This window comes from Chironomus tepperi, unplaced genomic scaffold (assembly GCF_022539635.2).
Source record: "Chironomus tepperi strain 1889 unplaced genomic scaffold, CSIRO-AGI_Ctep_v1 contig_346, whole genome shotgun sequence".
NCBI classification, from domain to species: domain Eukaryota; kingdom Metazoa; phylum Arthropoda; class Insecta; order Diptera; family Chironomidae; genus Chironomus; species Chironomus tepperi.
The window spans coordinates 669,169-724,564 of NW_027226468.1; the positions used below are offsets into that span (position 1 = coordinate 669,169).

The 55,396-nt window shown below is 30.7% G+C and overlaps 8 protein-coding genes, 1 long non-coding RNA gene and 1 other non-coding gene across 12 annotated transcripts; 5 read left to right on the plus strand and 5 right to left on the minus strand.

Annotated features, from left to right (window-relative positions):
* Positions 1-2,076: 2,076 nt before the first annotated feature.
* WDR79 (WD repeat domain 79) lies at positions 2,077-3,382 on the plus strand. Its single transcript, XM_070644805.1, has one exon. The coding sequence runs from the start codon at positions 2,138-2,140 to the stop codon at positions 3,380-3,382; it is 1,245 nt and encodes a 414-aa protein (XP_070500906.1). The 5' UTR covers positions 2,077-2,137.
* Positions 3,383-3,529: 147 nt separating this feature from the next.
* Positions 3,530-5,068, plus strand: LOC139093941 (zinc finger protein 761-like). Its single transcript, XM_070644804.1, has 4 exons — positions 3,530-3,660; positions 3,721-4,171; positions 4,228-4,727; positions 4,792-5,068. Exons 1-4 carry the CDS (start codon positions 3,532-3,534, stop codon positions 5,029-5,031), a joined length of 1,320 nt encoding a protein of 439 aa, XP_070500905.1. The 5' UTR covers positions 3,530-3,531; the 3' UTR covers positions 5,032-5,068.
* A 126-nt stretch (positions 5,069-5,194) lies between these two features.
* On the plus strand, positions 5,195-10,747 carry Bub1 (Bub1 kinase). The gene is made up of 9 exons (XM_070644799.1): positions 5,195-5,308; positions 5,588-5,705; positions 5,768-5,978; positions 6,038-8,469; positions 8,596-8,716; positions 8,781-9,028; positions 9,095-9,191; positions 9,248-9,417; positions 9,475-10,747. The coding sequence occupies exons 2-9, from the start codon at positions 5,659-5,661 to the stop codon at positions 9,644-9,646; spliced, it is 3,498 nt and encodes a 1,165-aa protein (XP_070500900.1). The 5' UTR covers positions 5,195-5,308; positions 5,588-5,658; the 3' UTR covers positions 9,647-10,747.
* A 202-nt stretch (positions 10,748-10,949) lies between these two features.
* Rrp4 (exosome complex component Rrp4) lies at positions 10,950-11,939 on the minus strand. The gene is made up of 2 exons (XM_070644815.1): positions 11,787-11,939; positions 10,950-11,726 (listed from the first exon to the last, which is right to left on the minus strand). Exons 1-2 carry the CDS (start codon positions 11,906-11,908, stop codon positions 10,970-10,972), a joined length of 879 nt encoding a protein of 292 aa, XP_070500916.1. The 5' UTR covers positions 11,909-11,939; the 3' UTR covers positions 10,950-10,969.
* Positions 11,940-12,496: 557 nt separating this feature from the next.
* Positions 12,497-17,768, plus strand: LOC139093880 (uncharacterized). 2 transcript variants are annotated; one of them, XM_070644729.1, is made up of 8 exons: positions 12,497-12,670; positions 13,070-13,306; positions 13,360-13,439; positions 13,596-14,030; positions 14,375-14,698; positions 14,780-14,925; positions 15,002-15,119; positions 15,198-17,768. In XM_070644729.1, the coding sequence occupies exons 1-8, from the start codon at positions 12,592-12,594 to the stop codon at positions 15,681-15,683; spliced, it is 1,905 nt and encodes a 634-aa protein (XP_070500830.1). In that variant the 5' UTR covers positions 12,497-12,591; the 3' UTR covers positions 15,684-17,768. The 2 variants fall into 2 exon arrangements, with proteins under 2 accessions (XP_070500830.1, XP_070500831.1); XM_070644730.1 differs by lacking the exon at positions 12,497-12,670 and adding an exon at positions 12,791-12,999.
* LOC139093881 (glycerol kinase 2-like) lies at positions 17,553-20,638 on the minus strand. The gene is made up of 4 exons (XM_070644731.1): positions 20,090-20,638; positions 19,144-19,927; positions 18,787-18,992; positions 17,553-18,630 (listed from the first exon to the last, which is right to left on the minus strand). Exons 1-4 carry the CDS (start codon positions 20,415-20,417, stop codon positions 18,305-18,307), a joined length of 1,644 nt encoding a protein of 547 aa, XP_070500832.1. The 5' UTR covers positions 20,418-20,638; the 3' UTR covers positions 17,553-18,304.
* A 440-nt stretch (positions 20,639-21,078) lies between these two features.
* Positions 21,079-37,204, plus strand: LOC139093869 (non-canonical poly(A) RNA polymerase protein Trf4-1-like). The gene is made up of 6 exons (XM_070644718.1): positions 21,079-22,024; positions 22,325-22,587; positions 31,816-31,994; positions 32,058-32,357; positions 32,418-32,705; positions 32,812-37,204. Exons 1-6 carry the CDS (start codon positions 21,938-21,940, stop codon positions 33,450-33,452), a joined length of 1,758 nt encoding a protein of 585 aa, XP_070500819.1. The 5' UTR covers positions 21,079-21,937; the 3' UTR covers positions 33,453-37,204.
* Positions 29,557-30,652, minus strand: LOC139093870 (uncharacterized). Its single transcript, XR_011544740.1, has 2 exons — positions 30,615-30,652; positions 29,557-30,543 (listed from the first exon to the last, which is right to left on the minus strand). It is a non-coding gene; the product is annotated as an uncharacterized lncRNA (long non-coding RNA).
* Positions 37,205-37,322: 118 nt separating the features above from the next.
* Positions 37,323-40,963, minus strand: LOC139093987 (putative uncharacterized protein DDB_G0291608). 2 transcript variants are annotated; one of them, XM_070644857.1, is made up of 3 exons: positions 40,805-40,963; positions 39,655-40,135; positions 37,323-39,501 (listed from the first exon to the last, which is right to left on the minus strand). In XM_070644857.1, exons 1-3 carry the CDS (start codon positions 40,911-40,913, stop codon positions 39,144-39,146), a joined length of 948 nt encoding a protein of 315 aa, XP_070500958.1. In that variant the 5' UTR covers positions 40,914-40,963; the 3' UTR covers positions 37,323-39,143. The 2 variants fall into 2 exon arrangements, with proteins under 2 accessions (XP_070500958.1, XP_070500957.1); XM_070644856.1 differs by having other exon boundaries at positions 39,613-40,135.
* Positions 38,544-38,647, minus strand: TRNAS-GCU (transfer RNA serine (anticodon GCU)). Its single transcript has 2 exons — positions 38,611-38,647; positions 38,544-38,588 (listed from the first exon to the last, which is right to left on the minus strand). It is a non-coding gene; the product is annotated as a tRNA-Ser (tRNA).
* Positions 40,964-55,396: the final 14,433 nt, after the last annotated feature.

The window sequence follows — 55,396 nt, forward strand, 5'->3', positions numbered from 1 at the left end:
TCAGCATTACCTAAAATATTAACATCTGCTTGACGATCAATTCTCATTAAGCATGAGCAGGTATGGGAAATTTTATAGCACATGACTTAACACAGTAATATTCTTAGAGTGCATGTATATCCAAAATAGGATAATTATATTCATTTAATGACTAATATTAAGGTCAATTTAGCCTAAATTCCTAATATATGATTGATATTTAGTCAAACAGAGAAGAATCAATATCGAACCATGCAAATAGCTTCCGATTTGAGGTAAAAAGTAAAAGTTTTTTTTCGTCGATTCGATGTCAATTGATTTACAATACCGTTAGATTTATTTTGGCGAGCATCTTTAAAGCTAATCTGATGCTACTTTCATATTAGTCATTGTGTCTGTTGGGGTTTTAGTGCCATATGTTAGAGTCATGGGATTTTTGCTGATTTTAAATTAAGTTTTGGATTTTTGAAGCTTTTGAAAAAAAGTTCGTTTAAATTGTTCAGTAATCCAAAGTTCATTTTTATTCAGTTTATCTAAATTTTTGAAATTCGTTAAATTTAAATTTTCAAAATCCGTTGAATTTTAATGTTGAACCTCGTTAAATTTAAATTTTAAAAATTCGTTAAATATGGATTTTGAAAATTGAATAAATTTGAATTTTGAAAATTGAATAAATTTGAATTTTGAAAATTCGTTAAAATTGAATTTTGACAAACTCTTAAATTTTCGTTAAATTAGAATATTCGTTAAAATTGAATTTTGAAAATTCGGTTAATTTGAATTTTAAAACCCTCTTTAAATTTGAATTTTGAAAATCCGTTAAATTTAAGCTTTTAAAATGCTTTAAATTAAAATTTCAAAAAATCCTTTAAGGATGTGCAAAATATATTTAAATTCAATAATGCGTTTTAGACACAAATTTCAGATGCTTTAAAGCTATTTCCTCAATATTGATAATTTCTTTTTTGGCAATCTAATTTGAGTTTTTTTTTTCATGAGAATTCAATTAAATGACTATTAATGACTATTAATGGTAATTCAAAAGACATCAATTTTACATATAATTCTTTTTTTTTATATTTCTTAATTGAATTTAAAAGGCAACATAAAACTTTATATTTGTTCGTTTTGTAAAACAAAACTATAATAATAAAATAAAAAAAAAAATGAATTTGATTCGTATTAAAAAAGAAAATGGGGTCAGTGATTTGTGTTGTAAAAAAATGCTTTCTTTTCCTATACACACACAATAAACTTGACTTTGCCTTTTGCATTGATCGTTTCTTTCCACTGAATATATCTCCATACTACATACAACAAAAAAAAAGGCCTTCCTCTCTCGATTCACTCGGTAATCTTGAACTTGGCCGATGATGATAGAAATAAAAAAAAAAAATTGCGATCGACTGAAAATAAAATAAAATAAAAGGTATCGTCAGAAACAGATATGCAGACACAAAAAAATAATGAATAATAAATTGATGAATTGATGAACAACACGTGATCTCAAAAGTATAAATTGTAATATATATTGTTGTTTATTTTCTCCTACCTACGTATCGATTTGAATGTTGATGCGCAAAAAGTCACATTAAGGGATCATTTTCTTGCTACTGCTGTACAATTTGCATAATTTGGTTGACTATAGAATTCGTTTAATGTGTTTTATATTGACGATGACTAATTGTCTACTTTGAATTGAGAATGGCTGCATGTAAATCATCTATTGATGTGTATTTTGTGTTGTTTTGCTTGTCGTGTGGTCTTTGAATTGATTGAAAATTGATAAACAAATTATTTATGTTGAGAATTATTCAACGGTCATTTTGAATTTAAATTGAATTTGCCGTCATAATTAGTCGATTTCGCCTTTTATAGTTGTTTTCCCCTTATAATATTTTTAAACCCTGAAAAGATTAAGATCACATTATTTAAGACTAATTTCATCAATTTGTAAGCTCTCCAGCTACAATTAGCTTCAGTGCATATTAAACTTCACTTGACTCGCATTCGTATTTGAAGTAATGAAAAACCGTTAAATTTAAAAATCACGTGTTGATAAATTCAAATTTTTCAGATTTTTCTGAACAGATCCATTTGTAAACAACCGGTGAATTTATTGAATTTTAACAAAATAAGCCAAAATTTAGCAATAACAATGGAAGTAGAGGAAGCAACAGATGAACAGAACGAGACGGTTGAACAGAACGAGACAGTTGAAAAGGAAGAGACTGAGAATGTTGAAATGAAGGAAAGTGACAAGGAAAATGTGGAAAATAATGAAAAAGATTATGTTGCTGTATTAAATGAGAAGGAAAAGCATTATTTTGATAAAAAGGAAGTAGTGGAACTATCAAAAATCACGATACCTAACACATCAAATCAACATTATTTTCAAGGAGCAACATGGAGTGCTGATGGAACCTGTTTATTGACTGCCGTAAATGCTAAAGGTCTTATGATATTTGAACTTCCACAGGACATTTATGGAAAGGAATCAATAAGCAAGGAACGTGACATAAATGTATTAAAGCCAGTGATTACGGTGAAATGTGCAACAAACATTTATGATTTCTGTTTTAATCCAATCTTGAATTCCATGGACGATACAACGACCTTCTTCATCGCTTCCTGCCAAAATGAACCAATTAAGCTGTACGATGCATTTAATGGAAATTACAAATCATCATATAGAGCTTATGATAATGCTGATGAACTTGATGCAGCATTAAGTGTATGTTTCTCAGCTGATGGATCTCTAATTTATGGTGGAATGAAGAAGGGAATTGTCGTATTTAGCACTTCAGTTCCTGGCAGAGACTATGACACAATTCCTCTAAAACAAGCTACATCATGCATTGCATCAAATTATTACAGTAGCGAAATTGCAGCTGGAAGTTGGAATAAGACGATAAGTTTAATAGATAGCCGAGATTATTTAGTCACAGACACATTAATTGGACATAAGCAAGGTGTGACATATTTGAAATTCTCTACCAATGGTGACTATCTCATATCAGGCAGCAGAAAGGACTCAAATTTATTAATGTGGGATATGCGAAACAGATCACTTCCTTTGTACAGATTTACTAGACGTGTAGACACAAATCAAAAAGTACAATTCGATTTATCGTACAACTCTAATTGGCTGATATCAGGAGACACAAGAGGAATCGTGCATGCATGGAGTCTATTCGATTTAGATGAGAATGATTTTCCAAAAGAGAACCAATATGCACTGCATAGTGATGCATGCTCAGGAATCAGCTTACATCCTTATTTACCAGTCCTTGCTACATGCTCTGGACAATTTAAATATGGAAATGACCTTGACATCGATGAGAAAACTGAGGAAATTATTGAAAATTCACTAGTTTTATGGTGGATTGGACAAGCTGAATAACCGTCAAATAATATTTGAATATCAAAGTAAACAAGTTTTCTGATTTAAAAATCCTGAAATTCCTGACATTTAAAATATTTAAGTTTTCTGACTTAATGCGGTGTTAATTATGCTTTATGAGTGAATATAAAGGTTCGGAGTGATCAAAAATGTCTAAAAACTATGAAGACACCTGCAGGATTTGTTTAAATAACGATGTAAATTGTTTAAAATTTGAAATTTTCGTGAAAGACGAAAAAAATTATGCTGAAAAAATAAATCATGTTACTGGATTATATGTAAAGGAATTGACTTGCTTGATTGGGTTTGTGAAATTATTTGACTAATCTTTATTACAGATAACAGAAGATGATGGATTTCCACATAAAATATGCTCTTTATGCTCAGAAAATTTAGACGTTGCTTATGATTTTAAAGTCAATTGCCTGCTTAGTGATGATATATTAAGGAAGCAACCTGTTGTTGATGCTACCAAAAGTGATGATCCAGCGGTGATAGTTCAAGAAGCAATCTTAAAGTTAAGAAACAAATCACCAAAAAGGAAGTCCAGTAGAAAATCTAAGGAACTAAGCAATGAGACTAAGAATCAAAAAATTCCACAAGAACAGGACTATGAATGCTTTATATGCAACAAGTACTTCGACTTGATATCAGAAAAAGACATCCATGTTAGAAGAGATCATCAAAATGATCCGAAAGTATGTCCAATATGTAATACCAAGAAGCAAACTGCCTTTTCCTTTGAGTCACACTTAAGATATCATAAATTTGGATATAGATTTTTATGCTGTAAGCTACTCTATATAACATTCTTAGTTCATGTCAATTAATTATACTTTTTACAGCCACTTGTGGGAGGTCCTTTAGGTTCAAAAATCTACTTGAAAGTCATCTTCGGATAGAACATACTGATTCATATTATCCATACATCTGTGATCTATGCAGCTACAATACTAAATTTAAGATTAATCTTCAACGTCACATAAAATCGTTCCACCTAAAAATAAGAAATTTTGTGTGTTCCTATGAAAGTTGTAATGCTCAATATTCGACACAAGTTGGACTGAATTTGCATCTTTATAGAGCACACCATGTAGAACCGCCAGTAAAATGCACAGAATGTCAACAGGGATTCACATTCGATTCAGAATTAAGAGTCCACAAGAAGCATTGTCGCGGATTAAAAAAGAGCAAAAATACATTAAATGATTCGTCTGTGGATGCCGTAGAAAATGGATATCAGTGCAAAATATGTCAACAAGTCTATGAAACTCGATCTAAGTGGATCATCCACTATCACCACAAGCACAAAAATTCAAATATTTGTAAATTCTGCAATAAACAGGTAAATAGAGACAATACATTTGTAGTTGTTGCTTTACATATTTGTGTATCATTATTTCGTCTAGATGGCAAGCAGCACGTCCTTACTAAAGCACATAAGAGTTCAACATGAGAAAATAAAGAAATTTTTGTGTGAAATTTGCAATAAATCGTTTGGATTTAAACATTCACTTGATTCACATTTGAACAGTCATAAAGGCTTAAAACCATTTGCATGTGATTTTGAAGCATGTAACTTTAGAACCGGCGATAGATCATGCATTAGTAAGCATAAAAAGAAATGTCATAAATTACCAGCTACGTGATAAATTTAATTTTGTTAATTATTGTTAAATTGTGTCAAGGAAGCATTGAAATAAAGTTAAAAATTTTAAAAACAAAAACATAATTGTTAAAACGATGCACGTGCGTCAAAGCATAAAAACCGTTAAGAAAAAAAATTCAAATTTTTCATCGCAAAGGGGCACACAAATACGAATTTTTGAGTAAAGTGTATCCCCTTCAAGTAAAATTCTGTATTTTTTAATTAATATATTTAAGGCTTAAATCTTGCAATTTCTCCCATAAATTTGATATATTTAGGTAATATCAAGTGTAAATTATGTGTTAATACAAAAAAGTTAATATAAAATCGTGAAGAAAAGTGATTTTTTTGATGATGAAAAGTTGCACATAACTTTTTCTGATTCATCATAAAATTTTATCCTTGGGAAATTCTGTTGATATGATTTTATGTCCTATTTTTTTATGTTTTTGTTGTGATTTTTTCATTAGTCATTAATGAAAAATTATTTTAAACATAAAAAAAACTTATTCTAGAAATTTCTAAAAATTCTACATATTCTCATTCCATAAATCCAGCAAGAGACTGAAGGATACGATTTTTCATTGAACATATTAATGTGGAAAATCTAATAAGAGAATAAGACAGAATGAATCCTGGAAATGAGGTTGTTTCTTTGCTTCAAAATGAAATCGGGTAAGTGAAAGTGAATTTTATTAATTTTCTCAAGGATATCTAACCAGTTTATGTTTTTATAGACAATGGGAACATGCAATCAATTCCTATAATGGACAAGATCCTTTGGATCTCTGGTTTTCTTACATTTGCTGGCTGGAATCGAATTTGTCAACGTATCGGATTGGATTGGAATCGAAGTTTCGAAAATCTGTTGAACATTGTCTGTCTATGTACGATAAGTACGAAAATTACAAGCAGGATCTTCGGATGGTCAAGTTGTGGATTAAATATGTAAGTTCCTCTTTTATGGCTTCTTAATGCTATAACTAATTTGTTAATTCAATTTTTAGATCGACTTCCAGCCGAATCCATTGAACCTTTACAAGATATTGTATCAACAGGGTGTTGGAACTAAAGTTGCAGCTTTTTACATCGGCTGGGCTCATTACTACAATTCAGCAAATCATTTTAAGCAGGCAGAATCAATTTACAATTTAGGAATTCAATTAAAGGCTGAACCTTTGTATGAACTCGAGACTGCTCAAAAGAATTTCCGCTTTTCGGTGGCGCAGCGTATGCTGTATAATGATGAATCATCAAAGAAAAGGACAATTTCATCGTTAGAGGAACAACGACAACAAATTACGTCATTATCGCCTCATCAAAATCAAATTTCAGCCAAAAGAATGAGAACTGATTCGTACTCACAAGAGCAATATAATGGACAAGCTACAAGCTCGAATGCCATGCCAAATACAAATAATAATAATGTCCAGCAATATCCAGATTATAATAATTACTCAAATGATCCAGCTTATGCTATTAGCTCATCCTTAAATTATGTCTATGATAATTCTAATGTATATCCAGCAGCTTCTGAGGAACAGACACAACAGCAACAAACTCAGCAACCGACAAATTTTACATTCGAGCATGGTTTTCAAATGCCACAAAACTTTGTCAATTTCTCTCGAAACTCACATGATCAATGGAATGGTCCACTATGTCTCGAAGAGCCATACGATCAAAATAGACGATGTTTCTATCCAAAACATTTAGTTTATCCTGGCGATGGACGTGAATATAGTCTTGAAGAATTAAAAGGACATAAATGGCGTTTGAGAATGGATGAAAAGAGAAGACAGGAAGAACTTAGAATACAGCATGAAAATGAGGAGAAAATTCGTCAGGAACAGGAAAGAGTACATCTCGAACAAGAAAGGTTAAGACAGGAGAGAATAAAGCAGGAACAGGAAAAAGTTAGACAAGAGCAAGAACGAATCAGACAGGAACAAGAAAGAGTGAGACAGGAACAAGATAGATTAAGGCAAGAAGCTGATGCGAGGAGACTACGTGATGAACAAATGAGAAAGGAACAGGAAGCACAGCATATGAAAGCAGAACAAGAGGCTCAGAGACAACGAGAAGCATATCAAATGCAGCAACAACAAAGATGGAATTACCATCATAGTCCAGCGAATTATGCTAATGCTTATTATCACCAAAATTACCAAAACAGTCCACAATATTCCTATGCACATGATCATCAATATCAGACACATTATGCTGGATATCAACAAAGTCCACAAAGCTACTCAAATTCTCCAAATTATCATCAGCAGAGTGTCATGCAACAGCAATATTACATGAATTATCAAGCACAGCATACAATGAATTATCAAATGCAGCCTCCGCCACAAATTCAACATCCTTATAATCAGCCAACCCCACCGCAAAGCCAAAATACTATTCCTGTTAATATTCAACAACAGCCAACTCATCAAGTGGCACAAAAACCAAATTTCCAAGATCCTGACTATCAAGATGTTGAGTATTTGATTGATCATCAAGCTGAAATTGATCCAAAAATGCTACAGCAACCAATTATTGAGAATGAATCACATGAAAACAGCTCACAAGATGAATATGAAGCAAGTGAAAGTGAAGAAGCTGAGGAAGAAGAGGAACAAATTCCAACAATTGTCACATCATATATGTTGGATGATTTAGAGGAGCAGATTGAAGCCAGTACAATAAGTTTCTCATCGAATGGCAAATCACGTGATAAAAAAATAACAATCAAGTTCCGTAAAGAAAAGACAACGACAATCATAAATTCAGAATCAAATTCAAATTCATCGATAACAAATGCAAAGATAAAGGAAGCGCCATTAGAGCCGTCATCGACGTCGTCGTCAATCAGCAGTGCGAAAAAGAAGCAGGTTAAGAAGGAGATTGTGAGATCATATGATGGTGAAAATACACAGTTCATGCCTAGTGCAACTAATAGCTGTTCATCTGTTCAAAATGGAGATAATCAAAAGCATTCGTTCAGTAAGATCAACTTTAATGGATGTATTACACCTATTAAGAAGCCACCAGCAAGCAAGACATCGACACCGATCAGCAGCTATAAATTCCTTAAGAATCAAAGCTCATTTTCATCAAATATTAATGATGACAGCAGATCCTCATTCTGTGGCGATCAAAATTCATTCTTTCAAGCTGATAATGATGATGATTTTAAGAGTCGTCGTATGGAAAAGGCATTGGCAACGATTGATGAGCATATGAAGAAACGTGATATTGATCCTTTCCATTCGGAATTGTGTCGTGCATTCTTAGTTAAACTAAACTTCCCAAATCGTGAAAATACATCCGATTATTTAGTTACAAATACAAACTTGCCAAAAATAATCAAAAATCAAACTGTTCCGATCAGTGATGCTACTTATCAGATTGAAAAGGAAGTTGGAAGAGGATCTTATGGAGCTGTGTATCGGTAAGTATTCTAACGTACTTTTTTAATTTGAATTTTGTTTTCTTTCTCGTTCAGTAATCTTAAAGTTTAGTTCAGTTCAGTTCATTTGAATTTGAAAAGTTCGTTAACAATATGATTATTTTTTAGTGGAATTAATACAACAGATGGAACTGCTGTGGCTCTTAAATATCAAAGACCATCAAATATGGCTACATGGGAGTTATACATTTGTACAGAAGTCAAAAAGCGCATTAAAAATGCTGATATCGTAAGTTATTTATTAATAAAGTCAAATTTTTGATGAATTAATGATTTTTTTTACTTTTAACTAGCTCACTGGATTCATGACAATTACTGCTGCAGTTATAGCACCAAATGCAAGCGTACTAATATCAGAATTTTCACAATATGGATCTCTACTTGACATTAACAATCGTGTTCGTCAAGCAACGACAAAAGTCATGCATGAGAGCTTAGTGATGCACTTTACCAGTCAAATTTTTAATATTGTTGCTCATTTGCACGACTGTAAAATTATTCATGCGGATATTAAGCCTGACAATTTTTTACTTATGACTTTGTAAGTTTATTGCTTTTTTGTGTCCCTAAAATGTTTATTGACTATTTTTTTATTTACTTTCTTCAGACCATCCATGGATACTCATATTCCGAGTCTAAGACTCATTGATTTCGGATGTGCAATTGACATGACACTTTTTAAGGAAGGTCAAGAATTTAGAAAGGTAATTTTCATGCCTATAAAAGTGGATGTTCATGACTAACTTGTTGCTCTGTTTAGATTATTGAAACTGATGGATTTACGTGCGGTGAAATGCGCGAAGGTAGATTGTGGTCGTACCAAACGGATTTGTTCTGCATTGCTGGAACTATTCATGTTATGTTGTTCGGTGAATACATGCAAGTAAACAAGAAATTCGGTGTTTGGGATATAAAACAGAAGTTCCCAAGGTAAGCAACATTGTCATATTTATAGCTGAGACTTATTTCATATTCATATATTTACAGATATCTCAATAAAACATTATGGACTGATGTCTTCTCGAAGTTATTGAACATTAAGGACAGCAAGAGTTTGCCAAGCGTACGTCAACTAAAAGCAAACGTTGATCGAGAAATTAATGAGAATGAACTGAGCAAAAATATTAGAACTGTTAGCAATTTGATAAGAAAACGTTAAGCTTAAAATCATGCATAATCATGTTTTGAATAGGTAGTTGTAAATATTAATGTAATTTCAATGCAAAATACTTATTTATGCTCAGACTGACTGACTGAAAATGGCGATAAAATGAATTGTTTATTTCGCGTGAATTTCAAAACGAGTTACAAGAGAAGTTTGAGACTGAATTCTGAGAACTCGACGAAAAAAACAAGTTATCTGAACACAAAAAAAAAATTAAATGAATCTTTTTTCAATTTTATTCTCTGTAAAACTATAAATTTAATATAAATGAAACGAGCACAGGAAAATTAGATTAGACATGGTCACAAGTGACCGACAAAAGCGCATTTTCTGCACATAATCAGTAGATAATTGATATGAAAATAGCTGAGGGAATTTTGTAAAATATCTGAAAAATTAAAGGTCAAAATATATTTAAAAATTAACGGCCAAAAAATATTTGAAAAAGTACGGTCAAAAATAAATTTCAAAATTATCAGTCAAAAATTTTCAAAAAATAACTGACATCAGCTTTGGGAAAATGCGCAAGAAAATTTGACATCTGCAAAAAAAAAAATCAAATAAGTTAAACTATATTTTAGAATATAAAGTGTGATAGATAGTCTAAAAAAAGCAGAAAATGTTTAATTTCCCCAAGTAATGTCGTGCCAAAGGCGATTTTATTCTCAATGATTAGAGATGTAGACTCTCAAAATACACAACGAGTACAGACATTACACCGACATTAGGTTTTTTAAAAATTTATATTTAATTCCTCATGCAATCCAAAGAATGAAAAAAAAGTTTGAAAACTTAGAAAATTTTTTAATCTTTAGAAGTCCTTAAATTTAATTATGCTAACTCTTACAATAGGCAGTCATTGAATTTTTTTGTAAAAGACAGTTTTTTTTTTAATTTATTGATTTATCCACCTTATCTATCCAAATCCAATGGAAGTAATATTATTGCAGAATCCTGTCAACACTAACTTTTAATGAATGTAATCAACAAATGTATAGAATTGTTAATATCACATTAAGTAATTTATCCTTATGTGTAATCTTCTTCTTAGTTTACATAAGAACAAGAAATAAAAAATTACAATTATTAATGAGAGACTGATTGTTTTGCTTGTTACTTTCAGCTATGCAATTAAACGAAATTCAAAAATTAACGACCAAAAAATATTTGAAAATTTTAACGGTCAAAAATTTTTTGAATTGACATTCAATTTTTTTTGAAAATTTCAAAATTAACGGTTTTAATTAGCATCCAATGTCTATATCCTTAAATCACATAAAAATCAAATAACCAATAATTAACTTCATAAAAAAATATTTATTCCAATTGTAAAATTCTCTGTTTAGCATTAAATCCAACTTCATACATCGTATCTTGATTGAGAAGTTCCTTGACATCATATTTCATAGATTCTTCATACGCGTACATAATGCTGGTATCATAAATCATAACATAACATGCTGATAAGGCTTGAATGCAGTTTTTAACTCTCACAATTGTCTCTCGATCACCTTTTGAGATGGGATCTAAACATTGTGCAAATCCACCTCCTCCTTGTTCCTCGACATTGACGATCGGTGCAACCCAAATGTATCCGTTGTTGCCGATAATGACTGAAACTCCACAAGGAAGATTGTGGAAGTGATTTTTACGTCGTTTAATTAATGAAGGTGAGACTGATATTAAAATTCCTTGTGACAGTTTGCCGTACTTTAAACTTCTCGTATGTAATGATAGACTTCCGTCGGTATAGACGTTTTGTACTTCCGCAGATAGTAAATCCTCTTCTTGTAGCAATTTTCTCATACTTTGTTCATCTTCGGCATTTCTTCGCCGCAATTCACCACCAGGTAAATTAATTGATGAGATAAGCAGGACTGAATCAAGTCTGGAATTTGTGTCTATTTTCCATCGTTTCTTAGATATTTCTGTAACTCTTCCGACCACAACATCGCCAATCTCTCCCACATATTTACTTTTTAATGGAACGACTGAAATCAGCTTATTAATTTGTTTTACTACTCCAACAACTGATGATTTGATGAAACCGTCTTCCAGGTAAGTTCCATGTCCTCTAAAAATACAAAATTACTGGATTACATTTTTGTTGATATTTCTGGATGTTTGTAATTACCTCATGAAATCCTTTTGCTCTGTGATGACCTCACCGGTTGTGAAGATTCTGCAATTACTTTCTTCTATATGCGCCGAGTATTTTGGCTTATTTATTATTAAATTTATTTTAACGTTTGCCATGTTTTGATGTCAACAAAAATCACATGTCATGTATAGAATTTTGAGTTTGATATGCAAAAATACGCTAAGCTTGAGATTTTGAATTGACAGTTTGAAATGAGAAAATTTAGTTATTCTTGAAGGATAACTTCATATTGACGTGATTCATTTATAAATATTGGAATAATAGATTCAGCTGATTGTAAATTAATGAAGAATCGGAGCTTTTTTTGCAAATTTTCAAGTTCAAATTTAACGGTAAAGCGAAATTTAAAAAATGTGAAGACAATTTTTTTTTTCACTAAATACACTCAAAATTATCATAATTTTTGAAAACGAGAAAATTTCTTAAAAGTCATCAATATTTGTAAATTTAAAGAATAAATTAGTTTAGACATGAAGAAAACAGTCGTCATTATATGTATCAATACTTCCAGTAAGTACTTTCATAAAATTTAAAGGTTTTTTAATGAATTTTAAATTTTTAAAAAAATGATTTGTTTACAAAAACTAGTAATTCAAATTTCAAAAAATCGTTAAAAATTATGTATTTTTATGATTTTAAAATTAATCATATAAATCCTTTTCTATATCAAAATATCCATCCAGACTCCAAAAAGAGAGAGCATAATCATTCACGAGATGAAAGGAAACAATTGAAAAAATATGAAAATGAAACAGTCTGATATAAATTTGAGAGATCCATGCAGCAAGTAGTGTTGAGGAGAGAAAATGTGGGTGAGAAAGAGAATAACAACCATTTTCAATGCCAGCATCCAAAACGTAATACATACATTTTCCACACACCCCATCCACCATACCATATAAATATCTTTCCTTCAACAGCTTTTATCCTCACGAAAAAATCTGTTTGAGAGAAGAAAAAATTTTTCTTTTGCCTTTATTCCGTTCCTTTTTTTTGTGTCAAAGTGAAAATTGAACATGGCGTATGTGAAAAGATTGTGCGATTTTCAAAATTATTCTGTGGCATTCTGCACTAATATTAACTAAATAATTGGCCTTTTAAGTTTGCAAAAAAGCAATAAAGTTTAATATGAAAGCTTTTTTATTTCTAACTGTGAAGCTTTTGTGCATTATTTTTGTATTTGGAGGTAAATGGGATGTTAATGACGACTCTGGTCATAAAAATTAATGAGGATTCCTTCTTTTTTTCTTTCATAGCAACCAAATCAAAAGGATATTCGAGCAAATATATCAATGATTTCAATAAATCAGCATCGCCAGACTTTGATTATGATTTGACCAAAAATGTCTTATCGGACGAGATAAAGACGCCTGATGAGACGAAACAACAAGATGATAATTTGGAAATTTATCCAGATCCAGAAATTTTTCATCGACGATTGTTGAATAAAACAAGATTTGGGGATCGACATGATGAGAGTATCATCAAAATCTGTAAGTTGAATGTACTTGAAATGAATATTTAATGGAATATGTGCTGTTTTTAGACACTACTCGTGTACGACAATCGAGAAAGGATAAACTGAGGAACAATCAGACACAAGATTTGAACAATGACGATTTGAATGTAAGTGATTGAATCTATTGCGGATCTTACTATCTAGGTTTAAATTTTTAATCCTATGGATTTATTTTAAATCCTAAGATTAAATTTCCAATTCTTGACCTAAATTCAATTCAATGATTTATTCTAAATCTAATTTTATGTCAATTCCATCCACAGGGTCATGATTTCATCGATTCCATCATGTTCATCTATTATTATGGAAAGAGTCCGAGAAGTTGGCAAGATCTCGGCAGACGAATTGTGATAATTGGAGCATGTTTCGCTATTGGCGCTCAAATTCTCACCATCATCCTTGTCACACTTCGCAATCGACGATTACGTAAATCAAATGCCTTCTTTCCAATCACAATGAATCTCCTGATTATGCTATTCTTATCAAATCTTCTTTTCATCATTGGAGTTCACTCAAATAAAAATCCTTTGAGATGTGAGATGATTGCTCTTCTCTTGCATTATTTATACTTAACAACGAGCGTTTGGTGCTTTGTATTCATTGCAATCATCTACGACTTAATAATTAATGAATATTTGCGGCTTAAAATGAGATTTATTCTCTTAATAGCATATGTTGGACCAGCTATTTATGTCATGGTGAGTATATAAGCATGAAATGATAATAATAATGCTGAAAAGTGTCATTAAATGATGGTTAAAGCAGGCTAAAGGGCATTTTTGAAGATGAAAAAAATCTATAAAGTATAACGGAATTTTAAGGTTTAAAAAATTTAACGGTTTTCAAAAATTCAAATTTGCAACAGTTAAATTTTTTAATGAACCGAAATTAAATGAACTTATTTGTTTGTGCAACAAGCTGGATATAATGCCAGTCAGTCAAAAACCATACTTAAAGCCTTAACGACCACACATAAATGTTCTTAAATAAGCAATAAATTTAATTAACAATGCCCCATTAAACTTTTATCTTTTCGCTCTAGTTCTCATATGCCGCATCATCAAACAGTTTAGAATACCAAAAATACTGCTTCATGTCTATCCATAAAAACATGATAATTAACTTTCTCATACCAATATTCCTACTCATCGTATTTACAACAATCCTCGGCACAATTTGTCTTAAGCACATCAAAGATAAAAATCGTGATATCTTAGACTCAACAAGCAATGGAATTAGTACGGGAATAATCATGAATAATGGACAGAATATTGACAAATGTATAAGCGATAAGGAGATTTTGGCAAGTTATTACATGAAAACGTCAACATTCACAACACAGCAACTCAAATGCTGTGATGATCATGTAAATTCCTTTACATTCTTTATTCTAATGATGTCAAACCTGACCTTCCCATCTTCTTTGTTTTTGTTTTGTGATTTTTAGGCGCATGATGATAATTTCCTTAAATCAAAAACAGATTTGTATGACTCTAAATTTGATTTGGGTCAGCTGTCATTGGCAGATATGTCTGACTCATCGTCAACAACAAGTAACAGTTGTGACTATACAAATTTCAAGAGTGCTACAAAGTGAGATATAATTTTGTTTTTTTGACTATTGTGTGACGCAACCCTTAACATTTATTTTTATTCTCTTTTTCGACAGGTTCTCATTGTTCTTCCAACCAGTGTATGCAATTTGTTGGTTCATTGGTGTTGTTGCTTTAGAAAATATTCAGTCGTATACATTCCCAACAGTCTTTGCTATTCTGTATAATATTTTGGTGAGTGTTGTTAATATTTGAAATTTAAATTTTAACGGTTTTTGAAAATTCAAATTTTAACTGACTTTTTCTTTGTAGAATTGGAGCATACTGCTGAAATCACGAAACATTCTTCCATTTATGAAGCATTTCTATGAAGTTGAGAATGTAGATAATACAGCAAATGAGCAAGAAGAGACAGACGAGGATAATAATCAGTTGGCCCGAAAGGACAGCAAGAATATGAAGAACAATAAAAATTTGCTGAATCAACTTTTCTTGAACTCCAACACGGAATCATCTTTAGTCCTTGCCAGTTCAAACGGTCTTCATCGTACGGACCAAATTCCATTATTATATCAATCGCAATTTAATCATCGTAAATCAATTGCCAATTTGGAGCTTACAAAGGCCGATTTTCAATTTGAGAAGCATAAAATTAATAGTCGTAGTGAACATGATTTGCTGTATCAACAGCAACTTGGACATATGTTAACAAATGGAATTGAGAATGTAATAGGTACTGGACCGCTAAGAAATTCATGGGATATGAATTTGGATCGTGTAAGCACAATAAGTAATTAACATATCCATATGTATTCGATTAATCTAGCAGTCGAGTCGCTAAATGTCTAGGAATCACAATAATTAGCTCCTTGACATTTTAGCTTTCTTCCCCAAAAAAACATTTTTGCTAGAAAATTTAATTAAAAATTTTTGAAATTTTCTGCTTTCTTCCAATAATTGCATAAAAAATATATATTTAATTCCTTAAAAATCTGAAGAAAAGAAACGTTCAAAAAATCCAAAAAAATTATTCAAATTTCCTAATCATTGTTGAGCTTTAATAAGCAATTATTTTGTTAAAAAAAATGTAACATGAAAGCCGTGAATAGGCCAAACTTCATGTTTATGCTGCATTTAATAATCGAGAAATAATAAAAAAATTGTTCAAGTTTTTCGTGCCAAAAAATTCGTAAAACAAAGAAACAAGTCATCTAGTAGTATAAAACTTACAATTTAACGCGACAAGTGCATTCCATGACGTCATTTATTGCTGACGAGATATTTTTAAAGTCAGGCGAAACGTTTTTGCGAATTAATTTAATTTTGATTAAGTATTTTATGACTAATTGATTGCTTTGTTTATTTTCTACCTTAATAATTGTTTAAGTGACAGATAATCTTAGATTCAGTTCCTCTGATAACGGAGAAATCGGTTACAACAGGATTTTGGTACTAAATTTTCCATTGAAAATTCGTTAAACATTCAAATTTTGAAGTCGTTCAGTAATTCAATTTCATCTCAGTTTAGTTCATTTTGACGAAGAAAAATTTGAATTTTTGCAAGACGATAAATTCTGAATTTTTGAAAACAGTTTATTTTGAACTTAAAAATATTTGAATTTTGAACTCTGAAAAGTGGTGAATTTTGAATACCAAAAAACCGTTCAAAATTTGAATTTCAAAGAATCGTTAAAGTTTTTTGACCAAAGTTTAGTCAATAAATCTCATTGGAAGTTGCACAAATCAAATTTTTGAAAAAATTTGAATAGAAAACATTGAGTTGCATTTAAAATTTACGTGATCTTGTCCAAAAATGCACAATGATCACGTGACATTTTTGCCGCTAACAGTATTAAATTAGATAGAAATTGCAAACCAGTTAATGATAGGGTTTCTGAAAGCGGTTTTCTGAAAACCGCATAACCGCACTTTTTAGCCTAAAACGCGGTTTTTAAAAAACCGCGGTTTTTGAAAGAAAAAACCGCAGTTTCACGTTTTGTATGGAAAAAAATTCTCAAAAAGTCAATTTTGAAGGTAATTTTTAAAAAATAAGTTTAAACTATTTTTAACTATTTAACAAGCAATTTGGAACTAAATTTAAATAAAATAGTGGGAAATAGAAAGTTTTAATAATTTTAATCATAAAAATCAAATTTTCGATTTTTTGAAAATTCCCATACATTTGTATGAATTATGAAAACCGCAAAAAAACCGCAAAACCGCGGTTTTTACAATTTTGGAAAACCGCAAAACCGCGGTTTTGAAAAAACGCGGTTTTTCAGAAACCCTAGTTAATGACCACAAATGTTCGATTCCAATATCGTGCATTGTCATCGATTGTAATGCAAGGAAATGTTGTAAATAGACACCACAATGATATCATAAAGTAATAAGAATTGAAAAGTGAAATTTAATATCTTGTTGAAGAAGAAGAAAAAAATTGAATAATGATAATAAAATTAAAATAATTTAGTTTATAGATGAGGCAGGCAAATATTTTTGAATTTATAAGTCGTCAAGTCAATGGACTTTAAACCTAATAAAAATATATATGCTTTATTTAATCGTCTTCTTCTTATTTTGAACTAAATAAGAAATAAAAATTAGACTGAAACAGAAAAAAATGAAAATCATTTTGAGATATTTTTTACGAATTAAAAATTGAACTTTGCATTTACGGAATTACACCTTATCATCAACTGTGTGAACACGTTTTCTTATTTCTTATTTTATTTTTCGTCAACTTTTTTTTCTGTTTCAATTAAATTGGGAGTTAATAAACAACTTTTTTTTTGGATGACTTGTAAACAACTTTTCCCCATTAAAAATCAACAAAAAAAATATTAATAAAGTATATAGACAGAAACTTGTAAGAGAAATTGATGCAGAATTTGAAAACTTAAATGAATAAATAACAATATTTTGAAAAACATAAAATTGTTTAAAACTAATGAAGACATGGTATCCACTAAAATTAGTGCATTTTCTTCAGCATGGAAAAAGGATTGAATTGCCAATGAAAATATAACGACAGAAAAAAATTCAAATTCTATGAAATATAAAATTTAAAAAATTAACGGTCAATGAAAATTTGAAATTTTACGTAACGTAAAACGTAATACGCAACATAATGAGGACGGACTACAGACCAATTACTGACAATCCATCCTTGTCCATATAAGAATCTGCGCTAAATAAGTACATTCCATTCACAGATTTATGAATTTTATGCACAGTAACAACCAATAATGTTAAGTAAGTCTTTTGGCTAACAATACAATTAAAGCAATTTAATTTAAAATATCGATTCATAGTCAACATTTCATTTTTGAACTCTAATAAATTTCCTTTCTATCAATCTTTCTCTCTGACTGGATTCTATGGCCACATATTAAATCACATATATTCGTAACTTAAGTTCACTTAAAAATTTCTGAGGCCGCTAATAAAAAGAACGAGCTTGTAAGATAGAGCGTGAATGGTATAGACGATAGCAATTCATAGCGCTCATTTGTCATTTGCTCACTCCTCTTATGCTCAACCCATCCATAACTTCTTTCAACAGCCATCTTCCACTTTTTAATTCTGGCACGACGATCTTCAGCTGTTGTTGTTGGCAAGTATGTGTCATGATGAACTTTAACTGAATATACGCGATTTTCAGGACGTAAATCGATAAGGTCAACACCCTTTGCTGCCGCAATTGCACATCCTAAACTTGTAGTGTCTTCCGATAATGAACGTACTATAATAGATTAAAAGATTCAATTAGATTATTTTGTGATGATTAAGCATTTGAGGACATTATTGACGTCTGTATATTTTGAAGGGACAGGTGGACATCTCTTACAGATCCCTAAAATACAGACATCATTCATTAATGACAATTAAGCATATTTACATATGGGAATTCCGCTTAAATCAGCCTGTAATTGCATCAATAAGTTGTTATCAGCCATCTTTCCATCGACATGAAGTTTTGTCAAATGAATGTCGGCATCCTTCTTCATAGCCTCAATTATATCGCTAACTTGATAACAGACAGTTTCCAAAGACGCTCGAATGATATGATTCTTGGTTGTAAAAGCTGTCAAACCACAGATTACACTGCAATTAAGAATATTAAGGCACTAAATGAATAAAGTGATGTTAATTGGTGTAATTTCAATTTTCATTACTAAATGTCACAAATTGATAAGATAAGTTCACTAATCATTCGTGAAATAATAATTAAGGTACAGGAATTTTGTTATCTTACCCTCTAGCTTCTTTCTGATAGTATGGAGCAAATAATCCCCTAAAAGCCGGTACAAAATAGCAATCACCAGTTGTAGGCACAGTCGAACCTAATATTTCTGATTCTGACGTATCTTTCATTAATTTTAAATTGTCTTTTAACCATTTTAAGGCGGTACCGGCTATGGCAATATTTCCTTCTAATGCATAAACCGGTTTATTCTTTCCAAATTTATATGCAACAGTTGTGACTAAGCCATGATGTGAAAAAACTGGTTTGTTACCAATATTACATAATAAGAAGCATCCTGACCGGTATGTACTTTTAGCTTGTCCTGGTTTAAAACATAATTGACCGACCAATGAAGCCTGTTGATTTCCTATTATTGAACTAACCATTAATCCATCAAGTTCACTTCCGTCATTAATTTTTCCATACACTTCCGATGAGCTTCGTATTACAGGCAAGATTTTCTCATCAATTGAAAAAGCTAAACACAATTGTGGATCCCAATTGAGTGTCTGTAGATTCATTAAAAGTGTTCTCGATGCATTTGTACAGTCTGTAACGTGAAGACCTCGTATCAAATTCCATACAATCCATGAATCTACAGTTCCAAATAAACATAATCCTTCGCGGCACGCTTCACGAACTTGCGGCACAAAACGTTTAAGCCAGCGAATTTTTAAAGCTGATCCGAATGAGGAAATTGGAAGACCTGAAATTTCTCGAAAATGATCCTGATTGACAGACAATTTTTCCATGATCTCGTCAACTGATGACGTTGTTCTTGTGTCTTTCCATACTTTTTGCACACATTTATGAGTAGAAGATGAATGATGCACAAAAACAGATACATGCACAAAATAAAAAGAGAGAAGTGAAATGTAAGTTAAATGATAAAATTCACGGTCAAGAATTGAGAAAGATCAGTGCCAAATAAATATATTTACACTGTCGTTCCTACCTATAGCATTATACAAGGGTTTCCCTGTCTTCTTATTCCACAGGACAGTCGTTTCTCGTTGATTTGTTATTCCGATTGTGTATATATTATTTTTGGTAAATCCATAATTTGGTAATAAATGAAGTGCAACTTTGGCCGATTCTCTAACTGCTTGAATAATCTCTTCTGGATTATGTTCTAAATATCCTTCTTTTGGTGATATCTGTTCAATGTCGATTTCATGTGCACAAACTTGATTAAAATTTGGAATTTGATAAATAACAAATTTAACCGAATTACTGCCAGCGTCAATAACACCGATTAATTTTGTCTGTTCTGTCGCACTCATTGCTTCTCGAACGAATTAAAATCACTAACTAATCATTAGCTAATACAGTAATATTTGTACATTAATTTTTATATTCGCTTTTTTCGTGTGTTGAGCGAGAATATAAACAAATAATTACGTCACAAAATAGCCGAGGAAAGAATGTATGACGAGCCTCCACAAAGAAGCAAAGAAAAATCAATTTAAACAGCACTCGACAGCCGTTGGAATTAGACTGACAAAAATATCTGAGATACAGCCCATTATTTTTGTCGCTATAAATGATAATTTACTGATAACAAAAATCCAACGAATAAGAAGAGAATCAATGCACTCTTACTAACTAAATTTTGTTCCCATTGATAAGCGCAGAGATTAATTTCTGAGGATTTATTAAGTATATACTTTTATTACACGTCAATATTTACCTTACTCTTCAAAATTCCATTACAATGTAACATGATTCCGATTGTTGCTTATTATATATTCACTGTTTATATCACTTTTACATCGTGATGTAGGAGAAATCATGTTAAAATAATTAATTAACTTTTTTTACAATAATAAATAATGTAAACAAAAGAACAATGAATAAAATTAACGGTTTTTGAAAATTCAAAAAATCAATGCTTGTTACGTTTTCGCGGTATCTGCCCTTTTGTGAACGTTGGTGATTAATTATTTTTTTGAGATTGATTGATTCTCAGCGTAAATTTAATAATTTTAAGTGTTGAACAGTTAAATAAAGACTTAAAGAAGATAATTCAATTGAAGGATTGGACAATTATTAAGGAATTAATAAGTAAAGTGATAAATTATAGAAAGCGAAACTTTTGAAAAGCGCTTTCAAATAAAATTAAGAATTAACCCTAAACATCGTACTCAGCCCTACTTATTGCCTGCTTAAAACATCGAAGTTCACCCAAGAAATATTCTGCGATTTAACTTCATTTTTTGGTAAATTTCGTGGGATTAATTATATTAAAACATCAGAAAATATAAAAAGTCGATTCTAAGCAGATTATAATAACAAGTTTTAGTAATATATTAAAATATTATTTGGATTATGGTGAAAAATCTAGAATTTTCGTAGATTGCGTGAGTGTGTCTTTAAAAAAAAGGAAGGAAAATTTGCCAGAGACATTTTCTTCGCGAATAAATTGTGAAATTAATTAAACGATTGTGACTATATATCTCATTCATTCTTGAAATTTTTTAGTTAATTTATCAATCAAATTTGATTATTTGCGGATATACCCTAATATAAAAAAAGAGAATTTTCTCAATGTGATAATTATAATTAATTTTTATAAGACAAGTCTGTGAATATATTTGAAAAAAGATAATAAGAAAAAAAGTGAAAAAAATCGAGTCAAATAGGCAATAATCGTGAAAAATAATATATAAATTCCATTGCTTTTGAATAATCGTATTTTTATCTGAAAAAAAAAAATAGTACATAAAGGAACCTTGAATTGAGACTAAGTGAGATATATTTAATCTTATTGCGAAAAAGAGAGAGAAATAATCAGTGTCGTGTGATGGATTTATCTGTATCGTGGTATCAGGAAGAACAATTAGGTGAAGCAAAGAGAATTTGGTCTAATATCTGGGAAACTGCTGAAATGGTAAGAATTTTGCACACATTACTGCGTAAAATCTAAGTGAGTCTGGCCGTAAAAACTAGGAAATTGAGAATAAGTTACAAAAAGTATTTCAATTAATTACGAAAAACACTGAAATTCACGTATGTACTTAAAAACATCCAGTGATAATGAAGTTTAAAATGTTTACAGTTGTATTGGATATAAGCGCTGTTTTTAATACAGAACAATTTTCCGACCAGACCCAAAAGTTGTTTGTGTTGAACTAACATTTACTTTCCTCTTCTTGTTCCTGTGTTTTTTTTTTGTCGTTGGGCATATCAGGAATTTCAGCAACAATTACTCCAACAACAACAATTGGCGAATAATAATGGCAACAATTCGGATACAAAGTCAAACGATAGTAACACATCAAATAATAATTTCCCAATCGAGAAAACTTTCAATCCAACGAGAAGGAAAGGAAGTACGAATGATAACAAAGCATCTACCTACAATATGAACAAATATCAGGCGAAATTAGTCGGAAAGCATGGTGGTTATCCATGGAGACCACTTAACTTTCAATATGGACGTGGAATTATGGGGTAAGTTGAAGGCTTATTAAAAATATAATCTAAACAACTAAGTGTATACAATATGTATAAGAATAAGAAAAAGTCAAGTCAAGTCAGAATCGTGTGATAATCTCGTCTCTCGTCTCTCATAATAAAAATACCTAAATAATAATAACAATAAAATGACAAAACTCGACAAGTTGAATAATATTTAAACATTTTTGATGATCAAATATCATATATAATAAGCATACAGATGCAGTCTATCGCAAGAGCAACGATCGAAATCATATTACTTAAGCTGCTTCGTTCTAAATCGACCTTGCAAGGAGGCTGCAAATCCAGTTTTTTTTTTGTTTCTCGCTCATTTTTTCTTCGTGTTTTTTTTGCGCATTTTCTTAAATCTAATGTCTACACTTTGTCTGTTTGTAATCTCTAGCCAAATTATCTACTGGATTTTGAGTTGATGTACGTCATATGATCGTTATCTTTTGAAATTTTTTCAGTCGTTATTTTTCAAAATATAACTGAACTGTTTTGGGTATTTTCGGGTTTTGATTCTGTGCTGAGAAGAAAATGCGCGTTGATCGGTCACGATTGACCGCCTCTATACCAGTTTCTTTGTTTGAGCAGCAGAAATATCAGGCAGAATTTACGATTTTGCTACACATAATGGAATAATATTTAAACTTTCATTTTTTTCATATAATTGTAGAGGCAAAACGGTTGGAATTTTGTTGTTTTGTTGCTATCAGCGGTATATGAACTTGTTAATTAGTAATGAATTAAGAATCGTGTCTTACACTCGTGATTTTTCTTTTCATTTCTGGCTATACATTATATATTGTCAGAATATTTCAGTTTTCTGATAACCTAAAAACAAAGCAATGGCATGAGCCTTAAATGATTTCTTCTTTCCTATTAGGTGCTACGTTCATTGGAGGAATTTTTCGTTTTTTTGAGGAGTAGAATTTTGATGAATTAAGGTCAATACAGGCTCGATATGAAGCAGTCGTGACAATATAGAAAATCTTTTGATAATTAAAGCCGGTCATAAAAATATTAAGCTGCCCTATATCGTTATTTTTCTAGACTTTCATTTTCACGGAAAACTTCCTTAATTAAAGTAAAGTCACGTGCTGGAAAACATCAATGTTCGTTCAGTAATTCACACTTCATTTCAGTTCAGTTCATTTGAATTTTAAAAAACCGTTAAAATGCAAACTTTATTTTGACTAATTTTGATGTAGAACAAATTTTTCTCGATAAAATATTTGTAAATTACACGCTAATTTGTTTATTTTAAAATTTTTCTGTGATTTCCCTACATTTTCCTGTGAATTGTTCGTTGCCTCAGATGTTTTTCATGACGAATGACGTCAAGAATCATTCGGAAAATAAATGAAACGTGATTGAATAGTTATTTTTTTTTGTGGCTACATAAAATTTTAAGAATAAGTACTGTAGGAGCTACTTGAGTATTTTGAGAAAATGTTTATTGCACTTCTATTACTTTGGCTTATACCCTCTAAATTTAGAATTATTTTCGGCCACATACGTTTTGGTGCATTACATGTGGGTTTACCTTTATCTCATCATGATTTATTTATTTTGAATTATCTTTTACGTTAGATTACAGATAGCTGGGGATTTAAATGATTTTGTAAGAATACAAGAAAAACTGCTTGAGTGTAAAAAATGATTTTTTTATTAAATGATCAGTTCTTTTGAACGACAATGTCCGAAAATATACACTATCTATCTTGCTTTCTCGTTACTTTTTATATACTTTATATACATTTGGGTCTCTTTACGACTCTCACGACAAGTAAGTCGACTGAAATCAATTCAACCTTTATTTAAGAAAAGAAAATAATAATAGAAGTCGGTATAGCATCGTGTTTGTACAGCAGAAAAAAGGTTTTGATTAAAAGGCATGCAAAATCCTTCACGATATCCTTAAAAACCAAATTATTAGCTTGAGCGGTCAATTCTCTCGTAAATAATCACAAGTTTGTTGTTTTTAATCACGTTCTCGGCACCTGTTTCAATGCCTTTATGAATTTGATCACTTGATATCGAATTTTTATTGACTTAAATGATCTACATGAGACTAAAATTATCATAAGTTTGATTAAATTTTTTGAGTAGCAACAGTAATTGTGTTGTGTCGTTATCTCATGCGTAATGTTTATTTCTTCATCATGTGTGTGTTAGACGTAAGTCGGACGAAATTGCCGTCAGCTGTCACACGCTATATGAAATATATAAGTATGGGAAGAAAATAATTTTCTGAAAAAATTGTTTTAAGATCACCTGTTGAATTTCTTAAAACTGAAAATTCTCATGTATATTTCATATTGATACTTTTTGCGTAAACATTTCGGCATTGGAATGTCTCGGTGAATTTTCTTCTAGGGTCAACGGTCATCAAAATAAATTTTAAGTTATTTTTAGAAATTTAATCTTAAAATCAAGGACAAGTTCAAAATTGGAAAATTTCGTTAATTTTTAAATTTTTAAATAACAGTTAAAAAAAACAAAAGCTTTCACATTGATTGACCCGGCACAAAAAGCTAAAGATCACCCACGTGCTATCTGCCTTATACAATATTTTTTTCTTCTTATTATTCAATTCTCTGCGAACATTTTTCTCGCATTTGTAATAAAATATTTTTTTTTTCTTCTCTCTCAGTTTCCGAAAAAACAAATAATTTAGCAACTTGTTTTTGTCTTCATTACGACATTGAAACTTTGTTTCTGTTATCATTATTATTTCTGATACAAATTTTTTTTATAGTTCCTCTACACTAAAAGAAGAAAAAAAAATTAAAAAAACAACAATTCAAGTGTGATCTACAGTTGAATTAATAATAAATTAAGTTGCACAATAGTTGCTAGCCTGTAAATGTTCTGAGAAAAACTTCTGTGATCTCGTCTCGTCCCCATTTAAGTTGTTATTGTCTACGATTTTTCATAACACTTGGACTGATGCACTAGTAAAAAAATTATTAAAAAAATAAAAGCTTCCGGTAAAGTTTTACAAAAACTATTATCAGAGCTTACGGCACTCAAATCATATCAATTAAAATTTCATGAGTCATTTCGTTAAGTAGGCAGAAATTTGTTAAAAATAACATTTATTGGAGAAATCTGTGCTAATTTGTAAAAGTTTTTTATATTTTTATTTTAAATGAATGTAAAGCATGTGATGAGATAGTGAGTCTTCATAGAATATTAATTAGTCGGTGTTCATCATACCAGAGTATATTTAATTGTGTGTATCAAAATAGATCCTGACTGAAAAGAAGAAAATTTTTAGACAAGCAAAAAAATTTTTTCGTCATTTTGAGCGCCATAAACACACACAGATGAAGGCTACGACGACGTCGACGAACAAAAAAGAATGATTTTCAAAAAAGCAGATTTTCTCAATTATCACTTGTTCGTCGTCCACAACTTAGTTATCGCTCTTGTGACTATTTTTTTTTCCACCACTGCTGTTACCAATAGCGGATACAATAAATAAAGAAAAAATTAAAAAAAGAGAGAATGAGTAAACGAACTTATGACACAATCGTAAAACAGAGCCATACACGTGATTTGATTGATAGAAAAAAAGTGCTGGTAGGAATGTCGTTACTCGTGACTTTGCAATGCGCTTTTCACACAAAAATTGAATTTAATAGGATAATTAAATATTATTAAGAGCAAGTAGTCCTGCACGATCCTTGTTCGATCGTCACGATATTGGGATGTCTTCGATTTTAATAGTCAAAATCTCGAATTTTATGCAGTATCGGAAATTTTCCATACAGAATGTAAATAATAATAAAAATTGCCTTTTTCAAATAGAAAGCAATCAGCCGTATCGATGTCGTCAGAGCAACTTTTTGTTATGACGTTAATACGACGACGTAGCAGGGCTTTAGTAAACACATGCTGTTCGGGGTGTTATTTGATCACTTGGTTAGCGTGTGATGCTATTCTTTACACCAGCTTATCAAATAATAAAATTCTAAACCAGTAGATAATGAAGCAGTAAATTTGAGACAGACAGACATAGTGGAACCAATAACATCCTCCAATTCCTATAAAACACTTCAAAAAAGTATATTTTCTTTTCAAAAAATAATCAAAAATTTAAAATTCTTTTCGTATTTGATTTACATTATACAATGTATATGGGTGCTTTATAGTAGGATGGATGTGATAATAAAAGGTTATAGATATGTTTATTGCTTATTTCTGTTTGTAGACGACATTAGAATTGAAATGTGAAAATTAATTTTGTGAAAGTATTTCTGCAAATGGGTTTTTTAAACTTTTTTGAAGAAAATTTTCCATTTTAGTTAAGTTGATTGATGAGTTTATCGGCTTACTGCTGCAAAATATTGTTGACTTAATTAAAACTAGGTTAACTTAGACTTGAATAAATTGCTAGACATAAGCTAAGACTCGATCTTCACAATAAGGACATTCCTAGTCTAAACATTCCAAAACTGAACACCTGTGTCGATCGATCAGTTCAAATTCATTTTCAAAATGTCAAATATTCGCAGGAATGTTGAATCATTGAGTTGCACACAAAAAAAGAAGAAACATCAAGAATGCAGTCATAGTCATGTTAATTTGATGATGTCATTAATCATCATTAGTAAAAAAAAGTAAATGGTAAGTGTAAAAGAAGGAAGAGGAAGTATATCATGTGCATGAAGAGAGTCACATGTCGAGCATCCAAGAAGAAAAATTTGAAAATTGGCATAAAGTAAATCAAAATAATTTTTTGTCAGTCATTCGAATGAAGTTATGCTCAAAAGATGCTAATTTGAGAAGCAAATGTCACTTGTACATGAAAAATACGGTTGATTTGATAAAAGAAGAGTTTCTTTTCATATTCAATTTTTTGAGAATGTGTTAATATTGAGTAACATTTTTTATCATTTGATAATCACTGTCGAGGTATATATTTTTAGCGACGATTTCTATATAAAACAAATTTTTTTTTCTGGTCATAATATAACATGTTTTTTGAGTTAGAGATGTATAGGATTCTTTTCTTCTTACAATGAAGCTTTAAACCTTGATAATGATTCTGTTTCCATATCAATACAAACAAAAATTCTTTTTTATTAACCCAGCAAAACTAGTGTATATGTAGAATTTTATATATATATAAAAAAATCGAATTAAAAAACGAGAACTGAAAATGTTTAATGAATTTCGTGGCCCATAATGAACAGAAAAAAAAAATATTTTATAAGTGAAGTAAAAAAGGCACACGAAGAAAACACATTGAATCGAGTGAAAATTAAAAGCAACAGTCGAAATGAAATGTTTAATTCATGAAGCGGTATTAACTGATTGCTTTTCTGCACACAATATATTTTAATTAATTTTTTTTTTTCACTCATACATTTTGTTTTTGTGAAATTATCGCAATTCATTCGTCTATCTATCAAAAAAACCTTCCTCAATAAAAAGAATGCACTTTTTTTTTCGTTGATTGCTGACAGCAAGTTAAGAAGACTTGGTAACTGTTTCTGTTTTATTTTTGTGACTGAATATTCAGTTTCGTTTGCTTGCAATTTTTAAATTCTGATCTTTTAAAAAAAATTAAAAATTCAAATCTTTTAAAAAAAAACCTAAAAGTCAAAAATTGTAATAATTAGAAATCTTAGAAATCTTAAAATTTTGAATCCAAAAAATTCAAAATAAAAAAAAACGTTATAATTTCAAATTTCAAAAAATCATTGCTTTGCTTTGAAAACTCAAAAAATAACAATTCAGGTTACTAAAAAAATTTAAAATTTAAAAACCTTAGTAAATGGTTTTCCGATTAAGATAGTGTTGCGCTTAATATAAGTAATTGGCAAGTGGAAGCCAGCTTCAGGCGACACCTGAGTGATGTCATGGATTACAATTGATCTGTACAACCAGGAAAGAATATGATTTTCTTTTGAATTTTTGAAGGTTTTAATAATTTGAATTTTAAATCCAAGAAGTCGCCAAACATCGATAAAACAAAACTTCCGAAAAATTACAAGTTTATAAATAGCTTCAAACTATCTTATTTGTTATTTGCCAAAACAGGTCCACCGAATACACCGCACCGGCAAAATAAACCTTGATAAGCTTAGCAATGAATATGCTTATGCTGTAGACTCAAAAAAATCATTCGAATGTTTTGTTTTTTGCTAAAATTTTGTTACTATATATAGCTCATAGAGATAACCAGCAAGACAATATAAATATAAAAAAAATCGACCGTTTAAAATAAAATAGGAAAGTTAATGCCTCCGCTCAAAAAAAATCACAAAAAGGCAGCAAATTGACTGTAATTAGCAAGGCGGTTTAATTAATTAAAATCGATATTTCTTCTTAATAATTTTCAATTATTTTTTCTTTAAAGCGGCTAATTTCAAGTTCAATTTTCTTTGAGTCAAGTGACCATAACATTCACACCCATCCCTCATAGATGTGCAATGTGACTTATTACGATCATTGATCATTAAATAATTTTCTGGCGTCAACATTTTACATCATTTACTTTTAATTCGCACTGTTATTTCTCTCAAATGCAAAATAACAAAATAAAAAAAATCACAAATCGTTGAATATGAAGGTTGTTTTATAAAAAGATCGTTAAAATATAAGCAAAAGATCACAATCTTATGGTATTTTTTATTTTGATATTTAAAGAATGGCAGTTTATAAGCAAATTAATGATATATTACGTTTAATAACATTTTTCATAGACTTTATGAGCTTAATTTTGCACTTTAATAAGGCAGATCATCATCGATGCTATGAGGAGCTGTATAAATATTTAAACAAGTTAAACAATTGCACCTTCTATCTACATCATTCATGACAGTCATTCCTACATTGTAGGTTATGGAGATGGAATCCTACGCTAAAGTAGTGGTTGTTTTTCTTCTCAGAAACAAAAAACTACGTGCAGGGAAGAAATAGTCGAGAAATGATTCAAAACATCTATTTTTGAAATTAGAAGATGAAAAACTTTTTATTTTTTTAACATTTATAATAATCGTTCAGCCTCCTTAACGATCACTCATCAATTCTCGATTCCACCTTATTTTTAACCATCAATGAATGAAAATTTCTTGTTTACTCAATGAATTGTGTTGTGTATGCTTAGTGTCGCCGTTTTCGATAAACAACAAAAAATCATATTAAACTATAAATATTTTCTTTGTGACATTCGACACATTTGCAATTAATAAGCATTATTGAACGCGGTTATAGAGAGATGGATGTGTGAAATTGGCGAGAGTTAAGATAAAAATCGAGAGAAAAAAAAATTTAATTTCTTCTTTTTTTGAGGCGCTAGCAACAGCAATTTAATTCATTTTAAAAATATCTCCCACATTTTCAATGTTTTTCCTTCTTTTCCTACAAAGTTTTTGATCTAGTAAGGAAATTACATGATGATTTGCACGTAGGAATGCTGTAATAAGCGCATATTGATGAGATTATGAAGCTTTGTTGGATTGTTAAATTGCTTCTGAGAATTTTGTATTACCCAGATGACATAATCGATGTAGTTTTTGCATTGAAATGACTAAATTAGGATAAATTGTGTGTTGAGGCGATTAGATCAGTTACAAGAAGACAAAGCTTGTTTCTCTAAGTTTTCCTCACGAGTTTGCTTAATTTGAAGATATTTTGTACCGAGATGACCGAATTTAAGTTGATTTTGATGAAATTTCTTTCCAAGATGATCCAATTTAAGTGAATATGGATCTCAAGTTGATCCAATTTGAGTAAATTGAATCCCAAGATGACCCAATTTTCATACATTTCGTCCCGTGTTGACACAATTTAAATTAATTTTGTGACAATCCAAAGTGGTTCACACCTTTAGAATTAATCATTATCTAGACGTTGACTTGTCTTTAACCAGTTATGCCATATTTATCTCCACTCAGCCATATGACCAGAAAATCACAGTAAATATTCATTCTGAAATGACATAATCAGCAAAAAATTATGAATGCTTACCAGCCAAGATGATCTAATTTTTGACTAATTACCCAACAATTAACTGAGGTGATATAATGTGCTAATTTATTGTTGTTCTTGAAAAAATGAAACTTTATAATTGCTTGCGATAATTCTATAATTTAGGTAGAGATAATTGTGAATATTCAATGAACCCGACGCAATAATTACATGAGCTCATTTTCTATAGACTTTAATCATGCGGTAGAGAAAAAAAAATATTGTGTAGGTGCAATACTCTTAATTTTCATCTTTTTCTTCTCACTGTTTCTGTCTCTCTATTTCTTCTACAGAATTTCGAGACATGTGTTGCCTTTATAAATTAATATGATATATAAAAAAAATTTTTTTTTATTCCTTTCTGCCGACGATTGTATACAATTCTTATATATATTTTATATTAATGTGAATCATTGCACCGAATATGGATTTTTGTTGCCATTTTGTCCGTATTCATTGATGATATTTATATGGGAATGTTTTTTTTTTTTCGTTCAAGCTGTAAATAATGCTTATTGACGCCTCAAAAATAACGCAAATTGACTTACTTTTTAGCGCATTTTTGAAATTTTTTTCAAAAAGGTAGCTTAATAAGACACTTTGTTCGGTCGTTCGTTCGTTCGTTCGGTCGTTCGTTCGGTCGGCTGATGTCAAAAACTTTTTATCTAGACATCGTAGAGAGCTCGGAATGGTTTTAAAAGATCAGTGCCATAAAGTTATTGCGGCGCCGGGCATTTAAAAGTTTTAAATCAACACATAAATGCTATAATTAACAATTTTTCATTTTCATAACAACAAAAACACGTTTTTTCATTGTTTTACAGTGTTTCTCAATGTTCCTAAAATTTTTAACAGTGTTTACTGAACAAAATTTAAATTTATCATAACCGTTATGTGGTTTGAATTATAAAAATCCGTTCAATTATATGGAAGTGACCTGGATCCTACTGGATCTTGTTTTGTGGGTCTGGAAGTGACCTGGATCCTACTGGATCTTCTTTTTTGGGTCTGAAAGTGACCTGGATCCTACTGAACTGACTTATTAATCAAATACTGATCGCTGGGACAAAAATGCGCTTAAGTCCCTCGATCAATAACACGAGGACTTTTGTAATTTTTCATTCATGCAGACAGTATGAATGCACTTTATGAGTTTTCACACAATAGAATTGACAAATTGGGTTTTTCCATTACAATTAAATTTAGACTAATTTGTTTTCTTCATTATTGCAGACTGCACCAAGAGATTGAGCAATTTTATGCACACATGATTCCAACACCGCTCGAACATACGGCACGTTTGGAAGTTGTTTCACGTATTGAATCAACTGTTTTATCTTTATGGCCAAATGCTCGTGTTGAAGTTTTCGGCTCATTCCGAACAGGACTCTATTTGCCAACAAGTGATATTGGTAAGTCAAGTCTATTATTATACCTGAAATTATAGATTATAAATAAGATTCTTCTCATTTTAGATTTGGTTGTGATTGGTCGATGGGAAAAATTACCGTTGAGGACATTAGAAAATGAGCTATTACAAAGCCGTATAGCTGAACCACATTCAATACGTGTTTTAGATAAGGCATCCGTTCCAATAGTTAAATTGACAGACCGTGAAACTCAAGTTAAAGTTGATATTTCGTTCAATATGCAATCTGGTGTTCAATCGGCTGAATTGATTCGCGACTATAAGCGTCAATATCCAGTCCTTTCGAAATTAGTATTAGTTCTAAAGCAGTTCCTTCTACAACGCGATTTAAACGAAGTCTTTACCGGTTAGTACAGCATGGTTGCACATGATTGAGTATTTTACTAATGATTGATTTACAATTTAGGTGGCATCTCATCATATTCATTAATTCTAATGTGTATTAGTTTCCTACAACTTCATCCGAGGCAAAATTCATATAATAACGCAAATTTGGGTGTTTTATTGCTAGAATTCTTCGAGTTATATGGACGTAAATTTAATTATATGAAAACGGGCATTAGTATAAAGAATGGCGGTCGATATATTCCAAAGGAAGAGCTGCAACGTGAAATGATTGATGGACACAGACCGAGCTTATTATGTATAGAAGATCCTCTTACGCCAGGCAACGACATTGGAAGGTCTTCATATGGTGAGCAAATGATAAACTAAATAACGACTAAATGCTTTTTAAACTGAATAGTTTTGAATTTTCAAATTTTGAAAAAAACTGATGCATGAATTTTGATCAATTTTAGGTGCACTCCAAGTAAAACAGGCTTTTGAATACGCTTATATTGTACTGTGTCAAGCTGTCTCACCTCTCAACAATTACCTTAATGATTGCAATCGTCAAAGTATATTAGGTCGCATAATAAAAATAACGGATGAAGTCATTGATTACCGAGCATGGATAAAAACGGTAATCGAACGTAGAATGACAAACGAAGGAATAATAACACAGGATCCAAACATGGCAGCAGGCGTATTTAAGTATCAACAAAATCAACAAATAATGCAATCAAATGTAAACGATAGTCACACAATTCGTCGATCAAGTATAAGTTCTGATGAAATTTCCGAATCAGATGAAAGCGATGATCAAGATAATTTATCAAATAAGTCACGAGACGAAATATCACCGACAAATCATCACCATCAAATGGTCACATCAAATATGAACCCGCAGCCTGTAAAAAAATTCATTCAACCAATTATTCCCGCTGTACCGCAATCAAAAGTCTTTTCGCCTCATGCGAGAGCACAATTAGCAATTGTGAAACAACAGGCCAAACAGGAACGGGAGCAACGAGAGCGAGAACAACAACGTGCAATGACAAATAGTAATAGTTCAAACGAGCTACTTCTCGATAGCAATACATTTCCACCGTTGCCATAAATTTAAATGATGACTTTTTTAATTTAAACACACACACACACACACACAAAATGAAGAAGAAGAAATGAATGATCAGAACAGACATCACCAAAAAAGGAAATTTGAAGTTACACAAATAATACGTGAGAAATTGAGGGTTTTCATACTTCGAATATCTTTAGGGAACAATAACAATAAGCAACACACAAAAAAAAAAAATATTAAATCTTTGGGAATCGAGATCAGAATTTCTTGCTGCTGAGTGATTATGTATGAATTTTTATATTAATTTTCAATTCCTATTTCTTTTACCACAACACTTATACACTCTAAAAAAAACCGTAATTGATAAGAAGAAAAACACAGCAAATTTGATGAATAACATGGAAATAATTATCGAAGTAAATTTGAAAGACCCAAAATCACAACAAAAAAAAAATTAAAAAAATTTTCTAAAAAAAAATCCCAAAAAAAATTAAAATTCAAAAAAAAAAGCCCAAAAAAATTTAATTTAGAGAGAAAAAAAGTGAAGGATCAAGTTTGAGAATTTTCGATAGAGCAACAAACATACAGAAGAGATAGTTGGAGTCACATGGATCAAGTTTCTTACAAATTTATTTTATATGCAGAATATTCATACACAATGAAAGGAAATGAGAAGCTATAATTCATGGAAATCTTTTTTTTTATTATTATCTGCTTAAGTATTTACTTTTTATTATAATCTTATTATTTTGCATTCAGCGACTTTGAAAGTTCAGTATAGTCGATAAAGCAGTTTTTAATGTATCCAAATCTTTTCATAATTTAAGAATTTAATGTCAAAAATCAAAAGAAGGAAGCAAGGAAATAACCAAAATTTATGTTCTAAATGATAATGAATATGAAAAGATTGTGATTGGAAGTAATAAAAAAAAAAGTTTAAAAAATGTACATTGTAAAGTGCATATCGCTCAATAATAGTTAGAATATGTATGCTGTCTCAAAAAAACCAGATATCATTATCTATATGTCTGTAGATGTTGATGCAATTTATCTTTTCGGAAATACCACGAAACTACCGAGAATTTTTTTATATTATATTTTATATATTTCTTTCATTCACTGATTAATTTTTGACACGTTTCGTTGTGAATGGAATCAATTTTGTCGTCTTCTGATCTTTGTAGACTCATAACAAGAACACAATTTGGCACAGATCAGTTTATTATACAATAATTTATTAGATCATGAATGAATTTTATCAGCCTAAATGTGTCACAAACGCTTGTGAGCAGTTGGAATTCAGATTTTCTACACTTTATAAAAAACCGTTACGAAAAAATTTGAAATATATGCTTAATTCAAATTTCATAAAGTCGTTAAAAATTTGGATTTCAAAAAGTCGTTAAAATTTTAACTTTGAAAAATCGTTAAAAAAGATTATTCATTGTTCTACATGTTAACTGATCATAAAACTTCTGCAATAACGAATTGCATTTGAAATACAGAGAAAAAAATTATGAAAAAGTTTCAGAACCACTTGACAAAATTGAAAGATTTAAAAAAAATGGGAATTTATTGAATTTGAAAATATATACGGAAATTAATGGCGCTAATGTTGAAGTAGTTGTACATATATAATTTTCAATTGTTTTTGTTCTCTTATTCAAGTCATCTATGATATTCTTTATTGATTCACAAAAAAAAATATTATATTAGCTACTATGCAACATTTATTTTCTATAATGCATGCTTAATTTGATTCGTTTAATTTATCTGAATGGAAAATCAGTTCTGCCAGATTTATTACGGTATACAAAAATCGTGTGGTCTGGTTTTGAAAATTTTCTTCAGAAATTTCTTCATTTAAATGTGGATAGATATAATGTATAGATTGAAAAAAGTAAAAAACACTTGTATGCATAAAGATGAAATGTTTTGCCAATTTTTGAGTCAATATTTTTTAATACAAAAAGGAAAAAAATCACACATACACACACATTGTAAAATTTAAATTAAGTAATTTAGGCAATAATTTTTTTAAAATTAGTCCTGAAAAGCTCTACCTTAATATTTTTTTTCTTTTATAAGTTTTGTCTTAAGGCATACTATAATTACCGTCAATCGTGAAATAGACAAGTGTTTTTTAAGAGATATCTACTTACTCACTGCGAGTCGTCATCATATTAAAAAAAATTGAGAAAAGAAATAATTGAAAATAGAACATAAGTCTGAATAATTTTTAATAATAATATTAATTGTAGGAAATAACAATAAAAATAATAGCAACATATATTGATATTTTTATTTTTCTGTCAATATATTTGAAAATAACAGAGAATAATATGCGGAATGTATGTACAGGAGCAAGAAGATGTGTGAAAGTAATTGATAATCTAAGTAATTCAGATAAAAAAAAAACTATACGTGATGTTGATGGGCTTTGTTGAGAGAGCAATTTTGAAGAAATTAATCATTTTACTTTCAATTTTTTTCTTTACCACTTATTCCTCATTTCCTAAGTTTTAAAAATATATCGAACACATACACAAGAAATCACACAATGACGCAATTTTTGGAGTAAATAATGCATTTCTTGCTAGTAAATTGAAAATGTATGAACAAAGTTTCAATTGAAATAATAAAAAAAATTAATTTTGATTGTTTTTAACGGATTTGTTAGATTTGAACTTTTGTAACGGTTAGAAATATTTCGAACAATGGATCAAAATGTGTTCAGTAAATCAAGTTCAACTTAGTTCAGATTTTTTGAACTTTGAATTTAAAATAGTTCAAAAATTGAAAGCGGATCATTTTAAGTTAAACATTGAACTACTGTCATGTTCAAGTTCAGATTTAAATTCAAATTTTCAAACTTGAATCTGAACTAGAACGTGAAAATAGTTCAAAATTTGAACTTGAACGTGAAAATAGTTCAAAATTATTTTAAAACGCAGCTAAAATTTAAATTACAAAAAAACCGTTAACTTTCAAAATTTAAAAAAAATGGTAAATTTCAAAATTCGTAAAAATTAAGAAAATAATTAAAAATTTTCAAAATCCATAAAAATTATGACAAAATTCAAATCTGAAAAATCCGTTAAAAATCATCAAAATACGAACATTTTAATCATTCAGCTAGGCGAAAAATAAACAATTAGCTATGGTAGTTTGATAGATAACAAATTGACAATGATATGAAACACAAATCAAAATGGCAAGCGAAAAAAAAATTTTATAACAATGCATGAAAAAAAAAATACACAAAAAATAACAAGTTGATGGAACATGACCACTACCTTAACAATATTACCACAATATATTGCTAGCAGATGAAGTATGATTGCGATAAAAACCAGATAAAATAGATGTTTTCTTTTTGAAGAATTGCATATAGAAATGAAATTATTTTAATAAAAAAAAAAGTAATGAAAAGCATATTGATGATGAAGTTAAGTCATTTTAAGTACAAAAAAATTTAAAAAAAAAATGAACTTCAAAAAGCAAAAAAACTGTCCATAAATTTATTGAGAAAAAAAACACAGACACACACTTTTCAATGTGTACGATAACAGTTAAAAATTCTATGATAGTTAATTTATGAACTCTTATGGATCTTAATGAAGGTTAAAATGTATGACCTATAAAAATTTCCTTATTATTAAAAAAAAAATGAAAAAAAATTGAGCAAACGTGCTCGGAAAAACTTTTTTGTTTTCACACAAAAAAAAATGAAAAGTCATGAATAAAAAGTGGACTAGACTAAGTTTAGTTCCGAAGAAAAAAACAAATTTTCAAATTTTCTTTAATTTTTTTTTATTAATTTTTCCAGAAAGATTAGAATAGAAATAAAATTTTTTAAATTAATTAATTTCTTTTTATTTATATTAATATAAAGTTATTCCTCAATTTATTTATTCTCTATAGCTTAACTAATATCGCCTTATTATTAACACAATATCTTTTATTTATTTAATTTAGCTATTTACAGGATTTTAGAGCATCGATCATTAAGAGGATTTACTCAAGTTTTTTGCTTCCTTCGTTGCACATCTTAGCGATTGTCCCAAAATTGTCCTAACAGACAAAGAGCATGCTTTCATTGTAGATACTACTACATTGCCTAAAAGCAGCCTCTTTACTTGTTAGGGTTGGAAATGCCGCTATTAACTATTTTACATAATCTTTCCTTATTGCACAAAACTAAATGCTTAATAGTTTCTCACTGGATCCTTATTTATTAATTAAATATTTATTTTCTTAGTCGTTGTCAAATCTTCTAACTAAATTTATATTCTGAGAAGCACGGGATCTTTTGTTGAGGTTTTTTTGTTGCATTGTGTGCATAATGAGAGCATGGTCAATTTTCGTCATGTTTACTGATGTCTATAACATTTTATAGCAGTGAAGTGACTCTATGGAGTAATCGGCAAGAATCTAGACTCACATTTGGTATAGTAACTCAAAGGTTGTCGGCCCGAACTGTTATCATTCCTAATTTATGTTTTTTTCAGTAGGTTAGACTCCTTGACTGCTTAATGGACGAAATCAATACAAAATTGGAGCTCTGGGGAAACGATAAATAAAGAAATTTAAAGTGTAGCACGAAAAACCAGATTAAGTGCCCCATGATTGTCTCACGAATGGAATATTGATAGACATGAGAGTATCACGTTTTGCCCATTGAATATATTTAACAGACCTCAATACTAACAGCTGCAAATTAATTTATTATATGAGCTTAATACATTCCTAGCTTAACTTGAACAACACGATGCGGCAAATTTTACTTTTTCGCGGTAAAAATCGGTCAAAAATTGACATCATGCAGACCCATGGGGTCTTGCTTACAAATTATGATTCATCAAAATTTTCAGGACTACAGACAAAATACGCATGCCTACAGCTTTGGATGAACCATTAATCGAAAATTATAGTACTTGTCCGAATCTTACTAAAAAAAGGCTACCTAGTGGCGCCCAGACGAGGCTCTGATCGAGGTGTCACAATAAGTTGCAAATTTGTGAAACATAAAATTTCCCTCAAAATTTTCATATTAATCCTTTCTCAAGATTCAATTTAGGTAAAGGCCCAAACAACCAAAAAAAAAAAAGTAATAAAAATTAGGTCCGACGAGGATGAGATTCGAACTCACGCGGGCAGAGCCCATTGGATTGCTGTCGTTAACTTAGTAAGTTAGCAGTCCAACCTATTAACCACTCTAGCACCTCGTCGTCACGACTTGTGTGGTAAACATTTGACAAAAGTTTTACTTAAATGATCGATTTTTTGAAAATGAAATAAAAATTCAACATTACAGCTTAAAACACATGACATGAACAGCTGTTTAGATAAATTGAATTATTTACACAATTTTTGTGGTTAGGTCTTTACAGAGCATGAAATTGACGTGAATTTTATTATATTTATTTATTAGAAATTTAGGGCCTAGAACAAGAACCTAGACCAGTGGTGGGCAACCTGAGCAACCTTGATAAGCCTTGACCAAAACCGCACGCGGCATACGGTTCAGAGCATTTCCAATGATTTTTGACTGCACACTAGTGTGCTGTAGCACATAGATTGCCCTCCACTGCTCTAAAATATCAACAGCCTAGACACAGCTCTCCATCAACCCATACCCTCCCATGCTTCTCAGAACATATCCTTTTACAATTCATAGCATCACAAAATTTTACAGAATTACATAAAAATAAGAGCTTTTTAATGTCAAAACGTTACAACATTTGGACTAACATTAGTTTTATTATGAAACGGCTTCACTTCCTCAATATCAATGTCTTCACTAACGTCACTTGAGTGTGTCATACTTGAATTGAAATTACGGCTGCTACTATTATTATTATTGTTACTTTCAGGTGATCGTATTGGACTTGGTGAGTGCTGTGAATGAATCATTATGCTGTCTGGTGAGCTGCTCATTGGACTTGGTAATTGTTGGTGCTGTTGGATTTGATGATGCTGTAGACCAGCTAGAGATCGTACTTGAAGTGCCAATAAGCCACTGTTCATTAAACGTGCTTGATGTTCTTGAGCCTTTGCGCGTAGACATGCAATTGAATTGTTTCTAAAATGATAAATGGAACCGAAAATTAGTAACGATGCTAAGGTATAAAGGATCTAAATTGTCAAAGGGATCAAAAATCATAAAAAGTTTAGAACATAAAAAATAATTCACCGTATAAAAGAAACAGGAATGTCGCGATTGTAGTTCACCCACCTAAACACTTCAGCATCAGTGTCAGGCGATGGGTTCATTGGATTAAGCGGATAATGATGAGCAACAGCTGGATGATGATGTGCTAATGTCGATGGACTATTTTGTTCATTTGGACTCATATGATAACTACTTCCGCCATTCGATTGTGTCCTTGACGTTGGACTTGACATTTCGTGGTCCTTCTTTCCTGACAAATCCTCTGATGTACGTTGATTCGGTGTAGTTGGCATATGACTTGTTATTGGCGGTGACATAGCTATTGGTGAAACTGATGTCGATGACGGTGGACTATTCGATGTTTTCTTCGGTTTTAAAGCCGTTAAAGGTGTTACTGATGTCGATATTGGTGTCGTTGGTGTCTTTCGTTGATGATTTGATGAGCTTGTGTCGCTGTTTTCAGTTCTAGTTTCATCCTCTTTGTCACTGTTCTCATCTGAACTCTTTAGTGCTTCTGCTGCCTCAATTGATTTCTTGTGCATGCCTGGAAGTAAAATTTGTGAGATCCAGTTAGTTTTAAGGACAATTTAGACAGTAAATTCATCTGATTGAAATTCTCCGAATTGAGAATATGAAAATAAAAACATATTTTAATTATGCTATCAAAATGTAGATTGAAACTCAATTACTTTTTATATCCTTTGTCTCATTGAGCTTCGTTTGTAACATATTTTGTTCTAGAATTATTAAAATACTTGTAGTTTAAATGATAATCTTTGGTGACGTTGATATGTTTGGAATATTTTTTGATCATATACTGGATTTTTGGATGCTGAATTGATATTTGGATTGTGGATTCAGTGCTTAAATCCATAATTTATCAATTAAAATTAATTCCTCGAATTCAACGTTTTTTTAAAATTCAAAATTTTAACCGTTTTTGTAGAATTTAAAATTTTAGCTTTTTGTAGAGTTCCAAATTGTATCAGTTTTGTAAAATTCAAAATTTAAACCGATTTTGTAGAGATTAAAATTTTATCAATTTTGTAGAATTCAAAATTTGAACGGTTTTTGTAAAATATAAAATTTTAACGGTTTTTATCAAAATAAAATCAAATATTCATCCAGTAATCTGACAAAAAATTCAATCCAAGCAATCATTGGAAAATCCATTGAATTATCCACATTAATTAACAAAATTTGTTAAAATTACCAAGTAACCAAGGCGCAACACATTCGTTTTCTTTTGCTGACTTAAGTATAGTATCAGGTAAAGGTAAGGAATGTCGCACCATAGCTCCATAAAGTCCATATTCAGCCATGATTGTTGAACGTCCCCAGCATTTTTCAGTTTTTCGCCACTTTGCTCGTCGATTCTAAAGCAATTAAAATTACACAAAAATTAATTTTAATTTTCCAAAAGAGGAAAAATAACAAAAAAAATTGTTAGAATTAAGATTTATGGGAATGGATTTTTCCCTCGGCATGAGACAAGTTGAATTGTTGTGCTTACTGACCTGGAACCAAACCTGAAAATAAAATAGAAAAGACATTTAAAAGCGATTAAAATATTTTTCAATTTCAGGATTTCACAATAAAAGTAAAAATTCTTTAGAATTAGAGAATAAAAAAGCAATTTTCCACAAACTTCCTTTCTATTGCCCATAAATTTTTCAATTTTCACTAACGCCACATGAGTTGACTTTAAAAGTGGCATTTAATCGAAATAGGATTAAAATTTTTTTTTTTCATTAAAATTATTTATCTATTTGGATGGGGGAGTAGGAAAATGAAAATATTATCATCGGAATTAAATGATTAGGCATGAATAAAAGGACTTTACTTTATATTATTCTCATCTAAGCACATACAAAAGGAGGATTAAAGTGAAAATGAATAAAAGAAGAGAAAATTTTATTAACCGAGCTGCTGCTTGTATATTTTATATTGAGATGATTTACGGTGAGTGTGATGAGTTTAAGGGTGAGCGGTATGTCCATTGAGAAATGAATTTGAGTTCTATTATATCGAAAATGATCAAAACTGCAAAATTTTTAGTTTTTGTAAAAATTTCTAATTTAACGAACTTTTGAAATTTAAAAATTTAGTCAAGGCACATTTGAGTTCAAACTTTGTGTCTTGGGTAAAATCAGGATTGAACATTAAAAACCCGGTAAAAATTCAAATTTTAAAAAACTGTAAAAAAATTTGAATTTTACAAAACGATGAAATTTTTGAATTTTACAAAACAGTTAAAATCTGAATTCTACAAATCCGTTTAAAAGAAATCTATGTTATTTGATGTAAATCCAAATTTTTCAAAGCCGTTAATAATTCAAATTTTACAAACAAAATTTCACCCAAAAATTTATGCTCATTACATCCTCAAACTTTAATCAAATAAATTCCCAACTCAAAAAAGCCAGTCCACGTTTCAAACATTCAATGGAATTATGTGTTTGAAATGAAATGACTTCGTCATAAAAAATTCATTGAATTTTTATCTCAATAAAAAAAACTAGAAAAAAATATTGCAAAATTTCTTAATTATAAATGCAAATTTTTTCATCTTTTAAACCGTTCATTTGCATTTAATTAAAGGCGTGATGAATGGTCAATGAGTAAGACAAAAAGGAGTGGATTAAGATGCATGAGCTGAATATTAATCCACAATATATTGCACGACACAGAGAGGTCATTGTGGATGGAAAATTTATTATTAATAAGTCGATTAGTAATTGCAGTAAATAATAAATTATATTATTTTCATTATAAGTATCCGGCAATTACAATAAGAGACGGCATTTGTTCAACAAGCTAGATATCTATTGTACTAGATAGTCAGGGAAGTACACAATATAATTGAAATTATTACAACACTTCATATTTCGGGTGTATAAATGGATATACATTCAAGAGGGGTGCAATCCCTCAGTCATGATTTCAATGAGTCGTAAAAAAGGAACGAAACGTGAGCTATTGCTGACGATGATCAATGAAATATTTACACAATAATGAAGCATTTAAGGAATAGAAATACACATTCATTATCAGGTTCTACAAGTTTAGGATGAGTCGTGATGATGATTTTCGCTACATATTGACGATGATGTCTCGAGAGAGATATGCTTTACATATAATTTTATTTATTAACTGTTTAAAATCACCATTTAGGGGGTGAGAAATGCCAAACATAAAAAAAATGTGAACCTGCACACTTACAAATTATCACAAAACGCATCAATTCTCCAAGGACGAGTTGTTTACGCGGCAATCTTTTAAATAGATAATTTATTGATAAACGCTCGAGTGGATGGGAATGTTAAAGGAACTTGTTTCTCAAACAAATAAAAAAACTTTTTTTTCACGCACTCAAAAGTTAATCGAAATTAATTTACAAATGTAATAGCAGAAGCATGTGCTCAAGTGGTTGTAAATTCCTTTGGGATACGACTGTGATTTATATCTTGTGAAAATTAGTTTTTGCTATTTTTTTTACTAGGTAAGGAGTTGTAAAGCAATTTTCTTAAGATTACTTGGATTAATTGGAAAAATCTACAATTTTACGAATAATCATCATTTTGTAACGGTTTTGTAAAATTCAATTTTTTTAACGATCTTCTAAAATTCAAATTTTTAAACGGTTTTGTAAAATTCAAAATTTTAACGGATTTGTAGAACTCAAAATTTTTAGCGGTTTTGTAAAATTCAAACTTTTTAACAGCTTTGTAAAATTCAAAATTCTAGCAGTTCAGCGAAATTTAAATTTTTAACGGTCTACATTACCATGGTATTTAAAATTATTAGCAGGTTTGCGAGATTCAAAAATTTTCAACGATTTTGTAAAATTCAAATTTTCAACAATTTTGTAAAATTCAAATTTTTGGCTGTTTTGTAGGATTCAAAATTCGGCAATTTGAAATCTATAATATCTGCCTGATTGAATTTAAAGACCAGCCAGTTAAAATGATTTATAAATCTGTCTTACTTCCCAAAAAATACTCGAAAAAAATCCATTCCTTAAAGTAGTCAAAAAAAGGTGCAAATCTCATTACACAAGTGGCATTTCATGTGACTTTTATTGGCACTTTTTCTTTGTGCCATCTTTTTACTGTCTATTTTTTTTATTTTATGTTGTTGTGGATGTTCTTCCTGGAAAGTAAATGCTCTTGATGATCATCTCAAGTGTTTACGTTTACACTATCGGTTTATGAGGTTTACTAGCATTTCTTATTTCTCAAGTTCTTCTTACTTACTGAGCATAAGAAGGTTGGATTGTATTACAGCAAAAAAAAGGAAATTACTTTACAGTGCAGCACTTTTCATTTATATAAAGAATAAGATATTGCCACGGAGATAAAAAGGGATTACAAAATGAATAATTGATTACCAATTTCCTTTATATCTCAAGTGAATCTGCTGTGCATATCTTAATACAATTCAATTTACACTAAATGGCTTTTATTGTTTCACCTTTTTGTGCTTGTTATTTTAACACTGAATAGTAATGAATTGATCTAAAAATAACCAAACAGTAGTTTCTCATGATTACTTTGGTATCAAAAGATGAATAATTTAATTTACTTTGGTTGGGGAAATTTCAATTTTCTTTAATGATTCACGTACGCAGTTGAAGATAACGTACAAGTTTTGCATGCAAGTTTACGTACAAAAAATTGCAAGTAAATTAACATACAAGATTTTGAACCAAGTTTACGTACAAATATTGTATTCAAGTTTACGTCCAAGTATTGTATACAACTTTACGTACAAGTTTTGATAGTAAATTTACGTACAAGATTTGTAAATAAGTTTCCGTAAAAAAATTGCGTACAAGTTTACGTACAAGATTTACATTCAAGAAAAAATCTCAAAGTTCAGAATGAAAATGTTCGTTAAGAATTCGAATTTCCGTTTAAAATTCAAATCTCAAATAACCGTTAAAAATCGAATCTACAATTTCTCAATTTCAACAAAGTCACCAGAAATAAATTTTCCACTCAATTTATTAATCTTTCCATTTTATCCCTCAAGCAATAAGCAGTATTTTCCAATCTCAATCCATTCAATGTAATCGTAGACTACTAAATTATCTGAAGCAGAAACAAAAGGCGAACTGGATACAAAATAGCAATTTGGGGAAAAGAAATTTTTTATTTCTTTTATTGCCAATCGATGTCGTTGTTGGTCTAGCTCGAAGCCAAAAAAAGGGACTTTTCTTTGATTATTGGAAAATTTATTTCCACTCAATTGAGAAAAGATTCTTTCGGTTCCTTTCTTTTTATTGTCCATTTTTAAAGAAGAAAAGTGGAAATTTATGCCACAATTTGCCGTCAGTTGGAAGCTCGTAAATTTTCTCCATCTTTATGGATGCATTTACGTCTTATGCTTTGCTTTTCCTTCTTGTTCCTTCTTGTCAATAATGTAATATTGCTTGTGAAAAGTAAAATGGCGATTCCAATTGGTAAATTGGATTTTTTCCACTTAGGAATGAAACATACAGCCACAGAGAAAATGTCCTGCTGGGTGTTGAGAAGAAGGAGGTGGAGGAAAAAATAGTCAGCATGTGATTGGATGTAGCTCCTATGAATGTATCAATTTAATAATTCTGTTACCATCCTAAAAACTATTAATTATTCATTTTCACATAATACTTTGTGCATTTAAATCATAATCAGTGCGTGCATGCGTGTTTAAAGGCACATAAAAATCTCGGCGCATAAGTGCACAGCGGGATGTCTGACAAAAAAACAACAAATAACTCAAATATGATACAAATTACTTCATGTATCTCTTGTTATTTATTGAGTGAATGTTTAGGGAATATTGAGGCTACGTTCGCACTGCATGAGTCACGTGTCAAATGCCGTTAAACATTTTTTAACAATTTTTTACTTAATTTTTGAGAATTATTTGGATTTTTTTTAGGTTATTTGTATTTTTAATGATGTATTATTCTGCAGTTAGGTTGTGCATTATTGATGTTTATTAATTGGGGACTGTAGTGTGAATTCAAGAGTTTGGATCAGATTATCGATCCTTATAAGCTTCTCCAAACGGGACCACGTGTTCGAAAGAGCATTACCACGTGGTTTTGTTAACAGGAAGATAGTAACTTGCTCTGGAGGCATCATAACTGGACGCCCTGAAGGCATAGTATCTAGAGGCCCTGTAGACACCATAATTTGAGTTATTTTGATATCGGTTCGCCACATTGTGCTGCTCAGGGTCTTTTATGATAAAGCTCATTCAGTTTTAAGATTAAGCTTACTTACTTCGCTGGCCGAACATATCAGCTATGACAATAAAGCTACAAAGAAGTTAAAAACCAACAAATTTACCAGCCATCATGACTGAATAACCCACAACCACAACCAAATCACCAACATAACCTCAAATTTAAAATTCACGGAAGTTAAACCTTTAAATAAGGATCGATTACAAGGAAAGACTTTTCTTTTCTTAAAAAACTTGAATTTCTATTCAATAAATCTCATTGGTAACTAAGATCCAGCACACATATTGAAGGACTTCATTGTAATAATCCTTTTGTCGAATCCACACAAAAGGAACTTCCAACAAAAAATCAATCAAATAATGAAAAAAAGTAAAAAAATTCATCGATTCCATTTTCAATTTCTTATAAAAGGATTAGATTCCCTTTTTTCCATTCCGACTAGCTTGTTAATTTTGCCTTGAAAAGTTCCTTCTTTTTGAATTCAATAGAGGTTGTAGACATGGTAGATGCTTGAAGGAAGGAATGCTTGAAGAAGGAAAATGTCTTCAGACATCTTTGTGTGATTTGCTCTTTGAAAGCAGATAATTTAATAGAGTATAGAGTATGATGTATGGTAGTTTAGTGGATGTGTGGATGGATGTGAGTAAGAATGGAGTTTCAATTGAATTTTCAAAGACGCAGGAGTTGCCACAGACAGCTGACTCTTATAGGAAACATATCCCTTAAGTCAGTGTTGCCCAAACTGTGTGACGTGACACTAGTGAAACATGAACCGTATGTCGTGTACGGTTTTGGTCGAGACTTACCAACAAGTCATGCCATATCGCAAAACAGTATGAACAACACTGTCTTAAGATATAAGTGAACATCCTCATGTCATTATTTAATGGCTACTTCATTCAATCCTTTTATATTCTGTTCAATAAACTTCTGGTCAATTGAACTGAGTAGTGATGAAAAATTGATCATTAAATGCATGTATCTCAGCTTTATCATAATAAGCAAAGGCTTCACATTGATGATGATCAATTTAATTACTATAAAGCAGTGTTGTTCGAACTGTTTTGTGGGATGGGACATGAGATGCATACCTAGATGGTAAGTCACGACCGATACCACTCATTACATGCAGTTCATAACAATTCCAAAGCCTACTAGTGTATCACAGCACACAATTTGAACAGCACTGCCATAAATTATTGATTTATCCATAATTGAGCCTCAACACTGTGCCTGTTAATGCTCACAGACAAGGAAAATTATTAATTTTCCAACACAAAGCCCTGCTTGTTTATAATGAACTTTACTATCATAGGAACTTAATGATTATTCATCGATGTGTAAGGCCACGTGACTTTAACGTTGGCCAATTATGATCAGCCTTTGTGGTTAGATCGGATGACATTAGAGTGAATAATGGATGAAAAGGAGTAAGTAACAAGTGTGTCTGTGTGATGTATTAAGAGACTAATGGGATTCATTCAGTTGTTTTATTAATCATTAGATGATCATCGTCATCGACTACGGATAAAAGTAGAAGAAGCAATTATAGAATGTAAGCTATGTGAACGAACATAATTATTATGACACAAAGATGAGATGCAGCATGGAATTCATGGGATTATTTATCATCGTTGTTATTGCCATAAACCACAATACAATAGATATATGAAGACTTTCAGCACCCAGGCATTGATGCTGATCTCATAAAACATTTACACGCCAATGAGCACATTTGAAATGAATCAGTGCTAACACGCGGAATAAACATTAACGGCAAGTGCCTTTCTATGTACAATTTTTTTTTTATCCATCAAACCCTCCCTCTGCTATGTCTTGTGGAAGTAGTTTATTTTTAAATTGATGTATAAACATTCTCAAGTATTTAGCGGGTTATCCCTTGTAACATTTACAAATTATTTTGTGTATTTATGGGGTTTCCTGATTGTATCTTTTGTTTTTGTTGTGTTTGCACTTTGGGTTGATGAATTTTTGAAGATTTAATGTTGTAAAGGTTGATTTTTGTTCTGTTTGTTGATGTTTGAGATCCTTATCAGTCAGAGATCGAATATTTGTTGATGTTTCAATGCTTTTGTTGCTAAATTTCCTGAATTCTTGTTTGCTTTGATTTTTAAATAATTATTAAGTGTGTTTAACTGCTTTTAGATACTTCTTCTGATTCTTATATACTTTAACACATAATTATGAGTGCTTTGATCTATTTTAAACTATTTAACTCTATAAATCAAATTAAAAATGTGAAAATGCTTGTTTGTTTACAAAATATTAAAGTTGATGTTCCCCTGATTGATTAAGGGAATTATCAGCTCAATGGATTCAAAAATTTCTTGTCAAAAATAACGGTTTTTGTGTTTTTCTTTGCAATTCACTCAAAAATTAAAATTTAGCCAGTTTACTACGATGATACTCAATTTAGAACAGATACGACGATGAATCCCAATTTAGAACAGATTCTTTCGAATCTACTGAGCTATTTATCAAGATTCCAAAGAACAAATTGGAACAAATATTGAAAAATCTATCAAATAAGCCAAACAATACCATTTCATACTTGCATTACACAATAAAAAATATGTAAACTCATCATTTAACCCCTCGACACTTGCTACAATGTAAATAAAATTTTATAGCTTCACATTCACAAGCCATTTATCATTCGATTATTAAATTAAAATTTTTTTTTATACCGTGATTTGCTTGAACTTTCGCATGATGTCTATCCATATCTCTCTCGTGAGGATTATTTTAAAATGAATTAAATTAAATAAATGCCAATTCATAACGCACGTATTTATTGTCGATGCTGCCGTTGCATGCTTGGCTGCTGTTGTCACTTAATTAAATCATTTTGCAGTTTATTTTCCATACACACAGCCCGTAGTGTCAATGCTCATCACAAATGGCGAATTTTTTATGCAAATTAATTCACTGTTGCCGCTTTGATGCACAAATTAAGTAATAGTGAATACAAATGAATTGATTCATTGATGAAATGATCCGCATATGCAGCAGTAATGAATATTTGTGATCATTATGCAGATTAATCATCACTGTGTTGATGAGATATTATTGAGAATCATTGCTTTGATAAATTAATGAATTACTAGTTTGCAATTAATCATAATTACGTGCTGAAAAAATGGTTTCCCTTTGTGCTCAAAAGACACAATCATCAAATCTTTATGAGGGATAAAATTGTTAGTTTTTAAGTGTTTACATTTCGTCAAGGACCTTTCAGTGCCTACTACTGCAAAAATGCAATTTTTACTTCACACTTTTCGAGTGTTTTCTATGTTATGGGAAAGTTTACAAAAGATCCAGTAAAGAAAGTTGAGGACTTGACAAAAATAAGTTTGTTTTCATTTCCATCCGAAAAAACAACCTTCGACAACATGTAAGTATTGAGTGTTAAATTCCGAATAACTAAAAATGTTAAAAAAACTTTTTTTAAAAAGTACACTCTTTTATTCATGAGTGAACTAAAAAGAAGAAAATAATTTTTTTCCTGACACACAAATATGAAACAAAATTTTTAACTAAAAATAAAAGCGTGGGGCGCTCATAATAGACATAATGTTATACATTCTTAGTTACTTGTATATTCAAGCCCCTAATCAATAAGCTTTAACAAGCAGATTTACTCCAAAAGGTATTAATATGTTAACTGATAAAATTCTAAATGTACTTGATTTCAAATGAGTATAACCTACTTTAGAATAGTTTAGCACTAACAAGAAAAGTTAAATTAGTGCATTAAAAGAATTAGGAAATTGTAAGCAAGTATTCCGAAGAGACAAGGAGCATGCTCATGAGTATGCTCATATAATTAAGCATGTTAAATTATATTAATTCAGTATACATATAAGCATGCTCATTAAAATGAGAATGTTCATTGTCTGCTAGGGTATGTGAACTTTATATGGTAAACGCTGAAATACAATTTCAAAACTATATCCAAGTAACTAAGAATGTATAACATTATGTCTATTATGAGCGCCCCACGCTTTTATTTTTAGTTAAAAATTTTGTTTCATATTTGTGTGTCAGGAAAAAAATTATTTTCTTCTTTTTAGTTCACTCATGAATAAAAGAGTGTACTTTTTAAAAAAAGTTTTTTTTTTATATAAATTTATTCTATTCTTTTTAGTCATATCAAGTAATAGATTTTTCGACCCATGTGTATTCAATTCGTTTACGAAAGTACTTAAAATATTTCGGTGACGGTTCACTTTGCTTCGCTTCGTTCGTCCGACTGTGTGTAGATCACAGTAGTGTCGGACTCCACTTCGCTCCGCTTCGTTCGTCCGACTGTGTATAGATCACAGTAGTGTCGGACTCCACTTCGCTTCGCTTCGTTCGTCCGACTGCTATTAGGTCACAGTAGTGTTGGACTCCACTTCGCTCCGCTTCGTTCGTCCGACTGTGTATAGATCACAGTAGTGTCGGACTCCACTTCGCTCCGCTTCGTTCGTCCGACTGTGTATAGATCACAGTAGTGTCGGACTCCACTTCGCTTCGCATCGTTCGCCCGACTGCTATTAGGTCACAGTAGTGTTGGACTCCACTTCGCTTCGCTTCGTTCGCCCGACTGTGTATAGATCACAGTAATGTCGGACTCCACTTCAATATAGTAAGATCCAGTAACATCCAGGACCATATTTATACAGTATAGTAAGATCCAGTAACATCCAGGATCATATACATGCAGTATATCAAGATCCAGTAACATCAAGGATCATATACATGCAGTATAACAAGATCCAGTAACATCCAGGATCAAATACATGCAGTATAACAAGATCCAGTAACATCTAAGATCATATACATGCAGTATATCAAGATCCAGTAATATCCAAGATCATATACATGCAGTATAACAAGATCCAGTAACATCCACGATCATATACATGCAGTATATCAAGATCCAGTAACATCCAGGACCATATTTATACAGTATATCAAGATCCAGGACCATATTTATACAGTATAGTAAGATCCAGTAACATCCAGGACCATATTTATACAGTATAGTAAGATCCAGTAATATCCAGGACCATATTTATACAGTATATCAAGATCCAGTAACGTCCAGGACTATATTTATACAGTATAGTAAGATCCAGTAACATCCAGGACCATATTTATACAGTATATCAAGATCCAGTAACGTCCAGGACCATATTTATACAGTATAGTAAGATCCAGTAACATCCAGGACCATATTTATACAGTATAGTAAGATCCAGTAACATCCAGGACCATATTTGTACAGTATAGTAAGATTCAGTAACATCCAGGACCATATTTATACAGTATAGTAAGATTCAGTAACATCCAGGACCATATTTATACAGTATATCAAGATCCAGTAGGATCCAGGACCATATTTATACAGTATAGTAAGATCCAGTAACATCCAGGACTATATTTGTACAGTATAGTAAGATCCAGTAACATCCAGGACCATATTTATACAGTATAGTAAGATCCAGTAACATCCAGGACCATTATTATACAGTATATCAAGATCCAGTAACGTCCAGGACCATATTTATACAGTATAGTAAGATCCAGTAACATCCAGGACCATATTTGTACAGTATAGTAAGATTCAGTAACATCCAGGACCATATTTATACAGTATAGTAAGATTCAGTAACATCCAGGACCATATTTATACAGTATAGTAAGATCCAGTAACATCCAGGACCATATTTATACAGTATAGTAAGATCCAGTAACATCCAGGACCATATTTATACAGTATATCAAGATCCAGTAACATCCAGGACCATATTTATACAGTATAGTAAGATCCAGTAACATCCAGGACCATATTTATACAGTATATCAAGATCCAGTAACGTCCAGGACCATATTTATACAGTATAGTAAGATCCAGTAACATCCAGGACCATATTTATACAGTATAGTAAGATCCAGTAACATCCAGGACCATATTTATACAGTATAGTAAGATCCAGTAACATCCAGGACCATATTTATACAGTATATCAAGATCCAGTAGGATCCAGGACCATATTTATACAGTATAGTAAGATCCAGTAACATCCAGGACCATATTTATACAGTATATCAAGATCCAGTAACATCCAGGACCATATTTATACAGTATAGTAAGATCCAGTAACATCCAGGACTATATTTGTACAGTATAGTAAGATCCAGTAACATCCAGGACCATATTTATACAGTATATCAAGATCCAGTAACATCCAGGACCATATTTATACAGTATAGTAAGATCCAGTAACATCCAGGACCATATCTATACAGTATAGTAAGATCCAGTAACATCCAGAACCGTATATCAAGATCCAGTAACATCCATCCAGAACCATATTTGAAATTTCATTTCAATTTAACGGTTGTTTGAGATTCAAACTTTAACGGTTTTTTGAATTTTAAATATTCTATGAGAAAAATACTTATCCTTGTTTTTTCTCTTCCAAAAATATTTTAAACAAATAGTATATTTAACATAATTAATAGTTGGTATTATTAATCAATGCACAATAAATCATAGAAACTGGTTTTCATCCTTATATATGATCTAATTCATGTACATTGAGAATATACTTAATTGACTACGGATTTTTTTCCCATCTCAAATGTTATTTAATTAATTATAGCACAACTAAGCATTTTTGTGATTTCAAGATGCCTAAATATTGTATTGTCATCGGGAATACACATGTAGAAAAAATTTGAGCTCAATTGGAGCAACAGAAGTGGTCGAAAAATCAATTACAAGATTTGATGCAGACATACAAACAGAGTGAGTTGAATAAAAGCGTGTAAAATAAACATTCAGTTCATATATCATGGCTTAGTTCTCTTTTATTTCAAGAAGAATCTCAGGCATCTCTTCAATTTCTTCTAATTCCCAAGAAAAATCACTTCAAAATTTCTTGTTTGAACAAAGTCAATTGTGGAACTTCGCGTCATAAAAGAGAAATGCATCCAATGTGTTTCATGTTATTATTCTTTCCTATCATCATATGCTGTAAAGTATGTGAGAAATTTTTACTGTCTCATGTTTCTTTCCTTTGTGGCGATTGCAAATAAAGTCTGTGATTGATGTGCATTCATGGGAAATTGTACAGTTTGTGATGACATTGATTAACGGGGAGAGCAACTTGAATTCGCCGAAAAATTTAAATTTTTAACGGTTTTTTGAACTTTGAATTTTTGTATCAAAGCAAATTGAATTCGCCGAAAATTCAATTCTGTAAAATTAAATTTTAAAATTTTACCGGTTTTTTGAAATTTGAGTTTTGTAACAGAGAAAACTGAATTCGCCGCAAATTTTTCAAATTCATAAATACCGTTAAATTGTTTAAACGACATTTGCAGCCAATGAGACTTACATCTCATCATTCAGACACAACTTGCATACAAAAGTAAATCAAGAGATCAAAGAAATGCAAAGAAATTGTATCAAATTTCAAAGATGTAGCATATTAACCTATCACTCAGTACTTTTTAATACATTTCCTCCATCACAGTAAATTAACGAGATTGTGGACACGCTTCGAAGACACAGCAAATTGCAATAATAATTCCGTAAAATGAGCCACAAACCCGACAATTTTCCTGTCAATATTCAACCATGACCACCTGTCTGTAGTGTGGATGTTAGCACTAACCTACAATAAGCGTTAATTAACTGAAAATGTGCTTGCAAATGCAACGCGCTGAAATCAGCTGAACATGCCTCAATCAACATTTGAGAAAATTTTTCCACTGAATTGCTTTGGGATGAATTAAAAAATACAATAAAAGAGAGAACTGAACAAAAACTAAAAAGTTGCTGTTTCATTCAAATAAATAAACATCACACGTTGCCTCAACTCAACTCCAGTTCCTTTCACAATGCAAAAGTTGAATTCTTAAAAAAATTAATATTATTATTATTTCAATTCCAACAAAAAGCGTCAATAAGGGCTAAGAAAAGGGAATTTTGAAGTGGCCACTTGAGTTCCAACTGATCCGATCCAAATGATGAATTGATGAATTCTATCGAATTTTTAATTAACGTATAGAAAAATTATTATTCAAAACTCAATGTCCATAAATTAAAAAAAAATGGAATTTTTTCGATGACATGGAACTTTATAGGAGAATTCTATCTTCTGATGATGCCGGTCATGTGAAATGAAAAGGATTAGGGATGGTTTATTAGTGATGTCAGTCAAAATATAAATTTCTCTGAAAATGTAACGGTTTTTTTGAACTTAGTCCAAAATTTGAATTTGCTTAGTTTAGTACATTTGGTAAACAAGTTACAAAATTTTAGAAAATTGCAAATTTAATTACTTTTTGGACATTTTTCAGGCTCATAACATATTGGATTCACAAATTCAAGCTATATATTAGAAGAAGATCGATAATATGACAAGCAATTCTATCCAAGAAGGCTAAATTTTAAGAAATCAAACAATTTTCAAATTGTGAACAAAGATTTGAATTTTTGACACATCATTTACAAACAACCTCCAAAATAGAAAAATTGCAAATGCAAATCACGTCCATACAGCACCTCCATTTTTCAATTTTCCCATCTCAGTTATTCATTAGTACAAAACAAAAATTACTTCAAGTACAATTCAATTTGAAAAAAATTTTCATTGGAGCCATGACTAGTCGATGTAGTCGTACACACAGCCATTCAGCGATATAATGAATAATAAATGGAATAAATAGATAGGTAAACAGACAAGTACCATGGCAATAATCTCATCCTACACATCTCCAATTGTATTAAGTAATGCAATACGTAAAAAAAGAGAGGCTGATAAGAGGGACATTAAAGTGAGGTTATTACTCATTGTTGAAGTGCGTTTGCGTTTCACTTTACCACACACAAAGTCTCAGAAATTCCAATGAATTATTGTATATATTTATTGAGAATATTGAGGTATACTCAACAGCTAGCAACATGGGAGTGCGCAATAAAAGATAAGTAAGTATTATAAACACATTCGGCATTAATTAACATATATTAAAGAAGCATTTGAGTAAATAAAGCTGCCACTCCAATTATTACTTCTAGTATGGCGAATCGTCAGTTTCATTTCGACTTTGCGAGATGTAGCCTAACATATTCGTATGCATAATTAACTAGATCTTAAAGCAATAATGATGATTAATAAAATAACATTTTGAGAAAAAATTGTTTCTTATTTCGAGTGGATGATTGTCTTGAATATAATAATTTTTAAATTCTAACGCCTAATTTCCCCATTCATGGTAGAAAATTAGGCATGAACGATTTCATTTGAGTCACCTTCTTATTTTGAAGCACGCAAGGCAAAGAATAAATAAATAAATATTAAAGAATTTCCTTTAAATATTCCAATTGTTACTTGATCATCGCTCCAGAGAATCGCTCTTGTGTTGTGAGGAATAAGGAGGTGAACTTTTTTTTGTGCCTTGTCATTCAATTAACAAAAACGTGTGTCAACAAATTTATTAAACATATAGTCAATGATCCATTCCAATGAATATGCTAGTTTATACAAT

Coding starts and splice junctions, on each gene's coding strand:
- LOC139093869 (XM_070644718.1), top strand. CDS start 21,938: ATGGATTTATCTGTATCGTGGTATCAGGAAGAACAATTAGGTGAAGCA. Junction 22,025..22,324: donor TCTGGGAAACTGCTGAAATG/GTAAGAATTTTG, acceptor TGGGCATATCAG/GAATTTCAGCAACAATTACT. Junction 32,358..32,417: donor TTTAAACGAAGTCTTTACCG/GTTAGTACAGCA, acceptor TTTACAATTTAG/GTGGCATCTCATCATATTCA.
- LOC139093941 (XM_070644804.1), top strand. CDS start 3,532: ATGTCTAAAAACTATGAAGACACCTGCAGGATTTGTTTAAATAACGAT. Junction 3,661..3,720: donor ATCATGTTACTGGATTATAT/GTAAAGGAATTG, acceptor TCTTTATTACAG/ATAACAGAAGATGATGGATT. Junction 4,728..4,791: donor GTAAATTCTGCAATAAACAG/GTAAATAGAGAC, acceptor TATTTCGTCTAG/ATGGCAAGCAGCACGTCCTT.
- Rrp4 (XM_070644815.1), bottom strand. CDS start 11,908: ATGGCAAACGTTAAAATAAATTTAATAATAAATAAGCCAAAATACTCG. Junction 11,727..11,786: donor GAGCAAAAGGATTTCATGAG/GTAATTACAAAC, acceptor TTGTATTTTTAG/AGGACATGGAACTTACCTGG.
- Bub1 (XM_070644799.1), top strand. CDS start 5,659: ATGAATCCTGGAAATGAGGTTGTTTCTTTGCTTCAAAATGAAATCGG. Junction 8,717..8,780: donor GCATTAAAAATGCTGATATC/GTAAGTTATTTA, acceptor ACTTTTAACTAG/CTCACTGGATTCATGACAAT. Junction 9,418..9,474: donor ATAAAACAGAAGTTCCCAAG/GTAAGCAACATT, acceptor ATATATTTACAG/ATATCTCAATAAAACATTAT.
- LOC139093880 (XM_070644729.1), top strand. CDS start 12,592: ATGCAGCAAGTAGTGTTGAGGAGAGAAAATGTGGGTGAGAAAGAGAAT. Junction 12,671..13,069: donor TCAATGCCAGCATCCAAAAC/GTAATACATACA, acceptor TTTCTTTCATAG/CAACCAAATCAAAAGGATAT. Junction 14,031..14,374: donor GACCAGCTATTTATGTCATG/GTGAGTATATAA, acceptor TTTTCGCTCTAG/TTCTCATATGCCGCATCATC.
- WDR79 (XM_070644805.1), top strand. CDS start 2,138: ATGGAAGTAGAGGAAGCAACAGATGAACAGAACGAGACGGTTGAACAG.
- LOC139093987 (XM_070644856.1), bottom strand. CDS start 40,913: ATGGCTGAATATGGACTTTATGGAGCTATGGTGCGACATTCCTTACCT. Junction 40,136..40,804: donor TGTTGCGCCTTGGTTACTTG/GTAATTTTAACA, acceptor TTTTACTTCCAG/GCATGCACAAGAAATCAATT. Junction 39,502..39,612: donor ATTCCTGTTTCTTTTATACG/GTGAATTATTTT, acceptor TTATCATTTTAG/AAACAATTCAATTGCATGTC.
- LOC139093881 (XM_070644731.1), bottom strand. CDS start 20,417: ATGAGTGCGACAGAACAGACAAAATTAATCGGTGTTATTGACGCTGGC. Junction 18,993..19,143: donor TATCAGAAAGAAGCTAGAGG/GTAAGATAACAA, acceptor TCTTAATTGCAG/TGTAATCTGTGGTTTGACAG. Junction 18,631..18,786: donor TTTAAGCGGAATTCCCATAT/GTAAATATGCTT, acceptor AATCTATTATAG/TACGTTCATTATCGGAAGAC.